At 35.9% G+C, this 62940-nt stretch overlaps 1 protein-coding gene across 1 annotated transcript; it reads left to right on the top strand.

Annotated features, from left to right (window-relative positions):
• The first annotated feature begins 51643 nt into the window (after window positions 1-51643).
• LOC110793984 (lecithin-cholesterol acyltransferase-like 1) lies at window positions 51644-56409 on the top strand. The gene is made up of 2 exons (XM_021998928.2): window positions 51644-52152; window positions 55410-56409. The coding sequence occupies exons 1-2, from the start codon at window positions 51743-51745 to the stop codon at window positions 56323-56325; spliced, it is 1326 nt and encodes a 441-aa protein (XP_021854620.1). The 5' UTR covers window positions 51644-51742; the 3' UTR covers window positions 56326-56409.
• Window positions 56410-62940: the final 6531 nt, after the last annotated feature.

Below are 62940 nucleotides of genomic sequence, written 5' to 3'. Positions count from 1 at the left end.
TTTCTTTCAAAATATTAAATTATTGAATTAGTATTAGAACGATAAATAATTTAAAATCAACATTTTATAAATAATAAATTTTATAAGTAGTAATGTTATAAATAACGAATTTTGATAAAAATATATTTTCATAAACTTAAAGAAAATATTGTTTTAATCGAAATTTCAAAAAAAAAAAATATAAATTTATAATTCATAAATCAATTTACATGAGAATTATTTAAATTCAATTTTTGATAAATAAAACTAGTAACTTATTTTAGGAAAATAATTAAACCTGAAAATAATAAATAATTTATTAGTAAATAATAATAATTATAACATAAAAATTTATTAAAACATAGAGATTAATAAGTTACAAAATCTGAAATAGCAAACTAGTTTCTTACCAAAAGCCCAAATTAGAGTGGCCCAATTAATGGTGGGTTTTGAGAAGAATAAAACCAAGAACCAAATATTGGTTTTGGTTTTCTGGAAAGAAAAGCTCGAACAAAGGGGGGTGCGAAGCAGAGGAGCACGAAGGGGAGGAGGAGAGGAGAGGAGGGAGGGTGGCTGAGCTGGACGGCGCAGCAGCACCGGGGCCGCGCCAGGAGGCGCCGGTGATGGTGGTTATGCATCAATGGCACAAGGAGGAAAGGGGAGGGAGGAGCTGGCTCGGGTGAGGAAGGAAGGCAGGGGAGATGCGAGTGAGGAGGAGAGAAAGGCGAGGGGTGGTTCAGGGAGGTGCGGTGGTCGCGGATTGCGCACAGAAGAGAGGGAGGGTGGAGCGTGGCAGCACGGCGGTGCCGGCGGCTGGGCGCGAAAGAGATCAAAGGCAGGGGAGGTGAGTTGATACCGAGAAGCAGGGGATATGAGGGAGTGTTTCGGGCGGTGACAGGTTCGGTGGCTGGTGTTGGTGACTAGAAATGGTGGTGGTGGTGGCTGTGGCATGGTGGCCACGGTGGTGATTGGTGGTTCGAATTACAGAATACAAGAGGAATGAGATTGAAATTTGGTTTTGATTTTTGATTTTATAATTTCAATTTCTGAAATGTTAGAATTTGTAAAAGAAAAAGAAGAAGAAGGAAATTTGGATTGTTCAACTGAATAGAGACTGAATTTGGAAAAGAGAAGGAGGAAGAAATGGTTTCCTTCTTTGCTTTGTACGTGGGGAGCAAAGAGGCAAAGAAAAATGGAATTTTTGCTTTGCAAGGGCTTTTTCGTAATTTCAATTACTTAGGCAGAAATTCAGAAAATTGGTGTTATCTTAGAAAATTAATTGGAATAGAAATGTTTAATTAAAAATCAAGTTTTAAAATAATTCTTTATAAAAACATTGTTAACGAAAAATAAATTAAATTTTCGAATATAATAAGAACGTTTTGAAATGATTAAAAAGCCGAAATAAATTACAAAGTAACTAATATTTAAAAAGTAGCTTAAGCTCATAAATCTGAAATTAAATTATAAAATCTGAAAAATAAATCGTGTAACAATATTAAAATTTCAAGCGAAATAAAACTCCATTAATTAAAATTACGTTCGAAATTAGGATTTAAAACAATTTTAAGCTAAATAAAAATAATTAAGCATAATTAATCGAGTTTTAAAAATTCGGGGTATTACACAAACGTTTTCCGGAGTTTCAGTTTTCCGGCGAATAATGAAGAAACATGTATGAATTTCAGTTTTCCGGCGAATTATAAAAGGGGTAAAAAAATACTCGCCGGAATTTTATTTTTTCGGCGACAATTCCGGCAGCCAGTTGGTGGGGAAGGGGGGTTGAGAGAGAGGTGAGGGAAAGGTGAGGTGAGAAGGGTAAAAAAATGAAAGGGAGGGGTAAGTTTTTATAAGGGTATTTCTGTACTTTCAATATGAATAGTAGGGCGTTTTTAGCGTGGGCGGGAGTTGAATAGCGATACACTAAATTTTTGTAGTTTGATAGGTCCAAACAAAATACTAATATGAGTAATTGAAATTTTGAAATACTAGTTGTATTTGGAATAATGTAGGATGATGTTGAATCTCTATTATATAAAGCAATGTCTGAGGCAGGGTCAAAAATGTAATTGTCAAATTTACTCTTTGTTCCGGTGTTGAAACAATGAGTTTCAGATTGAAGGCCCTTTGTTGATGTGGAAGATCTAGCTTGAATGATGGTGTAGTGTTGAAGATGCCTGCATAATGAACAAAGTAACTGGCCTCGGGGGTGTTCCGAGAAAAGCCTCTCCTATGCCTAAGTAAGCACTATGTTCGGATTCTAGAGAGAGTTCTCTAGAAAGTAATGTTAAGGAAATAAATTGGACGTACATTGAGTTATGAGCTTTGGCGGCTTATTTATAGTGTTTGTGTAGGAAATGCCCTTGGGTCATTCATTACTTATTGGGCCATGGGCCATGTAGGTTGGTTGGCTAGCCTTTGGTGGGTGAATGGCTTTATGGTGTTTTGTAGTCTATTGAGATTTTGGGCTGTAGGCCCAATTGATAATCAATTGGGTACCCAAACACTTTTTATTTAAATAAGAAAAATAAAAATAAGTTAAAGACAAAAACATTTTATACTACAACTTAAAAGGACATCAATTTAATTTTAAAATATTTGCTAAAATTACAAAATATTAAAACAGCAAAATTCTCAATAAAAAAGGAAAAAGTAATTTATTATAATTTATGCATTTTCAAATACAAACGCACATCGCATGCATACAAAATTATAAAATTAATTAAATATTGATAAATTTAATATTATAAAAAAGAAGAAAAAAAAATGTAATAAAGCATGCCAGCTTAAGATTTGAACTTGGGCAATGGGCATCCTGGAAACCATTATCCTTTTGCCAACTAAGCAACCAAAATTTCCCATGTAAGATAAGAACTTTCTTGAATCGCGTTTCGTGCTCGAATTAATGTACTGCCTCGAGGGTGGATTTACAGTGTATTTATTCGCGTAAGAATAATCTTACAACGGTTGTGTGTAAGGACAATAAATTATAATCTCTCCGTCTCTTTTTGTTTTTTTATATTTGGTATTTTGCACACGTTTTAATGATCAATTAATGTGCATTGAAATTCTTCTAAGTTTTTATGAAAACAAGAAAAATTACGTTTATTTATAATGTTTTCACTCTTATCAAAATTCTTATATTGGGAAAATGAGAAAAAGTTAATGTCCTAATGGAAAAGTGTGAGACATTAAATGACCCAATGGATTTAATTGGTTAAAATAATAATTGTACACAAATTTTAATAGAATATTAAATCATTTATGTATAATATAAAAGGAAATGTAAAGAACATTTTGGAACACCAAAAAAGGAAAACGTAAAGAACAAAAAGAGACAGAGGGAGTAATATCTTGAAATTCACTGCATGTCACTTATGTATATACTACCTTCATTTCCTAAATGATCTTTACATTTACTATTTGCATGGTAATTAAGAAATTTTGGTTAACATGTGATGGTGGGGTAACAAATGAGAAAGTGAATGGCTATTAATCGTCCAACAATGTGACTGGATGAATATTAATGTTAAAGTGTTGTGAGTGAGTAGGTTATGATGAATTCCCATAATAAAATATTGCAAGTTGGATACCGTAGTAGGCCAAATAAGGATATAAATGTAAAATTTATATGCTAAAAGTAGAATAAAGTAGAGTGAAAAAAACTTTCAATAAGGGACTAAAACGAAAAACGTAAAGAATTTTACGAAAAAAGTAGTATTTTTTTATGATAAATTAAAGACGGTTGAGCTTTATCATAATGGACCATGAGGTTTGAGCCATCGACAGATTGATTCCTTTGTGCTATACATTATGTAGAAGCCCAATGAACCAAGTGTAGGTTGCCCCAATTGAGAGCCAATTGACCAGGCACCCAAACACATACTATTACTCCTTCCGTCCCAGATTACTTGTTACATTTTTCTTTTTCGTCCGTCCCAAATTAGTTGTTATCCTTCTAAATTAGGAATGACCCCACAATTATTATATAGTCTCTCTCTTCCCACTAATTTTATTTTGTCCCCACATTCTCTCTCATTAATTAAAAAATACTCCATTAACTCCTATGACATCTATTTTTTCAATAAAATAACAATGATAACCAAACAACCACTTATCACCTAAAATTTTGTGCAAAGGTAAGTGTAACGAATAATTTTGGACGATGGGAGTACATTATATTTCGTACTAAAACATACACCAAGAATGACATGTATCACTTCCTTGTGGAAAAAAAAAATTCCGCCAAAGTTTTTTTTTGGAAAATTTTGTAATATTAATCCAATATTTGGCCGATTTTATTTTATTAAGCCCACCTACGACATATTTTTTAATAATCTCACATTTACTACCCAACGACTTTTATCGAGTTCAACATGTTATAAACCTATTATAGGCGGTAATATGTCTCTACGTGGCAGTACTCTCTTTCCTCCCTCGATATATTCAGTCATCATCATCAATTCATCACCATCTCTCAGTTAAGCCCAATAAAAGTCGTTGGGTAGTAAAGTGGGATTATTAAAAAGATGTCGTAGGTGGGATTAATAAAAGAAAATTGGTTAAACGTTGGATAATATTACCAAATTTTCCTTTTTTTCATTTATTTGTTTCAATAATTTTTATGGCAAAGTTTCAGTATATTTGACTAAATCTTTATTAATCTTTTGAAAATTCGTTAATTTTTTTTATATTCCATACTACTTTATTTTAGAACAATAATTTTTTGTTACTCAAAATTTGGTCAAATCTATACTATTATTAAATCTCCAAGTCAAATCATGCTACGTCGCCATGTGTCACTTTTTCTAAATATGACAAGATGCCACATCAACAATGACATGTAGGGTGTGTTTTTAACATTGAGAAACAAAATGTTTTTCTTAGGGTTCGAACATGGGACCATCAAGAAGTATAGTAGAAAGTTTACCATCTTAGCTAAGTAGTTATGCCTTTTAACTATACTTAAATATATTAATGTTGGATATGATTAGTGTGTATTTATACTATTTTTTCACACGTGTTATGTTATTTGATAATTTTCACAACGTAGTGATTGTAAAAAAATGTAATTTTGTTACCATTATTGAAAATGATTTCAAATAATTCCTACATCTTTAATTTCTCCATTTTCACATATAATAGAGCATGTTATTTTATTCCTTAGTCGACAATTGTGTTATCATATACTCCATGGATCATAACATATACACAAATACTAACAACCCAAAAAGAATTAAGAACAATATTACTAAAAAAGATACATAGTACTACGTACAATGACAAATCTCGGACACTGTTATGAGGGGGGCCAATAGAAGAATTAAGTAATATAATATGCAAAATATATACAATTATTTTAGAGAGAGTCGTAAATAAAAACACACTACAAAAATTTTCGCGCGCGGGCCCACCTGAGCAATTTAGAACATCAATCAAAGACTACGTACAACACACCACATCCAAATAAAGTAAACGATTTTCGGATAGTTATTAAAAAAAGGTCAAACTTACATACAAACACGTGTAAACAGTGCGTAGAAAAACACTTCATATAGTATTCAACATTGTAATCCGGGGCATCGCCCGGACTAACACTAGTTATAGTTTATAATATACGTGCATGCATGGGACCTACTTTATTTTAGAACAATTTTGTGTTACTCAAAATTTGATCAAGTTATAGTTTATAATATACGTGTATGCACGGAACCTAATCTAATTATATATAACTATAGTATTCTTATATTGAGTTATTCACCCCGAATATATTATCATTACATAGTAACATTTTGTTTTTTACTCCAGTATTCCTTCATATACTACGTATATTGTATATCCACATTTTCTTAGGTTGATGCAAAATTTCTTTTATGTACTACGCACATTGTATATCCACATTTTCTTACGTCGATACAAAATTTCAATTCTTTTATGTACTACTTCCCCAACTTTCCTTATGTTCATCCAAAATTTATTAGTTGTACATTGCCTAATTTTGGGTATTCTGCCATCTCTTGATTTCGGATCACACTAATTAATTTCAAAGAATATAAAGTGAGTCTGGACAACCTATCTGTTACTTTTTTTTTTATAGGAATATTAGTAGTAATTAACTAATTATTTTAATAGCTTTTGAAAATATTAGTAGAGTTATCAAGTGATTACTTCTTTTTATAATTTCAATTACTTCATTTTATAATTCGCCCATCAGACGTTTCATCCCCAAGAAATTAAAAACAGAACAAGATCGTTGTCATTCAGATGATCAAGTGTTGGAATTATTGCGTCAACACATCAACACCAATAACATGGAGTTTAAAGATGTGAGTGATGCTAAGTTAATCCTGGAGAAAAAGCTTACACCTACTAATTTGAAATTAGCAAATCTTTAATGTGAATGTGTCACACCATCAAGTTGATGGTGTGACCGGTCACACAAGAGACGGGCTGTAATCCATTTTTCCGGTCAGCGTTTGACATTGCTTGAGAACTTTACATACTATAAGAATTGACTGCAACGTTTTTTTTAGAGAAGAGTTGACAAATTTATGATTTTGACTTTGTATACGTATGTGAATCTTTTTCTACGCCGTAGAAACTTAATTATGTCTCATTTACAAAATCAAAGTTTGGTAATGAAAAACCCATTAATAAGTTCGTCCTTTTTTGGACTCCTAGTTATTTAAAGAAACTACAAATTTGAAGTTATGTTGTTGACATGTTGATGATATTGTGAACATTTGGAAGAATAATTCAATGGATATTAGTATTACGATATTGTGAACATTTATAAGAATAATTCAATGGATATTAGTATTACAAATACTTTCTACGTTCGTTTACCACTAGTATAGACGATGTGTTTTTCACACTTTATATTATTAAGCATAAGAACTATTGATGTTATGCTACCTGGTCATGTTTCAATACTTGAAGATGAAAGTTAACTTAAGTTATGAACTTATGCTAGGCCACGCTTCTAAGTTGAAATTATGTTGTTTTTATTTGTTTCGTTTTTTTTTTTCGTTTTTCACATTGGAAAAAGATACAAGTAAAAGAAAAACTAGCTAATTAACTATCGGGCATAACACCAAATGGTGTAACGAATTGCACTCCATCCTTTGCCGCACATTTCGCCAGGACAACTCAGACTCAAAAGGTTGGACGTGGGTTCGACTCATAACACAGAAACGGATTTTTATGAAACTGCTGGACTGCAACAGCAATAACTTTTGATATGCTAACTGTTTTGGGCTGAACTGACTATTGATGATGGACTAAGGTTAGACCTACGGATTGATAGGTTATGGGCCTCACAGTTCTTTGTAAAACTCTTTTTATGACCGTTTTAGTGTTTTTACTTTTGGCTATACGGGTTTGACTTTAAGTTACGAGATGGGGATTGAGGGAACTATCCTAGGTGTAAGTGGATTCTAGGGGAAGGACTCTAAGTAGACCTGTCAAAAATCGACCCGACCGGAAAACCGACCCGAACCCGACCCGAAAATACTGGGTCCTGAACAAGATTTTGTAACCCGTAACCCGATTTTATCCGAACCCGAGCAACCCGGAAAGTAATGGGTCAAAACCCGACCGAACCCGTTTTGGACCCGACCGATTGAAAATCATTGTATTTATACTAAAAAATGAGATTATGAGAAAATTTAAGCATAATAAACACGTTGTTTTTACTATTGTTGTGTGTAATATGATTTTAAATTGAATTATACGTCATTTTATGGTTGAATTTGACTAAATATAAACTTGTGTAGGAAAATTTGTTAATTTCTGCTCATAGTTTGTATATTTATCACCTAAATTAATGAGAATATAATGCGCGTTTTAAAATCTCTCAACCCTTTGGGTCGACCCAAACCCGAAAGTTCTGGGTCTTGAACAAGCATTTGTAAACTCGAACCCGAAAGTGATCACCGACCCGATTCAACCCGAACCCGAAAATAATTTTTTACAACCCGACCCGACCGACCCGGTTGACAGGTCTAACTCTAAGTGTGTGAAGACTCTATGGAAGGTAATTCTAGATGGATGATGACTCTAACGGTAGACCTTAACTTGGTTTAGACCCTTAGGAAATAATTTTGGTTTAGACTAGGCGAATGATGGACTCAAGGGAAGACTCACATAAATGGTGACAGACTCGGTTAGGGTTTTTGACTCGAATTGACTCGTCCTTTGCCTCGAATATTATTAAGCGATTACAACGAGCAGTTTGGTATAAATCTAACTTTATTAACTGATTTTAGAAAACATACTATTTTCTTTGTTTTTAGAAATTTTTGTTTTTAGTGAACGTCAAAGGTTATTTTAGCATGAATGGTGTTGTGCCCAACATTAGTGTCATTAGAGGACTAATAACTACTTTACGAATCATTTTTTATTTTAAGCCAGGAGTACGTGAAAGTTGTTGAGAGCTGAATCAGTGGGTGCCGGAAATTTACAGCGCTGGTGCAGCGTTGAAAAATTTCTAGCGCTTGCCTGTGGTGCGCTGCTATTTTCTAGCGCTTGCAGGCTCTTTTGTGAGGTTGGCCGTTTTTAGTCAATTTTGTTCTGTAGCCTGAATTTTACTAAACTGGTCCCTTCGTTTGAGCGTTCGTGCACTCAAACGTTCAACATTCCGACGCAAAGGGATGTAATTTGCCCGTACTGTCCTTTGGGTTTGGGTGGTAAAAGCTAATGCGGATTAGTTTTGACTTAATGAGGCTTAATTCCGTGAGAATACCTTCGGCCCAATTTTGAATATGCACTGCGTGATGGGTATTTTCAACCAGACCTACGTAATGCTTAAGGCAGATGCGTATTTTGGTCTTTCGAATTAGTTGCACAGAGACTGGACTTCTTAACTTTCAAGTTCTAATTTTGCGGGCTTAAATGCGAGGAATAAGCAGGTGCACGCTGGAATAAAAGCAGCGCACACTAACGCAGCGCTGGAATTTTCCAGCGCTGGCCTGGTCAACGTAGAAGTTTCTGGTGCTGGCTATTTTGGCTTATTGATTTCCTCGCCGCAGGCGTTAGAATTTTTTGGCGCATAAGGGATGCGCGCTGGAAATTTCTAGCGCTTGCCAGTGTAGCGCTGGTTTGTTTGGACGCTTTGCTCCTGGTTGCGTCATTTTTTTTCTGATTCGTAGCTTTATCATTATTTCGACGTTTTGAAGCGTTTTTTGGAATTTTAAAAGCATTGTTGACCTTAAACTAAGTGTCTGGTTGATTAGTTTCACATATCACAAAAGAATCTACATCAAACTAACAACAAGCATGACTTCAAGTACGATGCACATTTAGTTAATGCTAGTCTCTAAGGTTCAATAGGCTTGGGTGTCAAAGTGTACCAAACCTATCGTCAATCCCCTAACAAGACCTTGTCAGAGTTGCAAGATTCATGACGAATTTTATCAAGGCCTATCCAGTTAATGCTGGAGTGGCATATACCGTGAATGGACCTAGGAGATAAGCGGTACGATTTTGGTGGATGTGCTACATTATGAATGCATCGAGTGGATAACATCCGAAGGGCGTGCACCCTGGGCTGATAGGTGTCCTTAGTCTGGACTTTCGAGATGAAACATGCCAAGGAATCCGAGATTCGGTATGCGGTTCTATCGCGATCATTCGTCACATTGAATACTTTAGGTCGTCCCAACTTAACAAGGAAATAATTGCGGCGCAGCGTTCGATTTCTTCTATACGGCTTCCTCACCGACGCACTACTTGCACAGATTATTTCAAAATGTTCCCAACGGAGTCGCCACTATGAGGGGGTCAAAAACACGAAGGGGCATCTCTAAAAGAGTATACGGCCCACACGACTTTCCCCCTCTGGATGTGGCAAGCATATTAAGCAAATAGGAACTAACTGTGGGCGTTAGCCTTTTTTTACTAGTCTATATGAGTCACCATTCAGTTTAAGAAAATTGAAAAAATCCGGTTATCGTGATATGCCTGGAGTGGAAACATATTTGACTCACAACGACCATAGGTACCCTTGTGATCCCTGATGTGGAGGTCCGTCAACGTACATCCAGCGAAGCAAAGATTGAGAATTCGAGGGACGTTTACTGATACGGGGGGTGCCCATCATTAGCCAACGCGACGATTCTTACTAGTTCAATGTGACGACGATGGGACATGCGTTATGCTACATTAATAATATGAGTTAATTTTAATTCATAGATATTAACTAAATAGTCTTCAAAATAGTGATTTAGGTTAATTCAAGTACTTAACAATAATCAGATTTGTCCAGAGACCATCTTATTAGGCGTGATTAAATATACAGATTAAGTGAACAGATTTAAAAAGGTGGTGAAAGCAATAAAAAAAAAAAGGTAGATTTCAGGTTACAATATAGCGTAGGCTATACTGCGGTTCTCAGGAACACCTACCACTTGCCTTAACATAGCCTCCTTTTAGCTTTTAGAACAACCTTTATACTGAATTTTCAGATCCTGGTTCTTCCTCCAATTCTGGTAGAGTTTCCTCTTAGATTCCTTGGTTTTGGCTTATGAATTCGCTAGAACTTCGGTAGTAATTGGGAAGGTTTGAATGCTTGTACAGACGAAGTTCTGCTTAACAAGAGTTAATACGACATAACTATTACGAATACGGGGCAGGACATCAACATAATTTCAGTATACTAGAGAGGGAATAAAGAATTCAGAATATCAGAGGAGTGAGACTGAATGATGATTGAAATCGGGGTGCAGAAGGGCTGTATTTATAGTGTAGGTAGTCGAAATAAGATAGATATTTGAATAGTTTGAGCGCCAGAAAAAAGTGGCGCTGACCATGCGTGCGCTAAAATAAGTAACACTGCCACTGTAGCGCTAGAAAATTTCTAGCGCACATAAGATAGAAATTGAAGAGTTTGAGTTTCAGTGGGAGTCAAAATCAAGCGCCAGAAAAAAGTGGCTCTCCAATTAGAGCACTAGAAATATTCCAACTCAGCTCTGCCAGCGCTGAAAATTTTCAAGCGCAGGCAGATCTGCGGATTTCCAGAAAACTCGATCTTTAACAGCTCATAACTTCTCCATACAAACTTGGATTCTTGCAAATAATATCTTGTTGGAAAGCTACGAAATTCTGCTTTCCAATGCCTCTGGTTTTCCATCAATGGGCTTCCTAAATCTGGGGTTATGGCCCAAATAGTGGAGGTCGGTCCGTTTTAGCGAAGCCCAAGAAAAAGCCTTATACCTTGTTCATTTTAAATCGGATTTAGGCTTATTATAAGTCTATGGAAAGTTTATTCCAAGGACTATACAATCTTGTGATGTGCATAATCCAAATCATAATTTATAAGACAGAATTTGACTTCGTAAGGACGTATCAATTGCTAAACGGGCTAACGAGCGTATTCTCGGCACTCGTAAGCACTTTTAAGTAACTTGGGTTAACATGCCCGATAAGTATGAGTTTGAGAAATGCTATTGTTTGAGCTATGTTATTCTAGAGCTTGAAGGCATACACTAGAACATTGTGGCGCATACAGGTGTGCTGTAACGCGGGCAATCATATTCTATCTTTCTATCGATGCAACCATATATTAAGCCGTATCGGGATGCGAATGCGACTAAATATGTGTCCAGTCTTTTTTAGGAAGCATTTTTTAATGGAAGTTACTATATTTAACAGGTTCTGCTCCGGATGGTCTCTTCAGTCAGTTGATGGTCGTTCTTCAGCTAATCAGAGTGAATTATTGACAAGTGGGTTATAGTTTCATCATTGAACACGCCGGTTCGGGCCTAGTGTCAAATGTAGGCGTCTACAGTTAGCCCCCACTTTGATTGAGTCTGAGCAAGACGATAATCAAAGTATTGGTAGACGGAGTGCGTCTAGAACCTAGCTTGGTTAAGACCAAGTCCGAACGAGGGTCTCACGAGCCCCCGAATGATAACATTTGAATGAAGGGTCATCACTGAGAATGCCAATAGTTCCATCACGAGTCATCGGGAACCCATTGACTTCTCACAGAGTCATTGAATACGTTCAAATGGTGAAATGGAGTTTTTCAAAAATAGATACTTAACTTGATTTTTTGAGGACGGAATACAGGATATGGAATGATAACGAAATATAGAATACGGGATGACAACAGAATATAGAATACGGAATGAAAACAGAATACGGAATACGGAATACAGAATGCGGAATACAGAATACAGAATATAGAATACAGAATGTGGGATACAGAATATAGAATACTGAATGCGGAATATGCAACGGAATACAGAGTGTAGAATATGGATACTGGCATAATACGGAATACGGAATGCGGAATATAGAATACTTGCATTTTTATTAACGAGGAATGGACAAACCTCGAAACGAATATGGAATACGGAATGCGAAATACGGAATACTGACATTTTTATTAACGAAGAATGGACAAACCTCGAAACAGAATACGGAATACAGAATACAGAATACTGGCATTTTCATTAACGAGGAATGAATAAACCTCGAAACGAAATACGGAATACGGAATATGGAATTTGCAAAATACGGAATACATAATTTTCAGAATACGAAATACAGAATTTTCAGAATACGGAATACAAAATTTTCAGAATTTAGAATACGGAATTTTCAGAATGCAGAATACGGAATTTTCAGAATATAGAATACGGAACTTTCGGGATATAGAATTTTCGGAATACAGGATACGGATTTTTTGTTTGTTTTTGAAAATGAATTTTTATAGAACCATTACCTAAATGGGTTACGGTGATTTCCCGGAATGTCGTTGCTTGTTGGTGGGCCAACGAAATAACTTACTATGTTTGAAAATAATAATTTGAAAAACCGTTACTTTTTGTACGGGAAGAAAGTAAAGATGGCGGTTATTTGCAGTATACGAAGGGCGAGGTGGCCCGACAGTTTTCTGAATGAGAATAATTATGCGCCATAATTTTCTGGCGCGTGCATTTGTTGCGCTTGAATTTTCCAGCGCGTGCATTCTTTATATAAGGGTAGCTGCAGCATTTTCTTTGCCATTTATATAAGGATTGAGGTGTAACCGGCCGAATAAGAGTGACATTTAAAGAGATTGAGCTTTTCGTCAAACAACCAGCAGCGCTAGAATATTATAGCGCTCTGATCAGGAGCGCTTATTATTTCCTGGCGCTAGCTAGATGGGCGCCAGATATTATTCATGCTGAGTTGTTTAAAACTTTATCTTTGCCATGATTAGGTGGGAAACAAACTGTAGTGCCAGAACTTCATGGCGTTGGATTTGGTGTGCTGGAATATTAGTGGCGCATGTATGCCTAGCGCTAGAAATATCTAGCTCTGGTGTTTTACTTCCACTTTTCCATAAATTTTCGGTTTTATTCTGAATCTTATATCTCATTCACGGTTTTATCTCTTTTAAGGATATCGGTTGGAGCGCAACCTTTATCTTTCCTCAAGGATTAATTGTAGTGCAATGTAATCACTTTGAATATTCGTTTTGTATGGTTACTATTTTTGGTAGTTGTTTAAGTATGGCAGCTACTATAAATGACAGTTACTAAAAGAGAAATATAGGCTTTGGTATCTCGTCAGCTATTTCGCTGTTGTTCTTCGTGATTTCGCAATTTCTCTTAACTCTTGCTGCCCATTTTTCTCGGATTTCACCGATGTTTTTACCAAATTCGTTCCCAAGTCACTGGATCACTAGTACGTAAGTACTTCAGATTTTTCTTGAGTCTTTGGTTTAATTTCGAGTAAAATTCGTGTAGAAGTTTATGCTCAAATTCATTTGGGGTTTCTTGATTTTACCCCAATTTCTTAGCAATTTTTTACTTGCATGCGATGTTTATAAAACGTATAAGTATCTTGCATGTTGATTTTCACAAGCTTGTTGATTTTGGGTAATTTTGGGCTTGCTCAAAATTAGCCCCCAAGTGTGCCTATGAATTGATGTCATGACACAACGTAGGTATTATTGGCTTGTTGCTTGCGGTTTACATGGTCTATGCATGAATTTTCACTTTGAAGTTATTTTGATCACTTTACAGGTACTTATTTTGCTACCGATTTGCACTTAGCGGCATGTTCGTACTCAGGGAAAAAAATTGTTTGACTCCGCCAAGAAAGACAAACTTGTTATGAATTTGAAAACTTGGAACTTAAAAATAGCATGTGCTAATCGCTGGGTTTAGGTATGATGCCTCTCTACTTTAGAAATTCTAATCTGTGGATTGTTCTCTCTAGCCTTAGTTGCGGGCCTTTGAGTGTTTGCCTTTTCTCACCTCTTGGTTGGGGAGGGAGAGCCGTGAATATCTCCTCGCTACTTGTTGGCGATGCCGCGAGGCAACTGAAGCGACAACCTAACCTGTTGGTGTTGCAGGAGATGTCTGGGACTATGAGTCCTACTCAGGTTAGTATAAGGATTTGCTTGCTTTGTGTCGTCTCGTTTTATGCGAGATTTTAACTGTTCGTTTTGTCTTTTGTTCAATGTTGTAGATGCGAAGAGCGTCTGTAAGATGTGGAGCTATGAGGGGTATGCCTCATGGGTACTTGAGGTTTGCAGAGAGGGTTTGCCGCGTGTGCCCCGTCCTTGTAGAGGGAATCGGGGTTCCAGCCCCCGAGTGTTTACCTTTGCTTTGTTTGCTTGCGTTGGAAATTTTCTTATGGCTCTTCATTATCCTCTGAAGCAATGGTTGAACTATACGAACAAATATGTGTAGAGTGATTATCATGCATGTTCGATATGATACAGCTGGATGATCGGAGCTCTCATGAACTCGCGATGTTTATTGCCCTATTAGTCTGGAGCAACTTTCAAGTTCTAATTAATTAACCTTGCTTAGAGATGAGATAAGGGAAAAGAAAATTAAGGCTTTTTTTTTACGTGACTGTACACTAGGATTTGGTCCCTATGACATATGTATAGCATTAGCATCGAGAATTTGCGATAAAATAGGCGTTTGGAGCAGTTTTGAGGTGCTTTCTCCAAGCCCCCAAGCATAACTAGGGATTGGCTTTGTGCTATGATGCTTGGCATATGTTTGCATGTTCGTGATATCCAGGATGAACATAAATTGTCTGGCTACCAATAGTTCATGAACAGTTTGAAGAATACTTGTTTAATGCAAGGTATGTTCAAAGAATGAGTAATAATTTCTACTTGTCGTTTTTTCTTTGTAGATGTCGTGTTAGGAGACAAAGCCATGGCCAAGGTGGTCAATAAGCTGAAATCTGCATGGACCAAGGCTCGGGTGACTCTTTTTAGTCAGAGTGAGGAACTCCAACTTGTACTTGAAGAAATAGACATAAAATGACAGCATGCATAATTTAGGTTTAGGGTCAACAACGTCTTTTTTTGCAAATTTAGAGATTTTAAGTCTTTGGAAAGATATTAGTTAAAACTTGCGGATTTAATGCCAAATTATTCGCAATGGGAAAGTCTTGTATGTTCAATCGGTTGTTAAGGAAGAGACTGGACGTGTTGGCTAAGCTAGCCCCCAGTATAAAGCAGAGCAATGTTTTTGTCTCTTTTGAACTAGACATGGGAAGGTGCATCCAGACTCGATTGCTTAACAAGGGAATGAACAGATTGACTAAGATAGAAGACACATCCAACTAGTTTTCGAAAAAAAAGGATATTTTGAAAACAGAAAGGAAGAGGTAGGGTTCTTATTTAAAAACACATTTGAGAATGTTCAAGGAAGTCATTTGACAATGCATTCACATGGTTTAGCATAGTCTGAAATCAAACAGTCTCTTTTTTATTGTATCGGATTCGGAAGCTTTCACTTGGGCTGTTGGCTGTAGTGCTTGCAGATTACTTGTAAGCAATATCGGTTGCTCGATTCAGGATGAAGTTTTGATGCTCAAAGTTCAAGAAGGTGAAGGACATTTTTCATGAAGAGATTTCAAGGGATGATAAGGATATTAAGTGCTATCCTTTGCCGTTTATAAAAGAGGTTTGATTGTCTTACTTAGTTTTTTTTGGCAATGTTTAAGAAGACGTAGGTGCATCTTTTATTTAACGAAATTATTTATGTATTCGAATGGCAAGAAACAAGTTATTTTAGGAAGTGAATGCTTCCTTTTTGGAAGTTTTGCCTAAAGAGGCGTGTTGCTTCTACTTTCTGCAAAGTAATTAGGTTGATAACATAATCTCGTGCCTAATTAACAAGACTTTTAGCACTTTTTCATTTAATTACTTAAGTTGAATGTTATGGATCCGTGTTTTAGTCAGTTTTAGCCGGAGTGGGCTGAGTTCGTTTTGTTCAGAATAGACGTCCATAATGAATTTGGACTAAAGTGGTCGCGCCTTTAGGGGTTGCATACGTATCCAGGTTGGAATCAGGCCTTACGTAGTTCTGGTTTTTTATATTGAGTCATTCTTTTTATTATAAATTCACCTTGATTTGCACGGAATGCATAAATATAATCGGATTCTGCACGGATGTACCCCCCCAAGTGTTAGGATTTTTCTGTAAAAGTGCAAGAAAAATTCTGAACACTTAAGCACAGGCGTTGGAAAAGATCCAACGCACAGCTTGCATGCACTATAATTTAGTAGCGCTTACATGGTAAACGCTACTAATTTCTAGCGCTAAGCGGTTGGTACGCGTGTTTTTCACAAGATTCGGTTTATTTTTATGGTTTTCTAGTTAATTTGCAAAGTTGATTAACTTCTTACTACCGAGTAATTGGTGCTCGGTTTTCAGGCATTCCCGAGTTGGGATTTCTCTTCTTTTTCGATTTAATAAAGGTATATGTTTATTACTTCACCTCAAGGAGGGGTTTTCCGGGGTTCTAACGTGGTTAAGCTTCACGTGAAGAAAATGGTTAAGGCTCAAAATTCCCCATTATACCCTTAGTTAAATTGATAATTGGACTCAGTGTTTGACCTTGTTTGGTCTTGGTAGAACTTCATCACTGTTTATTCTTCACATTTTAGTTAAAGGACTTTGGCTTGACCTATTACTTCCCAGTATTCTTGGATTCTATCTTTTCGGAATGGTCCTTGATGTGTAGTCTTTTTCACTTGATTAGTTCCTTGTTCTTGCCCATATTATCGTCATGGCGCATTCCCATCCCCAGGTTCGGATTAGTGCAGGTTGAATAAAATGGATCCTTCAGACGAGGTTCCACATGGCTAACAATAAAGTGGATTGCCGTTTCATGGTCAAGGGAAAGGACATTTTAAAGGTTGCAAGTTGCCTCTTATGTTTGTCAAGGAAAATGACATTTTAAAGGAAACCGAACATACAAGGGAATGATGAGCAGCTAAACATATCAGAAACTGACCTGTTCAGCTGCAGATCAGCAGTTGTAGATCAGCAGCAGCAGATCAGCAGCTGAACAGATCAGAAACTGAACTGATCTATTCAGCTGCTGATCAGATGTGTTGCTCTCGGGCCTATATGCTCGGGACTATACATGTTAGCCAACATTTCCATGTTTATTTGTTTGTGTAGAATCAATTTCATTTTGAACCTTCCCAAGCTAAGAAGGACTTTTTTTAATCTGATCTATCTATGAGATTTAAAAATTTCAAATCCAAGTTGGTGAGTGGCTGGATTTCTAAGACGAGAGAGAGAAGTAAGGCAGAGAAAGGTGAAAATGAAGGTGAAAATGCGCCGGAAAAGCTCCCTTTTGAAATTTGGAAGCACATCACACCGGGGAAATGGGAGGCTTTTGTTGCACAAAAAACAACTCCAGATGCAGTGGTAAATTTTCAAACAAGCTATGTATGTACTTAATAAATTTATTGTTTATATTTTGCATTGAAGTTGACATGTATACTTTGTAGGAAATGAAACCAAAAGTGTTCAGAAGCTGCAAAGAAGAAAAAACATAGTCATCGGCTAGGTCCCGAGACTTATGAAGAAAAGAGGAAGAGATGGAAAGAAAAAGGATTATACCCCAACAGTGGCAACACCCGTTCCAATGATTGTTGGTGTTCGATGCATAGTCTCGAAAAAAATGAGAAATATACAATTGTTAATCCCGAAACAAAAGAGGCTTGTGATAAACTAGTAACTAAATGGAGTGATTTTGAATAATTTGAATTAATATATATATATATATATATATATATATATATATATATATATATATATATATATATATATATATATATACACACATATATATATATATATACACACATATATATATATATATTATACATTTTGTCTACCTTGGTATTAATATAACAATCATTTTCTATATTGTTTTCATAAAATAGGTTGAAGATCAACAAGCATGTGCCAAAGGCAAGGTTTCTACGGTTTTAAACAAGGATCCCTTGTACATGACTCTTGGACTTGACCGTCCCGAGCATCCAAGAGCTTTTGGAGGGGTGCGTGTTGGCTTGAAAAGGGCGTATGGTGAAGAATATCGCAAGCCCACCAACTCAAACTTCGGTGCATCTTCAACACCTTCAGATATGGCTTCGATGAGAGAAGAACTGAAGGAGATAACTGAGGCAATCCTACAACAGATGGGCTTATAAAGCTTGGAGTTTCCCCGCCTAGCCCTTGGATTCATCAAACCAACCAATTCTTGACCTTCAACCACCTACTGAAGTTCAACCACCTACTGAAGTTCAACCACCTACTGGAGTTCAACCAATGCTTGAATTAAAGGTGTGGTGAATTTTGGAGTTTTAATTCAGTAATGTTCTTATATAAATTTTGGAGTTTTAATTCATTCAATAACTTGATGGCTAAATGTTTACTTATTTCATACCCTGATGGTTGAATGTTAGGAGGAGACGCCTTGCAAACTACTTCCCCGAGACAATAAAATGGTGATAAATTATATGTTGTGGCCGATGCGAATGCACAACCACAAAGTGACCGGCTACTAGTCCACTTCAAGCCAGTCCCGAGTGGTTATTATGCGGTCAGCCCATACAACGTTCATGAAGACTATTTGGATTTGATACTTCCGGTGCCCAACAATTTTCTCCATACTTTGGCCGATGCTTCCGGTTCTTTTGTACTATGGCCATTTGCATGGGTGAAGTTTTCAGACGAGGTGTTTTGTGTTTCTAATTCCACGCCTTTGTATTTTGCATAACATTTCCTATATGTTTCAATAAACAAGTTTTTTTTTATAATCTCTTGGTTTTTGTAAATTGACCTTGCAGGTCATCAAAAAATTAAAAGATGGGCCAAAGAAAGCTAAACCAAAGAAACTACCAACTCAAGCTAGCAAAGATGGTCAACGATTAGTGGATTTGATTGCAAAAGGAAGTTCACAAGGCAAGAGTCAAGACTCCAAACTTAAATCATTGAAAGGTTCAATTTGTCAAGCAAATTTACTTGTGGAACCAGATGTGTTTGACTCTCTTAGTAAGCCGTGCAAATGGCTGCATAGTCGTGTTAGTGAGTTACCGGGTGATGATGCTATTGGAGTTCAGATGGACATGTCATTATTCCACTTTTTCGAGCATGGCATAGCATGGGTAACTAAAGACGATATATGTGAATTCCTCAAAGGTGATATGCTTAATATCTCAATGATACACTTGAGGTAATTAATATAGTTAGTTATGGTAATATATTTAATAAGGTAAATGGTGTGCCAAGTTTCGATTATTCTTATGTTTGCTTGTTCTTCAGGTCACTTCAATTCAGTTCGATGATTTAAGTTCGGATAGTCATATTGGGTGGTTGGATCCACAATCAATAAGTGGTTCTAGTTGCATAAACAATCGAGCCAAAGTCAGTCAATATCTCGATGACGGTATCCGTCAATGCACAAAAGCTAAAAACAAGTTCATATTAGCCCCGTACTTTGAAGAGTATTGTAATAGCGCAATTTTTCCAGGTGTTTTTAATTAGAGGCTAATTACATTTTATTATCTTAAAATAGATTAAAACAGTTTTAATAAAAGATGAGTATTATTATTGTATTTTATCTTTTCAATGTGTAAGAGAGGAAAATCTGTTTTTTTTATTTTAAATGTAAAATTACAATTTTGCCCTTGGTGAGAAAAATAAAATAATTTCATATGCCTTGCTCTTCCATGCTATGTGTCACTCATGGGAGTTGCCACACACAAATATTGGTGTCATTTTCTTGTTAATTCTTCACAATTGAGTGGCAAGTAAGGTAGAAAATAAATTTGTTTAATGGTTTCTCCTAGGTGCAAACACTCACAACCCAAAAAAACTCTCTCCTCTAGCTTGATTATCTGCTGCTGCTTCTGTTTCGTTCGTTTTCTACAACACGAGTTCGGATTTTTCCAATAGTTTCTTCAGGAAAGTTGTAGCCCTTGAAAAGATAATCAATTTAGCCTCAAGAATCACTCAATTTGGAGTTGTATTGTGGAAGATACGCCCTCTTCTTGTCACTGCTGCTGCAGTTGTTGTTTTCAGAACTAGCTTCTGTTTGTGATGTTTTGAAGATCTTACGCTAATTTTTCCCTTCTTGTTTCTAAACAAAAATTTTAGATATCTTTGCGTAGATGAATTTAGGCTCAAACGTCACTCAATTTGGAGCCGTATTTTAGGAGATATGCTCTTCTGAAATCAGTCGCTGCTGCTGGCTACAAGTTGTTGTTGATACCTCAATTTATTGTTGTTGCGGCCTTGTTGTTGTTGATCTTTCCTCTGAGTTCCCAACTCTGATTTGATTAGCGAAGTAGAACCCTTGTTAAGATAATATATGGAGCTTATTAAAGAGTTGAGTTCATGCATATATTATGAAGATTGAACTATGGATGTATAATTGGGAGTTCAAGCAAAGGAGTGATGAGTATCATGAAATTTGTGTTGATGATCGGATTATGAACCTGAGATCGTACTCTTGGAGTATTATTGTCGCATGCTTAAGGTACACATTGTCCATCCACTTTGATGAAAATTTATGGCTTGTGTTATCTTTATTTTAAGAATGTGATTTTACGTTTAACAATATGAATTTCGATTTAAGTTTTACTTATAATATTGTGATTTGGAAATCCTATATAAGATGTGAATATGAACATTATATTTATAGAATTTCCATGATTTTAATATTTGTGTTTTTAATCTATATATATCTCAATTGATTTAAACATGAGGATTGTGAAAGCTCGATTTTTGAGACTTGAAATTTTGATCGTGAGATATTTTGATACATTTGAAAATGAAACTTGTGTCAATTCGATTGTGAGACTTGTGAAGACTTGGTAGCGAGATTTATTAAGGGTTGGTTACATAGTTGGAGGATGTGACCCATGTGAGATTTATAAAGATACATATATTTATTAGGAATAATATGGGTTGTAATGTAATCGGAATTCCATACTCTAAGTCGGCTCATGTTAGCTTCAGTATATTTAGTGCATTTCGGAAAATACAGTTGAATATCATTATGGGTAATCAAGCTATAGATATGACAAATTATGAAATAAGGTACGGAGTACATGATTAGGGAACTATGAGTGTGACTCATAAATATTAACCTATGTTGGGATTAATAAGGTTTAGCAGGGACTATCGGTTGAATCATAAGCGATAGATATATTCCTCTATATTCTTTTGTTTATCTTGAACTATTATTTGAGCGATATAATTTTATAATAAGATCTATAAGATAAATATTTTCTTTATGTTATAGTTAACGTTATCACAAAACGGTAGTTTTACTAATATATTAGTTATTGTATAATTCTAACTCGAATATGATGATAAGGATTGGTTACAACGTGAATGGCTTTTTGAAATAAGTTTTATGAATTGGGTAACCATAAAAATAAACTAATTGATCTTCTAAAAATCCAGTTTTGAGCTACTCAATATATAATGTATTTTAATTTTCTGAATTATGATTTATGGCCTATATTTACCAAGTTATCATTTATCGAGTTTTGAAGCTCAATGTTTGATTAAATTATTTCATTTGAGATCTTTACACGGTTTCTGTAAAGAGTATGTTTGAATTTAAGAGTTTAAGATTATTCTTTGACTAAGATAAAATAATATAAATGATATATATATATTTTTTTTTGATACGATTGTATTGTGTATTTACACATCATTTTATACTTTATTCTTAATGAGAATTATTTTAAGATCTAAATTACAGTGTTGGGTATGTAACCACGTACGATCAAGAGAAAATTAAGTTGACTAGTCTTAATTGAGCTATTACGCTAACTTGGGTATAACCTATATGCAACTGGAGTTAGATAAGGAAGATTTTGGGTTATTATACTTGGAGTTATGAATGTTTCATAGTATAATAAGGGTTTGAGTTTATTATACTATTGTGACTAAAGGTTGGAGTAATTTGAAATGGTGATCTTTGTGCTACAAACTTAATATTTGCGTTTTGGGACCGAGAATATATCAATAGATTAATATTGAGTTTACTACTTTGTATTCATGAGTATAATTCCTGACAAGCTTAAGGATTTCGACTATATATCTTGGATTTTAACTATATGCGAGTGCTTTCAAGCGAACCGAATAACATATAGGTGCTTAGGTTATCTTGTTTTCAAGATTTATGTATACAGAGTTTGTGAAAAATCTTTGGATAAGCTATTATGATCTTTAAGCAAATCTTTTGAATGGATCTGTCAAATTGAATAAGTATCATTGTGACAATATTTTCAAATGTGTTTAATTGTGTTAATTCAGATGTGATTTGGTTTGTGATATAAGCCTTTGAAGAATTATATTTCTTAAATTTATTAAATGAGTTTTCAAATGTGTTTTAGTGGGGAAGAAGCCGTTAACAACGGCCATGAACAACACTTGTGTATTTGTGTGTGATCTTTGTAAATGCACATCTGTGCATCTGTGTAAATGTACATATGTACATCTGTGTGGGGACATGTCCTAAAAGTCTTGCAAGCTTGTGTGAAAAGGTGGGTGACGACCCCTAAAAGTTTGGAGACAGTGGTTCTTCAACCCATCTCTATTCGTGTTCTCTTCCCCTAGTTAGTTTATAAGTTTTAAAGACAAACATGTTAGAATTTGCTGGAATAAGCAAATATTGTGAAAGAATAAGTATGTTTATGTGTTTTGAAATATCAAACATATATTGTTTGCGAAATTCGAAGTGTGATTTTGATACGTTATTTATCATTTATAAGAAGTATTTTTGGAAAATTTATAGTTTTGGAGTATCAATAACTTATAGTTACTCTTTTGAAAAGTTTATACTAGTATTATGATACAATTTCAAAAATAAATTATCGAGATCGATACGAATCGAAGTTCCAATGGCTTTGAGAGAATATATATGTGTATTGGTATGAGAGATTCAGTATGGAGAATCATTAGTGGCTATTATGTTCGAGATGTGTTTGTACTTAGCTTATGTTCGTCATTAAAATCATGAGAGACGAATTGTGAATCCATGATGGATACTTTTCCGGTATGTGTTAAGGTTTGATTATGTTGAATTGTGGATTTGAAGACTTCTTATGCTATGAGCATCTTTTGAACACCTAGTGAATAAGTCTGAAACCTTTGCTTAATTTATTTAATCAATCACGAATACTACAGTTATGATTAAAGATTTTATGTGAAATGATTTAAGTTCTTGCAAATTTGAAATATGATTTTTGATCGGATCAAATCGATTTTACCTTACAAATAAATTAACTCACGAAATTATGTTTTAAGCCACTAAAATGAGTTTCAGGTTGGGCAATGTGTACTCAGTTTCCCTGACTTTGTTCTTTGAACCTGTCCTGGTGGGGGCAGATTCCTATTCGTGATTTTGCAGGTTTAGTTAATGCTGGAAGTTGAATCAGGGATCGCGAATGCAAAAAGCGATATATGCTAGCTGAATTTCATATATAAGGTTGTAATAGTTTTTGTGTGAATATTCTTAAGCTAAATATGAAGAGTTATTGAATTTCATGGATTAGTTCCTTGTTGGTTAAGAGCTAAGCTTGATTAATGCTATTAAGTAATTTTACTTAGCAGCTCGTTAAGAGCGGGCTGTTACAAGTATGCCTTTGATTTAATAGCTTTATTGTCCTACATTAGTGTCGATTATAATGATATTTTGTGATTGTAGTGGCATATTATGGATTATTAAACGACTTTTTTTTTTATTGTGGCCTCCATTGGATGCTCCTTGTGATATGTGTTTCAAGCCACATAATTTATCAATTTGATTCGTGTCGTCAAGATCCATTACGATCCTTGTTGGCCGGTCAAGTCACTATTGAATAAGTACATTCCGTATTTAGTTTTTTTGTACATATCAAACAAAACTTGCAATCATATTTTACATTCAAGCATTGATTGTTAATTAACTTCTAATGAATTGTGGAATCGCAGAGTGTTGATGAAAATGAATGTCAAAAGAAGCGCACTTCCTCAAGGAAATCAGTTAAGGTAAATAATAACTTGTTCACTACTTATTGTACGTCCAAAACAAATAAATTTCCTTATCTAATTTATGTTCTCTTTAATCTAGTGCGCCCAACAAGAGGGTGGGGTCGAGTGTGGCTATTACATGATGAAATTCATGCATGACATATTCAAAAGTTGCAAGAAAATTCAAGGTCTGGAAAAGGTACATAAAATAGTATATTTATGATGTATTATTAGGCTAGAAATTAGTTAAAAAAACTATTCGCCTATAATTGGCATGAATCATCGAAAATGCCATTTTGGGCCAAATATGACTTATATCGTCCCAAATGAGCCTTATGTGTGCATAAACAACTTGAAATGAATCTTAATAACCTCTAACTAAGCATACTAAACATAAAAAAAGTTTAGAAAGTGTCCTTAGGTTCATTTGTTGATATTTGGGATCGAAAATCCCAATTTTGGCCAAATATGACCTATATCGAGCCAAATGAGCCTTAGATGTGCATAAAGAACTTGAAATTAATCTTAGTAACCTCTAACTAATCATATGAAACATAAAAAAGGTTTATAAAGTGTCCTTAGGTTCATTTGTTGATATTTGGGATCGAAAATCCCATTTTTGGCCAAATATGACCGATATCGAGCCAAATGAGCCTTATATGTGCATAAAGAACTTGAAATGAATCTTAGTAACCTATAACTAAGCATATGAAACATAAACAAGATTTAGAAAGTGTCCTTAGGCTCATTTGTTGATATTTGGGATCGAAAATCCCATTTTCGGCCAAATATGACCTATATCGAGCCAAATGAGCCTTAGATATGCATAAAGAACTTGAAATGAATCTTAGTAACCTCTAACTAAGCATATGAAACATAAAAAAAGGTTTAGAAAGTGTCCTTAGGTTCATTTGTTGATATTTGGGATCGAAAATCCCATTTTTGGCCAAATATGACCTATATCGAGCCAAATGAGCCTTAGATGTGCATAAAGAACTTGAAATGAATCTTAGTAACCTCTAACTAAGCATATGAAACATAAAAAAAGGTTTAGAAAGTGTCCTTAGATTCATTTGTTGATATTTGGGATCGAAAATCCCATTTTTGGCCAAATATGACCTATATCGAGCAAAATGAATAACTTGAAATGAATCTTAGTAACCTCTAACTAAGAATATCAAACATTAAAAAGATTTAGAAAGTGTCCTTAGGTTCATTTGTTGATATTTGGGATCGAAAATGCAATTTTGGGCCAAATATCACCTATATCGTCCCAAATGAGCCTTAGATGTGCATAAAGAACTTGAAATGAATCTTAGTAACCTCTAACTAAGAATATCAAACATAAAAAAGATTTAGAAAGTGTCATTAGGTTCATTTGTTGATATTTGGGATCGAAAATGCCATTTTGGGCCAAATATCACCTATATCATCCAAAATGGGCCTTAGATGTGCATAAAGAACTTGAAATAAATATTAGTAATCTCAGAAAGTTGTTTTCGCTACCAATATAATTTATGTTTTCGCATATGAAACTTAATTAAATTTATTGGTTTTCATGTACGTTGTTCTTTTCAAGGTTTTCAAAACTCCAAGTGAGGGGCCCTTTACCAAAGAGGAGTTGCATGAAGTTCGAGACAAGTGGGCTACTTATTTCAACGATTAAGAACTACCCTCAGTGTAAATAGAGCAGGCTTGTAGTTATCCGTGACTCTTACATTACTTTGTTATTTATTGATTTAATCACATTTGAATTAATTCGGTAATATTATTGTAAATTTGAAATTTATATCATTTTTGAGGAATGTCAAGTTGATATTTGGTGATGTTTGGTGAAACAGTATTCTATAAATTATAATGCATAATTTTATATTGCAGAGTTAGAAATTATATTGCAGAATCGGGAATTATGTTGCAGATTTTAAAAAATAAAATAAAAGTCAAAAGTTGCGCTTGTTTGCCACCAGCGCAACTTATGTGAAGCTTATAAGTTGCGCTGGTTGCAAACAAGGGCAACCTTTAATAGGCTCAAAGGTTGCGCTTGTTTGCAACCAGCGCAACTTATAAGCTTCACATAAGTTACGTTGGTTGCAAACAAGCGCAACTTTTGAGCTTATAGGTTGTGCTTCTAGCGCAACTTTTGTGAATTTCACAAATGTGACCATGCCATATGATGCCCTTATAAAGCGCCACCTATAAGCCTATTTCAAGCGCCACCTTTGATGTTTTTTCTACTAGTGTTAAAAGAGTGCGGATTTGCTAAAAACTTTCCTGAATGATTAGTGTTTATGTTGCCGAGCGATTGTTCCTTGAATTATTCTCGAATTAGTTAGGAACCTTAGAGAATAATTAATGAAGTGTTTTTTAAAACCAGAAAGAAAGTAGAACTGATTTTGAAAAGTTGGATATGACCACCTAATTCTTGATTAAATATTCACAGATTAATGCTACCAGCAAGTTCAGATGATAAGGAATGCTTGATCCATCTGAGTGGCAAAATAAGTACTTGGAGGTTTGGGTTGCCAGCTTTAAGGTAGCCCTTTTTTTTGTTCTTGACCGAGTACTAGACTGAATAAATAGGTTGCTCTAAATCTGGATGATTAGAAATTAGGTCATCATGATCATCTCTAGATTTAATCAAATAAGAAATCGGTGAAGGAAATAATGCCCTTGGTCCAAGTATGCATTCTATGTTAAGTCTAATAAGTGCGGTTCAGTATTAATTAACAAGTTAATAATTCAGTGAGATCAAGTGAGCTGAATGCCTAGCTAGAGGCCGCTTCAGTTCAAGTGGAATTAATTATATTAATCCACAGCTTACTCTTGACTGAACCCGTAGGGTCACACAAATAGTACGTAAACGGATCAAGTATTTAATGGCATTAAATACTCCATCTATGGATATTCGGAATCGACGGATCTTGGTTTCAGTGGGAGCTGAGATCGTCACAGGCAAGAAATGAATACTCCGGAAACGATGATATTGCCGGAAACGGAAATATGGATCGTATCGGAAATATAAATATTATCCAAGTCGTAGATGTTGCCGGAAACGGAAACATGGTACGTATCGGAAAATATTATTGGAAATGGAAATATTGCCGGAATCGGAAATATTGCCGGAAACGGAAATATTGTCAGAATCGGAAATATTATCGGAATCGGAAAATAATTCCGGAAACGGAAATATTAAATATTTGTTCGAAACGGAAATTAATTCCGGAATCGGAAATATTAAATGTTGTTCGTATCGGAAATGAATTCCGGAATCGGGAATTTAATCTGAAGCGTATCGTACGAATTAGCATCGGACGAGGCCCGCTAGACGAAGGCCCAGCACGAAGCCAGGCCATCGCCCAACGAGCCGCACGCAGCAACGCACGCCTCGACCAGGCCCAGCGCAAGGCCAGGCCCAGCCAAGGGCGCGCGCGCACGCAGCACCGCACATGGGCTGTGCGCTTGTCGTGGGCCGCAAGGCCTGCGCAGGTGCACGGCTTGTACGATGCGTGTGCGGGAAATCCTTATTCTATTAGGATTCGTGCGAAGATTAAAATCCTAATCTTATTAGATTTGCTTTGTTATTTAGAGTCCTAATAAAGTTCTAATTAACAAATCCACATCCTAGTAGGATTACAATTCCTTTTCCATACCTCTATAAATAAGGGCCTAGGGTCATTATTTATATACAAGTTTTCAAGTATTCAAAGCTACGATTTTTAAGTAGAAAAATCAGCCATAGCTCTTGCCCATTTAGCCGAAAATAAGTAGTACCTTAAGGGCGATTCTAGTTGGTCAATTTTAAGGCGGATCCGGACGTGCTGTGGACTATCTACGGAGGGACGACACTTGGAGTCCTAAAGACTTGTTCTTGTTCGGTTCGGGCGCAGCTAGGGAAGGCACGCAACAAAGTGTATGCATCTAAACTATGCTAAATGATTATGTGTAAATAATATGCTTTCCTGGCTTTATGGTTTTTTCCGCATGATTTATGAATTGTCATATGTATCATAACCTAACAGTGGTATCAGAGCCTCTTATTATTTTCATAATCTAAATTGCATGAACATGGTTAAATATTACAAATTTGCAAGAATTAAAAGGGGTGATTAATTTTCGTAATTGTTAATTAATTGCAAATTGCGTTTATTTAATTATACGTACGCAGTTTTTCGGCAGTTTCTTCGTTACTCATCCAAATCGAGTGATTTTTGTGTCAATTCCGTATTAAAAGGCATTCTAAAATTTTGACAAAAATAGAATTTTTCGGCCGAACCCAGAATTCTCAAATTCGAAGCCTAACTATGACTTTTCGAAGGTTTTAGTTTTTCGAATGCAAAATTTCGTAAATTTAAGATGTTAAATTAAATATTTGCGATTCTTGTTGATAAATCTTGAATTTTTGATTGACCTACTGTATATGTTTAACAAGTTTGAATGCCTAACCTTGTTAATTATGCAATCTAATTTGTAATTATGATTAATTTGTTGAAAATTGGAATAATTTAGAATTAATTTGATTTTCATAATTAGTTATAATTTAATTAGATACCTATGATTAAAAACCACCATAAAAATTGTAAATTTATGTTAAATTTTAAATTTTTATGACCTAGACTTGAATCCATGTTAATCGGAAATCAATTGAATAATAAATTTTCGATTTTTCGCCCTAAAATTATGAAATTAATATTATTTATTAATTTGTCATTAATTTTGAATATAAATTTTAAATTTTTATGCGATTCGCTCATATAACTTGCACGCACAAAGCAATGGACGCTACGTGTTACCCTTAAGGGGTGTTGTATAGTGCGGGCATGTGACGACGAGCAAGGGAGCTCGTCGCCCATGCGGTACGAAAGCAATGAGCAAGGCCATAGTGCACGAGCACAATGTGTCGTGGGCTGTGTGCAATGGGCGAATGGGCGAGGGCGAGAGCAAGGCACGAGCAGTCGCGTGTGGGCAGCAAGCAAGCTGCGCCACAGCGTGTTAGGTTATGATACATATGACAATTCATAAATCATGCGGAAACAACCATTAAGCCAGGATTACATATTATTTACACATAATCATTTAGCATAGTTTAGATGCATACTCTTTGTTGCGTGCCTTCCCTAGCTGCGCCCGAACCGAACAAGAACAAGTCTTTTAGGACTCCAAGTGTCGTCCCTCCGTAGATAGTCCACAGCACGTCCGGATCCGCCTTAAGATTGACCAACTAGAATCGCCCCTAAGGTACTATAAATTTTCGGCACTTTTGAGCAAGATGTGTGACTGAATTTTTCTCTCAAAAACTCACTTTGAATACTTGAATAACTCGCTATAAATTGTGAACCCAGGCCACATATTTATAGGGGTATGGAAAGAGAATTGGAATCCTATTAGGATACGAATTAATTAAATTAGAATTATAATAAAACTCTTATTTAATTAATTTATCAAATAGAATTAGGAATTTAATCATTAAACGAATTCTGCACGTTTTAGGTTTCGTATGCGAACACAAACACTTACGCGAGCATGACCCGCAAGCGTGCAGGCCATGCACGCGCACAACCCACACGGTCGCACGGCCCACGCGAGCTACAAGCCCACGCGAGCTGCAGCAATGCTCGCAGCCCACTGCTCGCAGCTGCGCGCGCTGTGCGCGCTGCCACGGCCTGCTGGGCCTGGCCTTGCGCTGGGCCTGGCGTGGCCTTGGCTGTTCGTGTGGCGCGCTTGGCTTGCTGGGCGATGGCCTGGCTTCGTGCTGGGCCCTCGTCCAGCAGGCCTCGTCCGATGCTTATTCGTACGATACGCTTTCGATTAAATTCCCGATTCCGGAATTTATTTCCGATACGAACAATATTTAATATTTTCGATTCCGGAATTAATTTCCGTTTCGAACAAATATTTAATATTTCCGTTTCCGGAATTATTTTCCGATTCCGATAATATTTCCGATTCTGACAATATTTCCGTTTCCGGCAATATTTCCGATTCCGGCAATATTTCCATTTCCAATAATATTTTCCGATACGTACCATGTTTCCGTTTCCGGCAACATCTACGACTTGGATAATATTTATATTTCCGATACGATCCATATTTCCGTTTCCGGCAATATCATCGTTTCCGGAGTATTCATTTCTTGCCTGTGACGATCTCAGCTCCCACTGAAACCAAGATCCGTCGATTCCGAATATCCATAGTTGGAGTATTTAATGCCATTAAATACTTGATCCGTTTACGTACTATTTGTGTGACCCTACGGGTTCAGTCAAGAGTAAGCTGTGGATTAATATCATTAATTCCACTTGAACTGAAGCGGCCTCTAGCTAGGCATTCAGCTCACTTGATCTCACTGAATTATTAACTTGTTAATTAAACTGAACCGCATTTATTAGACTTAACATAGAATTCATACTTGGACCAAGGGCATTATTTCCTTCAGTCTCCCACTTGTCCTTAGGGACAAGTGTGCATTTCCTAATTCCTTTGTCGCTCGATGCCTGCTCTTGAACATAAGGTAAGAGTTGTCATCCTTATTATGTCCAGAGGTGTTCCTCGGTTTCAGAGTTCAACTGATCAAATAAACAGATAATCATAGCCTATGATTCATCCGAGCACGGCCATGCATTTCACAGTTTCTAGCTCTCCGAGTGGCCTTGTACAACTTTTAAGCATCTCATCCCGATTTATGGGAGGACAATCCCAATCTTGCGATCTTGAGATTAGACTTCGTTTGATAGGTGATTACCTGAGCGTTGCCTTTATAGCCTCCTTTTACGGTGCGACGGTTGGTCAACGTCAAAGCAACCAGTTCTCAAACAAGTAATCTCAAATCACTCAGGTATTGAGGATTTAGTGTCTAATAATTTTAATGAAATTTACTTATGACAGATTTTCATCTCTTACAGTAAAGTTTCATAGGTCTTGTCCGATACTAGTCTTCCCAAAGTAAGTATCTATGCAAATGATTATGACATTGCCATGTCCACATAGTTCAAGAAACAGAACTACTAGTCATCTTGCATGCTAATCGTCTAACGTTTCTATGCGTCCAATTTTATAGAAAACTCCGACTAGGGACCATTTTCAACTTTTGACATTCAAGTTCACTTGATAGACATTTCTTAGTCACAGGACTGGTCCTGACAGTCTATCTTGAATATATCGTCAAATTGAAGGGACTCATCATTTAATACTAAACCAAGATTAAATGGAATATGAAAATACATTTCATATATGATAAATGTTCAACCCCATTGTTTTACAACCATGGGCCTCAAACCCATCTTTAAAACAGTTCATGGAATTCAAAGCTATGCTTGATTTCCAGTGCTACAATGTGAGTGTTGTTTCTCACTTGTTGCATAGGTTTAGTTATCATGCTTTGCCAATCTTAATATCCTTTTCATCGAATGTTCTTCGAGATATGATGATAAGATCTTTTCGAGTTTGTTTATTATGTGATCTAGTCTTTCTTACTTCGATGGTGGTTTTACTCATTTTGCAATGAAGAACCATCAAGTTAGCAGACGTTTTTCTTGCTTCAAGAGTGGTTCTACGCATTTTTTAATGAAGAACCATCAAGCCAGCAGATAGGTGATCTACCCAAGTTCAGTGAAGAACTTTAAACAACCCTGTTTTATTGCTTCTTAAGCAATAATTACTTTTACTTCAACTGTATAGGTTGCTAGTGATGCTTTGTTTGGATTTACCTATCCAAGCAGTTCATAGATATGTGGAAGACTCTCCAACTATATCTTAGAACATAGAAATTATTATTTTAATTTCCCACGCAACAACTCATGGTCTCCAACCCATGTTGCCATTTTCAAAACACGATGCTCTATAGCTCGTCCTTATCAATGGTTAACTCCAAAGGGTCTTGCTTGATCCTTTGCCAGTGTTTATGCGTGTAGCATCAATATTTAGCATATCTTTATTTCCTTGAATCAAGAACTATTCCTATGTACCTTTTCAAGCACCATAAGTATTCTTGATCTCAATCTAGTTGATCTTCACTTAGATCAATAGAGATTGGTATATGTTCGTCATGCCTAAAGTCATACGATACGTTTTTGGCGATCCTCATATTATATTATATACATGATAAATTCTTTTGCAGAATAATTCCCAATTGAATTCTATTCATGTAACTTTAGCTCATTCAGTTACAGTAGATACTGAATCCAACTAAATTCTTTGACATATAATATAGGTGAAGAATCTCATTAGATTCTTTGATGTTTAACTTAGTAAATGCTTATACTTAGTTCAAACATTCATTACTTAGATTTATTCATATGGATCGAATATCTCCAATGGAGTCTTTCGTGTTTGATTTAGTAAATGCCATTTACTAAACAATATCATAAGATCTTTGTAAATAGATCTTAATACCCAGTATGTACTAAGTTTCGCCTTGGTCCATCATTGATGAATAATTTCAAACCTAAGTCATTAGCATTTGAATGTTATTTCACAATAGAGAGATATGTGTGATACACATAGGACCAAATATGTTTTACGTACTCCCACTAAACTTCTTATATATCTATAAGAATCATGTATATTTTATGAAACTAAAATGCTTATTAGCTTCACTAAAATACAGTTCCAATTCCCAATTGCTTGCTTAAATCGGTACTTAGATTTCATAAGTTAGCATTTCTTTTCAAGCATTTATTTGGATCCACAAATCCTATGACATGCCATGTACATAGTTTTCTTCCAACATTTGATTGAGGAATACGTTTTGTCATCCAATTGTCATATGTACCAATATGCAATCATTGCTTGAGTTATAGACTTGAGCATCACGATTATGCATGAGGTTTCAACACAATCCATGCCATGAATTTTCTTGTAACCTTTAGCAACTAATCTAGCTTTGTGTGTGAACACAATTCCATGTTTGATGGTTTTTATCATTAAAACAAACTTGCAACCAATAGGTGTGAAACTATTCTTGCAAATCAACAAAATTTCAATTTTGTCATCAAAACATTGAGTACGTTTTATGGCCTCTAACCATTTAAAACATTTGAGTCTATATATGGCCTCTAACCATTTTAGGGAATCTATATTTCTTCATAGCTTTCTTACAAGTCACAAACTCATTAATTTATATGATAATAGTTTGACTGCAAGTTGTAGGTTTCTTCACTATTTAATAGAAGAATCTCATAGTTTCATTGACCTGATCTCTATGTTTCTTCACTATCTAATAGAAGAATCTCATAGTTTCAGTGATTTGAATTCTATGCCTACTTGGGTATAGAACATCAAACAATAGAATATCAATAGCCACTTGAAAGTCCTTTGAATATTCTGTTCTCCTTGAAGCACTTGTAAAGTCTTCTAAAAGATGTCTATTCTTTAAAGCCACTTCTAAAGTCCTTAAAGAATACGTGTTCGGATTTCCTAAAGAACTTCGAAAAGCCTCCGGGATGTCCGTTTATGTTTGTTGTTCGCCTCGAAGACTTTCGAGGTCTATTTTCTCCCACTTGTCATTTTGGAAACGAATCTCCAAAAGGACATTATTTCGAGCAAACAAACATTATGTTCTCAAAAATTCGTGGTAGAAACAATACCCTTGTGTATCATTTGAATAAATCACAATGAAACATATATCTATACTTGGGCCTTAGTTTGTCGAATGACAAACACTAAGCTCCCACTGAGTTTTGCAACTCTCTAGATATATTTTATGAAAAGTTATCCTAAAATTACTTTTCAATAGCTTTGACGAATTTGGTTTAGTTTGGTGGTAGTTGAGCATTTTGTTTTAGAAATTATAGGAAAAGTCTTTATGATCCATCATTGATCGAATCAAGTACTAATTGACTTCGATTATTCCAACTAAGATATGCCATATCTTATGGACCTAGATTGTAAAATTACAACACACAATCATTGATGATCATATTTGGTCTCAAGTAATCATCAACATGATCTAACCTAGATCTTTATGATTTCTTGCCAAGTGGATTTTATACTTCTGAATCTTTGAACTAGCCAAACAGATTCAACTTATATCACATTTGAGTAAATAAACCTATATTCACTCAAATCCATGTGAAATAATAAAGTCATAAAATCTTTCTTTAGCTTTGAACTCTATCGTCTAGGCGTTCTAACAATAGTTCATATTCTTTGTTACTTTCAACAAGTAAGACTAGCTTGTCTTAAGTTGATCTAGAAATCAACCAACTTTGAAAAGTCCATTAAAATAGAGTTTGTGAATGTTAACTTGTTGATATGGTCTAAGAAACAATGCCAAAGATTAATGGAACTCAAATCAAGGGTTTGATTTGAACCTAGTAAAGTTTTTATTGTTAAAGAGTTGTTTGTTTTAATCAAGCATATTGACTCATCCCGTAAATGACCATTTTATTCAAATAAACAAACAAACAAACATTGTTTTTGTTCTTCTGAATGTGAGTCTTTCTGTGTTTGAAGCAGAAATTTAGGTATGCTAATTATGGAACAAAATAGCCATTTAGTTCCAGCCTTGAAAGGACTTAAAACAAACTAGATGACCCTACAACTAATGTAGCATTGCCATGCTTCATTTCCCACTTGTAGGTCATTAGTGTAGCCTGGCTTCCATTGTTTGAGTCATTACCAAAGTAAGAACCTCAAGCGGTATATGATACCAAGCAAGTTTGATTGCTAGGTTACTTTTCTTTAAACATTAACTTTTAGGTAGAAACGGAATTGTAAATTCCTTTCATTTGTTCCTTTGTTTTCCTATTTCTTGTACCCTTTCTTATAGTCTTAAGAATTGAATTCTTTAGTGTTGACTTTTATACTTTGTTAGACATGTCCAATGTCACCAACAAGGTTCTTTACCATTTTAATTTATGTTGAATATTTTGTTTCAACTAGATGATCTTACCAGAAGCTTCTAAAGTTCTCTAAGCATCGATCTATTCGAATGTCTAGGGACTAGACTCATTCGAGAATTAAATGGAAAAAAGATTTTAGGTTGTTAACCATTGGTAAAGCTGAGCGTATTAAACTCAATGCTTTATGATCTCAAAACTACAGTGTATTTTGAATTCACAAGCACCAATTGGTTTGCCATTCGACTTTGATGTTCGAAAACAACCATAAAAGTCGCTATAAGAAACGTACATTTTAAATTGCTCACTTTCTCTCATTTCCGTGAATCGTTCTTGGATTCACTACCAATCGAGGAAATTTACTGTTACCTTTCTAAAAGGATTTACTGCAGTGCAAGATATTTAATTATAAACAATAATTAAAACATACATTGAAGCATGCAAAGTCTAAACATTTATCATGAATAATAACTTGAAAATGAAAGCAATCATGCAATTTAAATAAGTTATTAGCATTTTATTCGATTTTATTGTCCCGGCAGGTGTGAATAAAATGATTCCAAGATCCTAAAATCATTGAAGAACTAAGCACAGTTTGTCGACTTAATCCTAAAATATCTTAGGTAAGCAAAAGCCTTTTGCTAATAGTCTAGAAACTATTCTTGGTTGATAGGTACGTCTAAGAACTTATTAGGTAAACCTATCGATTTTGCCACGACATAAAAGGACTCCTTACTTATATCGTTGAGTTTCACCAAAACTAACATGTACTCACAATTATTTGTGTACCTTGCCCCTTTAGGACCAATAAGTAACACCTCGCTGAGCGAAAACTATTACTAGATTGATGTAAAGGATATCCAAGCAAGTGTATATTTTGGCATGGCACCTTATAACTCAATTTTTAAGTTTGGAACTTAAGGCTCTTACTATGTTGGTTAGATTTTAAGTGAACTAAAATCCTTAATCATGCAACATAATCAAGCTTTTGATCTCATGCATTTTAAGACATATTTAAAAGCAATAAATAACTTAAAACATGCATAAGATAAATGTGATCTAGTATGGCCCGACTTCATCTTGAAGCTTTAATTTCAAAGTCCGTCTTGAAAATCTCCGTGGGAGGCACCATTTTCTTCAAATAGGATAAGCTATAATTAAAAACTAATTACAACTATTTGATGGTAAGCAGACCATATTTGAATTGAAAAACAACTTTGGTACTTTAGACCAATTACATTCAAATTAATGGTACGCAGACCATATTTTCTATCCTATTTGGGCCATACTAGTCACTTCATAACCTGCAAAACAGTACATATACAATATATACCATTCACCCATTCATTATCATGAATGGCCCACATAGCTGGTTAGTAAAACACATTATGCATCACGTAAACATTTGCAGCAATTAATCAAGGGCACCAATAATCTACCAATTATTCAGTCCTTATTAATTCTAATCAAGTTGTTTTAGCCTTAAGGATTTGTAGACCTAATCAAGAGTTTATGACTAAAAAGCGCTCCCACTTAAACCAATAAATTCATATGCTTTACTAATTTTAAACATAAAAATGTATTTCAAGTCTAACCGGAAACATACAAATTTAATTAAAATTTAAAGCCCATATAAATTTATAATTGAATCCAAAAATTTTAATTTGATTTCAGTCGTATTTAAATTAATTCATGATTTTAATTTTAGTAAAATAATTAGAATAAATAAAATTTATTATAATTACAATATTCAAAATTAAAATCCAAGAAAATAATTTAAATTATTAATTTTAAAAATAATTAAAATTACGTAAACTGAAAATTTCAATTAAACATTCAAAACAATCTAATCGTAATGCAAACACCCTACGCATCGCACGCCCATGGGCCACACGCACACAGCCATCGCTAGCCATGTGCGCGCAGCCCATGCGCTCGTCGCATAGCTGCTGCATCTACCCATCGCAAGCCATCGCACAAGTTGGTGCTCGCTGCGCGCGCGCCAGCGCTCGATGCACGCGAGCCATCGCTCGCTGTGCGCGCTCGCCAGCGCTCGCTGCGCGCGCTCCAGCGCTCGATGCACGCGAGCCATCGCTCGCTGTGCGCGAGCAATTGCTCGCTGCGCGCGATCGACGCTGGGCGCAGCGCTCGTGGCACGCGAGCTTGCGCTCGCTGCGCGCGAGGCTGCGCGCGCTTGCGCGAGGCAGTGCGCGTTGTTGCGCAGCTCGCTTGCTGCCCACACGCGACTGCCGTGCCTTGCCTTCGCCCATGCCCATTCGTCCATAGCTCATAGCCCACGACACAAGGCAGGGTTGCTGCCTTGTGCTCGTGCACCATGCCCTTGCTCATTGCATTCGTGCCGCACGGGCGACGAGCTCCCTTGCTCGTCGTCGCATGCCCGCACTATACAACACCCCTTAAGGGTAACACGAAGCGTCCATTGCTTTGTGCATGCAAGTTATATGAACGAATCGCATAAAAATTTAAAATTTATATTTAAAATTAATGACAAATTAATAAATTAATATTAATTTCATAATTTTAGGGCGAAAAAATCGAAAATTTATTATTCAATTGATTTCCGATTATCATGGATTCAAGCCTAGGTCATAAAAATTTAAAATTTATCATAAATTTACAATTTTTATGGTGGTTTTTAATCATAGGTTTCTAATTAAATTATAATTAATTATGAAAATCAAATTAATTCTAAATTATTCTAATTTTCAACTAATTAATCATAATTACAAATTAGATTGCATAATTAACAAGGCTAGGCATTCAAACTTGTTAAACATATACAGTAGGTCAATCAAAAATTCAAGATTTATCAACAAGAATCGCAAATATTTAATTTAACATCTTAAATTTACGAAATTTTGCATTCGAAAAACTAAAACCTTCGAAAAGTCATAGTTAGGCTTCGAATTTGAGAATTCTGGGTTCGGCAGAAAAATTCGATTTTTGTCAAAATTTTAGAATGCCTTTTACATGCGGAATTGACACAAAAATCACTCGATTTGGATGAGTAACGAAGAAACTGCCGAAAAACTGCGTACGTATAATTAAATAAACGCAATTTGCAATTAATTAACAATTACGAAAATTAATCACCCCTTTTAATTCTTGCAAATTTGTAATATTTAACCATGTTCATGCAATTTAGATTATGAAAATAATAAGAGGCTCGTGATACCACTGTTAGGTTATGATACATATGACAATTCATAAATCATGCGGAAACAACCATTAAGCCAGGAATACATATTATTTACACATAATCATTTAGCATAGTTTAGATGCATACTCTTTGTTGCGTGCCTTCCCTAGCTGCGCCCGAACCGAACAAGAACAAGACTTTTAGGACTCCAAGTGTCGTCCCTCCGTAGATAGTCCACAGCAAGTCCGGATCCGCCTTAAGATTGACCAACTAGAATCGCCCCTAAGGTACTATAAATTTTCGGCACTTTTGAGCAAGATGTGTGACTGAATTTTTCTCTCAAAAACTCACTTTGAATACTTGATTAACTCGTTATAAATTGTGAACCCAGGCCACATATTTATAGGGGTATGGAAAGAGAATTGGAATCCTATTAGGATACGAATTAATTAAATTAGAATTATAATAAAACTCTTATTTAATTAATTTATCAAATAGAATTAGGAATTTAATCATTAAACGAATTCTGCACGTTTTAGGTTTCGTATGCGAACACAAACACTTACGCGAGCATGACCCGCAAGCGTGCAGGCCATGCCCGCGCACAGCCCACACGGCCGCACGGCCCACGCGAGCTACAAGCCCACGCGAGCTGCAGCAATGCTCGCAGCCCACTGCTCGCAGCTGCGCGCTGCCACGGCCTGCTGGGCCTGGCGTGGCCTTGGCTGTTCGTGTGGCGCGCTTGGCTTGCTGGGCGATGGCCTGGCTTCGTGCTGGGCCCTCGTCCGGCAGGCCTCGTCCGATGCTTATTCGTACGATACGCTTCCGATTAAATTCCCGATTCCGGAATTTATTTCCGATACGAACAATATTTAATATTTTCGATTCCGGAATTAATTTCCGTTTCGAACAAATATTTAATATTTCCGTTTCCGGAATTATTTTCCGATTCCGATAATATTTCCGATTCAGACAATATTTCCGTTTCCGGCAATATTTCCGATTCCGGCAATATTTCCATTTCCGATAATATTTCCCGATACGTACCATGTTTCCGTTTCCGGCAACATCTACGACTTGGATAATATTTATATTTCCGATACGATCCATATTTCCGTTTCCGGCAATATCATCGTTTCCGGAGTATTCATTTCTTGCCTGTGACGATCTCAGCTCCCACTGAAACCAAGATCCATCGATTCCGAATATCCATAGTTGGAGTATTTAATGCCATTAAATACTTGATCCGTTTACGTACTATTTGTGTGACCCTACGGTTTCAGTCAAGAGTAAGCTGTGGATTAATATCATTAATTCCACTTGAACTGAAGCGGCCTCTAGGTAGGCATTCAGCTCACTTGATCTCACTGAATTATTAACTTGTTAATTAATACTGAACCGCATTTATTAGACTTAACATAGAATGCATACTTGGACCAAGGGCATTATTTCCTTCACAGCACGCACTGCCTCGCGCAAGCGTGCGGAGCCTCGCGCGCAGCGAGCGCAAGCTCGCGTGCCACGAGTGCTACGCCCAGCATCGATCGCTCGCGCGCAGCGAGCGCTATTGTGCGTGCGACAAGCGCTGCGTCCAGCGATGGCGTGCAGCGTGCTTGTTGCGACGTGCGACGAGCGCTGCGCCCAGCGATGGCGTGCAGCGTGCTTGTTGTGCGTGCGACAAGCGCTGCGCCCAGCGATGGCAAGCAGCGTGCTTGTTGCGACGTGCGACGAGCGCTGCGCCCAGCGATGGGCTGCGGCAGCATACTTGTTGCGTCGAGCGCTGGCGCGCGCAGCGAGCACCAGCTCGCGTGATGCCTTGCGATGGTGAGCAGCAGCGATGCGATGCAGCGCATGGGCTGCGCGCACATGGCCAGCGATGGCTGTGTGCGTGTGGCCCATGGACGTGCGATGCGTGGGATTGTTGCGTTGCGATTAGATCGTTTTGAAATTTTCAGTTTACGTAATTTTAATTAATTTTAAAATTAATAATTTAATTTATTTTCTTGGATTTTAATTTTGAATATTGTAATTATAATAAATTTTATTTATTCTAATTATTTTACTAAAATTAAAATCATGAATTAATTTAAATACGGCTGAAATTAAATTAAACTTTTGGATTCAATTATAAATTTATATGAGCTTTAAATTTTAATTAAATTTGTATGTTTCCGGTTAGACTAGAAATACATTTTTATGTTTAAAATTAGTAAAGCATATGAATTTATTGGTTTAAGTGGGAGCCCCTTTTAGTCATAAACTCTTGATTAGGTCTACAAATCCTTGAGGTTAAAACAACTTGATTAGAATTAATAAGGACTGAATAATTTGTAGATTATTGGTGCCCTTGATTAATTGCTGCAAATGTTTATGTGATGCATAATGTGTTTTACTAACCAGCTAAGTGGGTCATTCATGATAATGAATGGGTGAATGGTATATATTGTATATGTACTGTTTTGCAGGTTATGAAGTGACTAGTATGGCCCAAATAGGATAGAAAATATGGTCTGCGTACCATTAATTTGAATGTAATTGGTCTAAAGTACCAAAGTTGTTTTTCAATTCAAATATGGTCTGCGTACCATCAAATAGTTGTAATTAGTTTTAATTATAGCTCATCCTATTTGAAGAAAATGGTGCCTCCCACGGAGATTTTCAAGACGGACTTTGAAGTTAAAGCTTCAAGATGAAGTCGGGCCATACTAGATCACATTTATCTTATGCATGCTTTAAGTTATTTATTGCTTTAAATATGTCTTAATTATGCATGAGATTGTGGCTTGATTATGTTGCATGATTAAGGATTTTAGTTCACTTAAAATCTAACCAACATAGTAAGAGCATTAAGTTCCAAACTTAAAAATTGAGTTAAAAGGTGCCTTGCCAAAATATACACTTGCTTGGATATCCTTTACATCAATCTAGTAATAGTTTTCGCTCAGCGAGGTGTTACTTATTGGTCCTAAAGGGGCAAGGTACACAAATAATTGTGAGTACATGTTAGTTTTGGTGAAACTCAACGATATAAGTAAGAAGTCCTTTTATGTGGTGGCAAAATCGATAGGTTTACCTAATAAGTTCTTAGACGTACCTATCAACCAAGAATAGTTTCTAGACTATTAGCAAAAGGCTTTTGCTTACCTAAAATGTTTTAGAATTGAGTCGACAAACTGTGCTTAATTCTTCAATGGTTTTAGGGTCTTGGAATCATTTTATTCAAACCTGCCGGAACACATAATTCGAATAAAATGCTAATGACTTGTTTAAATTGCATGATTGCTTTCATTTTCAAGTTATTATTCATGATAAATGTTTAGACTTTGCATGCTTCAATGTATGTTTTAATTATTGTTTATAATTAAATATCTTGCACTGCGGTAAATCCTTTTAGAAAGGTAACAGTAAATTTCCTCGATTGGTAGTGAATTCAAGAACGATTCACGCAAATGAGAGAAAATGAGCAATTTAAAATGTACGTTTCTTTTAGCGACTTTTATGGTTGTTTTCGAATATCAAAATCGAATGGCAAACCAATTGGTGCTTGTGAATTCAAAATACACTGTAGTTTTGAGATCATAAAGCATTGAGCTTAAAACGCTCAGCTTTACCAATGGTTAACAACCTAATATCTTTGTCCATTTAATTCTCGAATGAGTCTAGTCCCTAGACATTCGAATAGATCGATGCTTAGAGAACTTTAGAAGCTTCTGGTAAGATCATCTAGTTGAAACAGAATGTTCAACATAAATTAAATGGAAAGAACCTTGTTGGTGACATTGGACATGTCTAACAAAGTATAAAAGTCAACACTAAAGAATTCAATTCTTAAGGCTATAAGAAAGGGTACAAGAAATAGGAAAACAAAGGAACAGATGAAAGGAATTTACAATTCCGTTTCTACCTGTAAGTTTATGTTTAAACAAAAGTGACCTAGCAATCAAACTTCCTTGGTATCATATACCGCTTGAGGTTCTTACTTCGGTAATAACTCAAACAATGGAAGCTAGGATACACTAATGACCTACAAGTGGGAAATGAAGCATGGCAATGCTACATTAGTTGTAGGGTCATCTAGTTTGTTTTAAGTCCTTTCAAAGGCTGGAACTTAATGGCTATTTTGTTCCATAATCAACATACCTAAATTTCTGTTTTCAAACACAGAAAGACTCACATTCAAGAAAAACAAAAAACAATGTTTGTTTGTTTATTTGAATGAAATGGTCAATTACAGGTTGAGTCAATATGCTTGATTAAAACAAACAACTCTTTAAAGAACTTTACTAGGTTCAAATCAACCCCTTGATTTGAGTTCCACTAATCTTTGGCATTGTTGCTTAGACCATATCAACAAGTTAACATTCATAAGCTCTATTTTGATGGACTTTTGAAAGTTGATTGATTTCTAGATCATTTTAAGACAACTAGTCTTACTTGTTGAAAGTAACAAAAGATATGAACTATTGTTAGAGCGCCTAGACAATAGAGTTCAAAGCTAAAGAAAGATTTTATGACTTTATTATTTCACATGGATTTGAGTGAATATAGGTTTATTTACTCAAATGTGATATAAGTTGAATCTGTTTGGCTAGTTCAAAGATTCAGAAGTATAAAATCCACTTGGCAAGAAATCATAAAGATCTAGGTTAGATCATGTTGATGATTACTTGAGACCAAATATGATCATCAATGATTGTGTGTTGCAATTTCACAATCTAGGTCCATAAGATATGGCATATCTTAGTTGGAATAATCGAAGTCAATTAGTACTTGATTCGATCAATGATGGATCATAAAGACTTTTCCTATAATTTCTAAAACAAAATGCTCAACTACCACCAAACTAAACCAAATTCGTCAAAGCTATTGAAAAGTAATTTCAGAATAACTTTTCATAAAATATATCTAAAGAGTTCCTAAACTCAGTGGGAGCTTAGTGTTTGTTACTCAACAAACTAAGGCCCCAAGTATAGATATATGTTTCATTGTGACTTATTCAAATGAGACACAAGGGTATTGTTTCTACCACGAATTTTTGAGAACATAATGTTTGTTTGCTCGAAATAATGTCCTTTTGGAGATTCGTTTCCAAAATGACAAGTGGGAGAAAATAGACCTCGAAAGTCTTCGAGGCGAACAACAAACATAAACGGACATTCCGGAGGCTTTTCGAAGTGCTTCAGAAAAACCGAACTTATTCTTTAAGGACTTTAGAAGTGGCTTTAAAGAATAGACATCTCTTAGAAGACTTTACAAGTGCTTCAAAGAGAATAGAATATTCAAAGGACTCTCAAAGTGCCTGTTGATATTCTATTGTTTGTGGTTCTATACCCAAGTAGGCATAGAGTTCAAGTCACTGGAACTATGAGATTCTTCTATTAGATAGTAAAGAAACATAGAGTTCTGGTCAATGAAACTATGAGATTCTTCTATTAGATAGTGAAGAAACCTACAACTTGCAGTCAAACTATTATCATGTAGATTAATGAGTTTGTGACTTGTAAGAAAGCTATGACGAAACCTAGATTCCCTAAAATGGTTAGAGGCCATATATAGACTCAAATGTTTTAAATGGTTAGAGGCCATAAAACATACTCAATGTTTTGATGAAAAAATTGAAATTTTGTTGATTTGCAAGAATAGGTTCACACCTATTGGTTGCAAGTTTGTTTTTGAAGGAAATAATGCCCTTGGTCCAAGTATGCATTCTATGTTAAGTCTAATAAATGCGGTTCAGTATTAATTGACAAGTTAATAATTCAGTGAGATCAAGTGAGCTGAATGCCTAGCTAGAGGCCGCTTCAGTTCAAGTGGAATTAATGATATTAATCCACAGCTTACTCTTGACTGAACCCGTAGGGTCACACAAATAGTACGTAAACGGATCAAGTATCTAATGGCATTAGATACTCTATCTATGAATATTCGGAACCGACGGATCTTGGTTTCAGTGGGAGCTAAGATCGTCACAGGCAAGAAATGAATACTCCGGAAACGATGATATTGCCGGAAACGGAAATATGGATCGTATCGGAAATATAAATATTATCCAAGTCGTAGATGTTGCCGGAAACGGAAACATGGTACGTATCGGAAAATATTATCGGAAATGGAAATATTGCCAGAATCGGAAATATTGCCGGAAACGGAAATATTGTCAGAATCGGAAATATTACCGGAATCGGAAAATAATTCCGGAAACGGAAATATTAAATATTTGTTCGAAACGGAAATTAATTCCGGAATCGGAAATATTAAATATTGTTCGTATCGGAAATGAATTCCGGAATCGGAAAATTTAATCGGAAGCGCATCGTACGAATAAGCATCGGACGAGGCCTGCCGGACGAGGCCCAGCACGAAGCCAGGCCATCGCCCAGCAAGCCAAGCGCGCCGCACAAACAGCAAGGCCAGGCCCAGCAGGCTGCGCGCAGCGCGCAGCGCGCACAGCGCGCACAGCGCGCAGCGCGCGCGGGCGCTGAGTGGGCTGCTGCTCGCGCGCACGCATGAGGCCCATCGTGGCTGTCGTGCGTGTGTGTGCAAGTGTTTGTGTTCGTGCACGTTTCCTAAAACATGCAGAGTTCGGTTAATGATTAAATTCCTAATTCTAATTGATAAATTAATTAAATTAGAGTTCTTGTAGGATTCTAGGTTTGATTAATTTGTATCTGAATAGGATTTCGATTCCCTTTCCATACCGCTATAAATATGAGGCTAGGGCTCACAATTTATAACACAAGTTTCAAAGTATTCAAAGTGAGTTTTTGAGAGAAAATTCAAACACACATCTTGCTCAAATTGCCGAAATTTTCTAGTACCTTAAGGGCGATTCTAGTTGGTCAATCTTAAGGCGGATCCGGACGTGCTGTGGACTATCTACGGAGGGACGACACTTGGAGTCCTAAAGACTTGTTCTTGTTCGGTTCGGGCGCAGCTAGGGAAGGCACGCAACAAAGAGTATGCATCTATTCTATGCTAAATGATTATGTGTAAATAATATGTATTCCTGGGTTTATGGTTTTTCCGCATGATTTATGAATTGTCATATGTATCATAACCTAACAGTTTTAAGGATAAAAACCATCAAACATGAAATTGTGTTCACACACAAAGCGAGATTAGTTGCTAAAGGTTATAAGCAAATTCATGGTGTGAATTGTGTTGAAACCTCATGCATAATCGTAATGCTCAAGTCTATAATTCAAGCAATGATTGCATATTGGTACATATAGCAATTGGATGACAAAACGTATTCCTCAATCAAATGTTGGAATAAACTATGTACATGGTATGTCATAGGATTTGTGGATCCAAATAAATGCTTGAAAGAGAAAGCTAGCTTATAAAATCTAAGTACAGATTTAAGCAAGCAATTGGGAATTGGAATTATATTTTAATGAAGCTAATAAGTATTTTAGTTTCATAAAATATACATGATTCTTATAGATATATAAGAAGTTTAGTGGGAGTACATAAAAACTTAATTGGTCCTATGTGTATCACACACATATCTCTCTATTGTAAAATAACATTCAAATGCTAATGACTTAAATTTGAGATTATTCATCAATGATGGACCATGGCAAAACTTAGTACATACTGGGTATTAAGATCTATTTACAAAGATCTTATGATATTGTTTTGGATTAAGTAATGGCATTTACTAAATCAAACACGAAAGTCTCCATTGGAGATATTCGACCCATGTGAATAAATCTAAGTAAAGGATGTTTGAACTATGTATAAGCATTTACTAAGTTAAACATCAAAGAGTCTAAATGAGATTCTTAACCTATATTATATGTCAAAGAATTTAGCTGAATTTAGTATCTACTGAAACTAGATAAGCTAAAAGTTACATGAATGGAATTCAATTGGGAATTATTCTGCAAAAGAATTTATCATGTATGATATAATATGAGGATCGCCAAAAACGTATCGTATGACTTTAGGCATGACGAACATATACCAATCTCTATTGATCTAAGTGAAGATCAACTAGATTGAGATCAAGAATACTTATGGTACTTGAAAAGGTACATAGGAATAGTTCTTGATTCAAGGAAATAAAGATATGCTAAATTTTGATGCTACACGCATAAACACTGGCAAAGGATCAAGCAAGACCCTTTGGAGTTAACCATTGATAAGGACGAGCTATAGAGCATCGTGTTTTGAAATGGCAACATGGATTGGAGACCATGAGTTGTTGCGTGGGATATTAAAATATTAATTTCTATGTTCTAAGATACAGCTGGAAAGTCTTCCACATATCTGTGAACTGCTTGGATAAGCAAATCCAAACAAAGCATCACTAGCAACCTAAACAGTTGAAGTAAAAGTACTTATTGCCTAAGAAGCAATAAAATAGAGTTGTTTATATTAAAGAGTTCTTCATTGAACTTGGGTAGATCACATGTCTGTTGACTTAATAGTTCTTCATTGCAAAATGCGTAGAACCACTATTGTACCAAGAAAGACTAGATCACAAGATAAACATACTCAAAAGATCTTATCATCATATCTCGAAAAACATTCGATGAAAAGGATGTTAATATTGGCAAAGCGTGATAACTAAACCTATGCAACAAGTGAGAAGCAACACTCACGATGTAGCACTGGAAATCAAGCATAGCTTTGAATTCCATGAAATGTTTTAAAGATGGGTTTGAGGCCCATGGTTGTAAAACATCGGGGTTGAACATTTATCATATATGAAATGTATTTTCATATTCCATTTAATCTTGGTTTAGTATTAAATGATGAGTCCCTTCAATTTGACGATATATTCAAGATAGACTGTCAGGACCAGTCCTGTGACTAAGAAATGTCTATCAAGTAAACTTGAATGTCAAAGGTTGAAAATGGTCCCTAGTCGGAGTTTTCTATAAAATTGGACGCATAGAAAACGTTAGACGATTAGAATGCAAGATGACTAGTAGTTCTGTTTCTTGAACTATGTGGACATGGCAATGTCATAATCATTTGCATAGATACTTACTTTGGGAAGACTATTATCGGACAAGACCTATGAAACTTTACTGTAAGAGATGAAAATCTGTCATAAGTAAATTTCATTAAAATTATTAGACACTAAATCCTCAATACCTGAGTGATTTGAGATTACTTGTTTGAGAACTGGTTGCTTTGACGTTGACCAACCGTCGCACCGTAAAAGGAGGCTATAAAGGCAACGCTCAGGTAATCACCTATCAAACGAAGTCTAATCTCAAGATCGCAAGATTGGGATTGTCCTCCCATAAATCGGGATGAGATGCTTAAAAGTTGTACAAGGCCACTCGGAGAGCTAGAAACTGTGAAATGCACGGCCGTGCTCGGATGAATCATAGGCTATGATTATCTGTTTATTTGATCAGTTGAACTCTGAAACCGAGGAACACCTCTGGACATAATAAGGATGACAAATCTTACCTTATGTTCAAGAGCAAGCATCGAGCGACAAAGGAATTAGGAAATGCACACTTGTCCCTAAGGACAAGTGGGAGACTGAAGGAAATAATGCCCTTGGTCCAAGTATGCATTCTATGTTAAGTCTAATAAGTACGGTTCAGTATTAATTAACAAGTTAATAATTCAGTGAGATCAAGTGAGCTGAATGCCTAGCTAGAGGCCGCTTCAGTTCAAGTGGAATTAATTATATTAATCCACAGCTTACTCTTGACTGAACCCGTAGGGTCACACAAATAGTACGTAAACGGATCAAGTATTTAATGGCATTAAATACTCCATCTATGGATATTCGGAATCGACGGATCTTGGTTTCAGTGGGAGCTGAGATCGTCACAGGCAAGAAATGAATACTCCGGAAACGATGATATTGCCGGAAACGGAAATATGGATCGTATCGGAAATATAAATATTATCCAAGTCGTAGATGTTGCCGGAAACGGAAACATGGTACGTATCGGAAAATATTATCGGAAATGGAAATATTGCCGGAATCGGAAATATTGCCGGAAACGGAAATATTGTCAGAATCGGAAATATTATCGGAATCGGAAAATAATTCCGGAAACGGAAATATTAAATATTTGTTCGAAACGGAAATTAATTCCGGAATCGGAAATATTAAATGTTGTTCGTATCGGAAATGAATTCCGGAATCGGGAATTTAATCGGAAGCGTATCGTACAAATTAGCATCGGACGAGGCCCGCTAGACGAAGGCCCAGCACGAAGCCAGGCCATCGCCCAACGAGCCGCACGCAGCAACGCACGCCTCGACCAGGCCCAGCGCAAGGCCAGGCCCAGCCAAGGGCGCGCGCGCACGCAGCACCGCACATGGGCTGTGCGCTTGTCGTGGGCCGCAAGGCCTGCGCAGGTGCACGGCTTGTACGATGCGTGTGCGGGAAATCCTAATTCTATTAGGATTCGTGCGAATATTAAAATCCTAATCTTATTAGATTTGCTTTGTTATTTAGAGTCCTAATAAAGTTCTAATTAACAAATCCACATCCTTGTAGGATTACAATTCCTTTTCCATACCTCAATAAATAAGGGCCTAGGGTCATTATTTATATACAAGTTTTCAAGTATTTAAAGCTAGGATTTTTAAGCAGAAAAATCAGCCATAGCTCTTGCCCATTTAGCCGAAAATAAGTAGTACCTTAAGGGCGATTCTAGTTGGTCAATCTTAAGGCGGATCCGGACGTGATGTGGACTATCTACGGAGGGACGACACTTGGAGTCCTAAAGACTTGTTCTTGTTCGGTTCGGGCGCAGCTAGGGAAGGCACGCAACAAAGTGTATGCATCTAAACTATGCTAAATGATTATGTGTAAATAATATGCTTTCCTGGCTTTATGGTTTTTTCCGCATGATTTATGAATTGTCATATGTATCATAACCTAACAATCGGGTAAGGACCAAACTTGTATTTTGGGCAGTAATTCCATGTCTATTAGTCAAGTGAGAGTTATAGTGCTCTCATGGTCTATATTTTTAAGATCTAGGGGGTTTGAACGGAATGTAATAATCGCTTATAAATTAAGAGTGTTAATTTATTAATTTTGAAGTATAGACTAACTTAATAATCCTTTTAGATGGTGAATGCCATCTATAACAAACGTACTAATTATTTGGAATATGTTAGCAAGCTATTTCGGACGACTCAGACTCAAAAGGTTGGACGTGGGTTCGACTCATAACACATAAACGGATTTTTATAAAACTGCTGGACTGCAACAACTATGACTTTTGATCTGCTAACTGTTTTGGGCTGAAATTGACTCTGGATGATGGACTAAGGTTAGACCTACGGATTGATATATTATGGGCCTCACAGTTCTTTGTAAAACTCTTTTTATGACCGTTTTAGTGTTTTTACTTTGGGCTATACGGGTTTGACTTTAAGTTACGAGATGAGGATTGAGGGAACTATCCTAGGTGTAAGTGGATTCTAGGGGAAGGACTCTAAGGTCATGCTTGGATTGAAGGTAATGCATTAAGGGGTTAACAAAAGTCAAACTACAAAAAATAAGGTAATTGAAGGTGATGATAAGGTGATGAAGTGGTGGCAAAGAGAACAAGCTAGTGTTGGCAAGAAGAAAATAAAAAGAAAGGGGAACAAATACTCTCATTATGGGGGGAATAGTTACCCACCATCCCACTAGGGTGATTATTACCCCCATTTTGGGGGTAATAACTTTCCCCTTCCTCCCTTCTCCTCACAACACTACCACTACCACAACTTCTCATCACAATACCACAACATCATCCTCCTTGCAACCACCTCAATTCACCTTCATTGTGCTTTTATTAAGGTGGTTTGACTTTTATTACCCTCATAATCCATTACACCCAATCCAAGAATGCCCTAAGTGTGTGAAGACTCTAACGGCAGACCTTAACTTGGTTTAGACCCTTAGGAAGTAATTTTAGTTTAGACTAGGCGAATGATGGACTCAAGGGAAGACTCACATAAATGGTGACAGACTCGGTTAGGATTTTTTACTCGACTTGACTCACATAAACTTAACATGGATCTAGTTCTAACCTTTTGAATATTTATTTTCTTATTTGAATGTCGTTAATAGATTTAAGGAAAATTTGTAATTATTAATCCAACATTTGCCCGGTTTTCTTTAATTAAGCCTACCTATGCAATATTTCTAAATAATCCAACCTTTATGACTCAACTACTATTATTAAGCCTGGATGACCGGTTACCTGCTACAAAGTCAAGGAAAATTTGTAATTATTAATCCAACCTTTTCCCAATTTTCTTTAATTAAGCCTACCTATGCGATATTTCTAAATAATCCAACCATTATGATCCAACTACTATTATTAAGCCTAGATGACCGGTTACCTGCTACAAAGTCAACATTAAAAACGTTGACAACCTAAAGTTGGTTTCCCTCCTAAAATATTGGACACGTCATCATCACTTTCCACCTAAACAAGGATTTCATTTTTTTTTCAAAAAACCTTAACCCTTCTCTTCTCTGTACCGTGTTTCAATTCCTCTCTCCTCCATTACTGCTGCTTCAACCACAATTGTACTGGTTCATGACATCATCATCGATTAGGTGACTTCATCCATGCGCATTCAAATTTCGTCTCCAAAATCGTACAATTGAAGGTGAACTTACGAACCTTAGCGTTTTTGTTCCTTTTTATGTTGTGGGATGTTGGTTATTGTGGTCTTGTTGAAAATTTAGAAAGAAAAAAAAACCTTGAATTTGAAGAAGATCCAGATCCAACAGGCAATTGCTTTACCCCAGCCATAGCAATTGCTGATTATTTTTGATGAATTTCGAATGGAGAGGTATGACCGTATGAGGGATCGACAATGGTGGAGAAGAGGTAGAAGAGAAATAATGGAGAGGAGTGCAGAGATGAAGTAGAAAATAACAGAGGAGAGAGGAACGAAAATCAAAATAGCAATTAAAGAAAATAAGGGGGAAAAAATAAAAAACATTATAATTGTTATATGCCACGTAAGGGTGAATACCGCTATAGCAGGTTAGTAACTTGTTTGGCTTAATAATAGTAGTTGGGTCATAAAGGTTGGATTATTTAGAAATATCGCATAGGTAGGCTTAATTAAAGAAAATCAGGCAAATGTTGGATTAATAAGTACAAATTTTCCTAGATTTAATTAATTTTGACACATTATTTTATAGATGATTGAAATTTTATCTTTTTTATATATATATTATTTTCCATGTCCGTCATTTTTAAGATGATGTATCCCCGTACCCGTATCGTGTCAGGATCCATTTTGGTGCAACCTAGTTCATAACATTACATAAGTTAATTTTTTCGGTAACTAATTATTGGCATTAAGCCCAAACTGCGAATAGCCCAATAGCACTAACAAAAATGAGTAGCATACGTCTACACATTCTCTGCCACACATTACCCAAAGTACCCAACCCCACAAATCCGATTCTAACATTTAACTTTTGGTGAGGTAGTCTGAAACTCAATACCTCAATTTCCTTTTATGAAATGAAGAGATTACTATCAATCTTCAGCTTAAGAAATCTGTACTATTATGCCATTTTGAGCACTATAATGTTACATATGGTATGCTTAGCAAATAGCAGGCTTCACCCAATAATACTAGTCCCTGGGAGTGGTGGAAACCAATTAGAGGCACGGCTTACGTCAGAATACAAGGCATCAAGCCTAATTTGCAAGACATATCCAGGGCCACTGCACAAGGATAAAGATGGTTGGTATCGGATATGGTTCGACCCGAGTGTTCTTCTAGTTCCTTATACAAAATGCTTTGCTGAGAGGATGACGTTATATTATGACCCGGTTACTGATGATTACTACAATGCTCCTGGGGTTCAGACTAGAGTTCCTCACTTTGGATCTACTCACTCCCTTTTATACCTTGATCCCACCCTCAAGTGAGTTTCTTATATTTATTTGTGTTATTTCATTTATTAACTTTGTTTTTATGGAAAATCCATGGAAGTAAGTTAATATCTTAGGTTGATACTACAACTTAGCGTCATGGTGTGTTTTTAATGGCGACAATTGGGACTTAGCTACAATTTTATGAGCATGAAAATGATCCTTACCTAATTTGTAAATGACTTGCCTTGTTAATGGTCCTTAGCAACAACTTGTTAGCGTGAAAATAGAACAATTGGCCATCGAGCACGCGTGTTTTGGACCTTTGTGTTAGCCACGTGTCCACATATTGTAGCGACATCTTATGGGTTACACTTTGATTTAAGAGCATAAGCAACAACAGATGATAAGAGCACAAGTAATGTTAGACATGCTCGTGCTGTCAACTACTCCCTTTGTTCCTAAATGTTCTACCTATTTCAATTTGGCACATTTACCAATGCGTATTTTACATCATTAATATCTCTAATTACGTGTTATTAAAAATTTTAAAATTTTCATATTGTCAAAGTGTTCATTGAGACGAATCAAATAAGATCCCACATGACTATATTTTTTCTTATATATTGGTAGTAATTCAAGAAATTCCCTTCCATTGTGAATAGTGTCAAAATTCCAAATGGGTAGAATAATAAAGAACGAAGGGAGTACAATTTAACCTGCTAAAATATGCTTAAGTTGTTGGGTAACTTGCCTTAGGTCACATACTTGATAGTCAGTACGTACTTCACTGCATATTTTTAGGTATTCACTCCACTCATACTCCTTAATCTAATAATCTTGCTTCTAAGCACGAAGTATATTAGAGCTGGGTACATGTACCAATTTTATCGATTTTGTTTATTTACGATTTAGAACAACCGATCAATAAGTAAAAACCTATTATGAGTATACCTAACTATAAATATAGTCGGAAATAAGATAAAAGTTCTCATATACGTTTGCACGTCAATTTTTATTCAAATGAAATGTAGAACTTGTACTGTGTATAGTATCGAGTTTCAAGTATCCAACTTGTCAACTCTTTTTTATTTTTTGAAAAGGAAAAATACATTGAAATTAGGGGTCTTCTGTCATTACTGTATCCTAATTTATCTAACGCGCGTAATAAAATTTACATATGATACATATTAGGGGTGTTCTATTTTCGAATATAGGATCTGATTCGATCCGAAATTTCCGGATCGGAAAAATGTGATCTGGATCCGATCCGAAAGTTTGGGATATCGGAAATTTTTAGATCGGATACACGAAAATCCGATATCGGTCTATATTCAAAAAAAATAAAAAAAAATATTCCCGTTTTACAATAAATATTTTCGGATATCAAATCCGAAATATCCAAAATTGTACGCTGATAATAAGTTCACTTTTGTGGAAAAAAACACAAAATTAATAAATACAACTATTTCATATAATCACAGGGTGTTAGAACACCATCAATGTCAAATTTGAAATTTCCAGACCCACGCAGCCGGCTACTGGTCTTCATAAAATATGATTTTTTAATTGAAGAGTAAATTCTTAAGTCATGTCTCCTTTGTAAGTATTCGAAAATAGTTGACGAGTGCACTTTAACGATTGATGGGGGAGTATGTAAGGGATTGTTTAAGCAGGTTTACATGCAAGAGACCAAAATCTAAATATAACAAATTTTTTTGGTGTTAGTACCCGGTTCACTTTTAGGATTAATCCGGATTTGGAGCGAGTTTTGGGTGAATAGGTTCCAGTTCATTCCCAATTGTTGTTGCGGGGGATCGAACATGGGGTCCTTCCTATCAAGTTCAGCCTCAATCACCAATGAGCCAACAAAGAATTGGTTTAAATCTAAATTAATAATGAAACCGTATAATCCTCATGGTCCATCCGTGATAGTTCGATATAGAACTAAGGGGGTGTTTAGTTATGACTTATGAGAGGTGTGGCAAAAAAGTAGCTTTTGAGGTGAATTTAGAGGTTTGACAGTTTTCTAATATATCCTCTTTTTGCTTGGGAGTTTTGTAGAAGTCAACACTCAAGAAGGTTGTGTAAAATGAAAACTTTGTACTAATCTATACCCGAAGAAGTATTGGCCTCAAGTGCCTTGTGTCTATATGGACACAAGTGAGTACCAATATAGAATTTTTAGTACCAATACAGAATATATTAGTAAGAATAACACAAAATGACTTGTATTGATACTTCTTATCAATTTTGATTTTTTGGTACTGGCATATTATGTATTGGTACTCAAGATGGTTGTATTTGGGTCAATTGTGTCCATATGGACACAAGCCATTATATGTTTAGAAATCCTCTACCTACCTAGTATTTAAAAAGTGAAAGCACGTGTGATTAGATGACTTGTGTCATCTCTTTCCTCTAGCTATGAAATTGTTTTTTTTTCTTTTCCCAATTTTTCTTTTATTTTTTGTTACTACGTAAATTTTATAACTCTAACCGTCTCTTGTACTTCATCTTCCTCATACAACATCAATTCATCAATGTATCCATTCAAAATTTTCCCTTTAATACTCAATATAAATTCACTATTTAATTTATGTATTGTTTCAACCTTCAAATTCTACCTCTATTTAAATCTATATTCTCACTAAAATCACATGCTCAATAAAATTAGAACTTAAAAACACGACTAAATAACCACTCTAAAACCGTCCTTTTGTTAAACGGGCTCAAAAGCCAGTAATGTCTAAAAGTAGAGCCATCAACCTCGTATGTCATTATACGTCAATGTCCTTTTTACACGTTAAACAACTAACTAACAACTAATTTTTACCAAACCCTTAACACATGGATTATTCAACTGGTCTACGTTCATGGAAGTTGCTTGAACTTGATGCCTAGACGAAAATTATTAGATGGAAGGTTATGCAAAACATAATTTGAAAGAAAATCTCCTGATCCTGTCGTGCGAGCAGAGTAGGTGAAGGGGGGTCTAGCTCACAGAGTAGTGAAGGGGGGTCTGGCTCACAGAGTAGTGAAGGGGGGTCTGGCTCACAGAGTAGTGAAGGGGGGTCTAGCTCACAGAGTAGTGAAGGGGGGTCTGGCTCACAGAGTAGTGAAGGGGGGTCTAGCTCACAGAGTAGTGAAGGGGGGTCTGGCTCACAGAGTGTGAGTGTGTCTAATAGTTGGAACTTGTTCAGTGTTGCATGGAATTCTTAGGCATTTGATCGGAACTTGTCTATTTTTGTTATGCTAACTCTACCAGAATGGTATTTCATCAATTTTTTGGTTTTTGTTTCATGAGCAGGTTAATCTCGGGATATATGGCACCTCTTGTAGAATCATTGGAAGAAATTGGTTACATTGATAGCAAAACCCTTTTTGGAGCTCCATATGATTTTCGTTATGGCTTAGCCCCAGAAGGGCATTCGTGCCATATCGGATCTAAGTACCTCCAACAACTGAAAGATCTCATTGAAAATGCAAGTGTGGTAAATGGAGGTAAACCTGTAATTATAATATCCCACAGCTTAGGAGGTCTATATGTCCACCAATTACTGTTACGTACCACCACATCTTGGCGAATGAAATTCATCAAGCACTTTATTGCACTTTCAACGCCGTGGGGTGGAACTGTCCAAGAAATGCTCACCTTTGCGTCAGGGTACACCTTAGGAGTCCCCTTAGTCAAGCCATTGTTAGTAAGGGAGGAACAAAGAAGCTCTGAAAGCAATCTATGGCTCATGCCAAGCCCTACATTATTTGGTCATGTCAAGCCCCTTGTGATCACCCCAAATGCTAATTACACTGCAAAAGATATTCCTAGGTTTCTTACTGATATTGGATTTTCGGAAGGTGTACATCCTTATAAAACTCGAGTCCTACCCATGGTGGAGAAATTAACGGCCCCTGAGGTGCCGGTTACTTGTATAATTGGAAGCGGGATTCATACACCGGAAACATTGTTCTATGATGCAAAGGGTTTTGATAAGCAGCCTTCCATTATATGGGGTGATGGGGATGGAACAGTGAATTTATTGAGCTTGCTAGCAGTTCAATCTCAGTGGATAAATCAACCACTTAGAATCATTAATGTCAAAGGCCTTTCACATACATCTGTGTTAAGTGATCAGAGATCACTTTATCAGGTTTTAAAGCTAGTTTCTGATATAAACACTGATAATTTGGAGTTAAATACTTCATTTCTGGAGGAAATATCATGAATTGTTAGCTAAATATTTTCAATCTTAACAAAATGTTTGATACAATTTAAATATATAAAAAATTAAGTGAAATCATGTTTGATACATATAACTTGATGTTATGAATTAACGTAGGATCAATTCAATAAAGATCGAATAATTTTGATTTGTGGTTTTCTTGTTGGGCAATAAATGAAGAACAATAAATACTAAAATAAATAACACCAAATTTATAGGGTTCACTCAAAATGAGCTACATCCACTTTTGAAAAGGGGGATTAATACTTGTATTAATCACCTCAAACTTTAAGGAGGAATTATTACAAGTAAAAATGGTGAGTATTTGTGCTTAGATCAACTTTCTCTCTCTAACTCATCATGTGCGCGCACACTAGCCATTCTTCTTAAACTCGTAGAACCCTTCTTCTTACCATTCTAATTTCCACCATAACTCGTAGAACCCTTCTCATGTTTTCTACCTCTCATAAACAAGCCATCGTTACTAGAGTTATTTGATGACTTAAAACTAATTGATCGTCAGTCAAATCCCTTCGGGTCAAAGCATCCGTCACACATCAATACTCAAATCATCTCTACCATATAGGATTATATCACGAAAATGTATGTAAGATGGTGGTAATGAACACAATAAGCATATTGCAAGATCTTCTTTGTCTAACTCAACATCAATATTTTGAAGATCCATAACAATCGAATAAATTCATCAAGGTGATCTTTTAGAGAATTACTGTAGTTTGGTTTTTTTTTTGTTGATTTGCATTTCATTTGCTTTTGTAGTGGTTTTTTTCGTATTTCGCATAATTTATACATTGAATTTTGTATGTAAGTTATGAGAGCTTCATGAATCTTGTTTAAGACTCATCAACGTGTGTGATCAACTAGGTTTGACTTGATCTTTTCAATCCCACCCCAAAAGGGGAGCAAAATCCTAGGTTCACACAATGATGTAATTGGATTTGAACATTGAAAATCAAAGCTCAAAATATAAGAAAGTGCGCAAAATACCCCTACAGCTTTCAAATATTGAACTTCGACGGAGTTGCCAAGAAACACTTTAAGGGTCCCGTTTGGAAGGACCAAAGTTGACTCTTTTTGGACAAGGCATTGAATCTTGAAACCGGATGTGTGAGATTCGGGTACGGGAACGAACCGCTTATTTTGGTAGGCTTTGGAAACACATTCAAACACAAGACAAGGATTGTATTGCGAAATCATAATCATGGCACTAGGTTGGTTGAATCATGTATTTAGAAACATTGAAATTGCCACTTGTACGTGGTCACTTTGCTTTAAAGTTAATTCAAGGAACCTAAGGCCGGTTTGTCCAAAAATTATCTTTGTTAAGCGTGATGTAACCTTTTGTATATTGTTGTATTTAGCATGTTAGGTGATGAAAGCAATAAACGCGTAAAGCATCATCACGAATAGAAGAGGAATTATTGAAATGCGTACAAAACCACATCGCCTTGAAAAGACGAGTCAAGAGTGCGATATTGAAATTGTGATATTGAAAGTGCGGTATTGAAAGTGCGGTATTGAAATTGCGATATTGAAATTGCGTATTGAAATTGTAATATTCTATTTGAGATCCGATTGCCAAGCAACTTCTTAATAATAAGCGTGCCCGACACTGATTCAATTCTCTAGAAAATCTTAACTTTAGATGAGTTTCTCATCTTGAAGCATCATTGATTTTGAATATAGAATTTGAAATGAAACTTGAACTTGAATATTGAAATTCGGAGGTTTGATTCTTAAACATTAGACTTTTCCATGTTAAAAGGCCTCGCCTTTAATATGCTTCATGACTTGAAATTGATTATAGTTTAAAGAGAATTTGATCTCATTTAAACAACATTGAATATTGAATGTAGAACTTTAATATTGAACATAGAAATAGGAATGTTCATGTGTTCTAGTTTGGAAAAGGGTTTGCACTTTCCCAAACATCATTGAACTTGTATAAAGTTGAGGTTTTTTGAAGATTTGATGAAAATTGTTGCAAGGAATACTTTCAAGAATGAAAGCTTCAACTTACTAATCATGTTTTTTGAAAATAAAGCATAAAGATTGAAACTTGAAACTTGTAAAGGGAGTTTGGAAGATTATTTGAGGGGGGTTTTAAGTATGAAATCCCCTCAAAGATTACTCATTTTTTGACATTTCCTAGTTCAAGTGAGTATGAACATCACAAGAACATCATAGGAATAGTAAACTTGAAATAAGAAAGCTAGAAAGTTGGATTAAATCATGGTAGTTTGTACTAGGGATTCGGTTTACCTTGATAGGTTTATGCTAGTTTTCCGATTTGTACTCCCAATTGCGCATATTTAAGAAAATTGTAGGAAAATTGAAAGTTTGAAGATTGAATTTAGTGTTTGAGTTTTGAGAGAAAAAATGCGTATTACGACGTTGTGTTGAATAATCCCCCCCCCCCCCATTTGGGTGAAAATGAAGGGCTTAAATAGGAGATTATACGGCTAAACGCCAAGCAACGTCAACGCCAAGTGCAAGAGCAGCGCCAGGCGCTGCTGACGTGTCCCAGGTGCCGCCAAACAAGGACGATGACACAGTCCTTTTTTTGTACCGTGGCTTTGTACTTTGTACGAACTTTGGAGCGTAGTATTTTCTTGGTGGTTAAGGAAATTTTGCGACTAAAAACACACCTTTTGTATCTGGGTTTTGTATTTTGGAATCGGTTTTACGGGACGGGGCCCGGCATGCTCGGTTTTGTGGGTCGACGCCCGATTTTAGATTGCTTAATGGAATTTTGACTGGAAATGGACTTGTAAAACCAATGGAGAGGTCGATTAGGTGAGATTGTGTTTGGATTTTGAATTTGATTTTTGGAAATTGAATTTTGTACCGAGTTCCGAAATGAGAACGGGCACGGGCTTTGGATTTTGGAATATATCTTAGCGATTGGGACTTCCGCACGGAGTTGTACCAACCACCTAGCAAGCGTAATGGTTTCGTCATTATCCCATTAGGGGAGACACAAATTAGGTGTCTACAGAAGCCCCCAATTTGATTAAGCGTTTGGTTAGGAAAACGAAAGTCAAAGTTTTCGAATAGGGACAAAGAATAGTCAAGATGTTCTGCAATCAAGACCATTCTTTGTACGCCAGTACCAGCACAAGACAAATGTTAGAAAAAAAAAAAGGATAGATGATGAGCGACATTTATGTCGCTCTTAGCTTAGGATTTTAGTTCATTTTATTAGCATTTTATTATGATTTTGGAAAAATTGATAAAGGCAGTCTGAACTATGGACGTTTATCTTTAAAAGGTCTCAAGTATGGATTATTACTGACTGGTCCCAACTAAGGGGGGTGTTTACATTGCGTGGGTCTTTTTACCGGTGACTGGATGTGTAAGTCAAAAATTTTTTTTTTTACCCAAAATAAATATTCTTAACTTTTTTCTCTCTCCACCAAATCCACCCCCGCATCCACCACCGGCCACCACTTTCCTCTCCTCCCTCCTCGCCTCTCACCTTCACGATGCGCGCAAACTCTCCCCTTCAGCCTCCACCGCCGGCCCCTTCAGCCTCCACCGTCGGCAAATAATTATTTTTTTAATTTAATAAAAAAAATTTAAAAACAAGGAGATCTTGTGCACGACCATTGTTGTGGGCGGCGAGATCTGGGTTGGAACCTTCGAACCCCGCCGCGAAATAGAGGGGAGTGTAGGGCGGCTTGTTTGCATCTCCGGCGAGAGGGGAGTGCAGTGCTGCGAGTTCGCAGCTCCGACAGATATGGTGTGAGCGAGAGGAGAGTGCAGTGCAGCTTCTCCGTTCGGGTTTGCGTTGGACAGAAACCGAGAAGTGAAAGACAGAAGGGAGATTGGTAAACAGACATGTGGTGGGCGGTGAGATTTTGGGGTCGACGGTTGGGTTTGGTAGCTAGGGTGGTGGGAGGTTGTTGCAGTTGGTGTTGGTGAGGGAGGAAGGAGGTAAAAAAAATAAAAAATCAAAATCAAACACCCAAATAATTGGGTGGGTATTTTAAGTGGTTGGTTTTTTATTTAATGGGTGGGATTTTAGTTAAATGGGTGGGCTTTTTATTAAATGGGTGGATTTGTTTTAAAGTGGCACGTGATTTTTTTAAATGACCCGACACGTCATCGTCTTCAACTTAGTAAACCGGTCATTTTGAAAGAAGACCCACGCAAAGTCAACAACCCTCTTAGTTGGGACCGGCCAATAATAATCCGTAGTTGGGACCTTTTAAAGATAAACGTCCATAGTTGGGACTGCCTTTATCAATTTTTCCTATGATTTTTGCTTAGTTTTATCGTTTTTAGCTCGTTTACCGCATTTTTGCATTAATCGTAATATTTTCTCGTCTTGCATATGTTTTAGTCATTTTTGCTCTAAACGTGCCCTTTTGTGCGCATTCTCATTGCGTAAGGGTCATTTTGAGCATTGACGTGTTAAGATTTCTATTTTTTCTTAGTCCCCGTGGATTGGAACATAAGTGTGATTATCTTAAGCCCGACCCTGAGGGTAGGCGGAAGGTGCAACCGCCTAGGGTCCATGGTGGACAGGGGCCCAAAATAAAAGTTTGTACAATCTGTTACAATTATAAAAAAAAATTAACACGCTCGCACTTTTGTTTTGTTTAAGATGAACATTAATATACTGGTATTTAAATGAACATTTACTATTTTGGAAATGAACATTATTTATTTATTTGGAAATGAACATTTACTATTTCGGAAATTAACATTTATTTATTTATTTGGAAATGAACATGTATCTACTCATTCGAATATGAACGTTTATCTAATTATTTGGAAATCCATATTTATTCAACCAATTTAGAAATGAACATTTATCTACTGATTGTGATATGAGTATTTATTAATTTTAAAATGAACTTAGTTATTGCATTACTATGTCATTACTTTGAACATATATTTACATATATTGAGCAATTAAAACATGTCAAATAACATATTTTACTAAAAATTGAACATTTTAGGCATTGCCTTTGTAAAATTGTACTTGAATCATAAGATATTGGTAGAAATCATCCACTTATTTTTCTATATCTTCAATCTTGAATCTTGCTTTTGATGTTGTCTCGAGTTCTTGTACGTTTGAATATGTGTATGAAGTGTAACTTGAACACAATATTTGAATTCCACGGTTTCACTTTCCTCATTTATGTAGGCTGGAAATGAAAATAGTAAGTAATTTGATATGATGATCACAACTAATTTTAAAATTGAACATTAGCTGATTTGAAAATGATGAACATGCAAATAAAACAAATAGGTTAAAAAGAAAGAACAAGGGTTTAAAAGATGATCACTAATAGAACAAGAAAAAACAAAGAATACAAAAGTTATGAACAAATAAAACAAAAAGTATGAACAATTTCATTATGAACATTAACCAGATGATTATTATGAACAAAGAAATAAACAAGAAAGAACAAACAATTCAACAAAAAAGAACAAAAATAAAAAAAAGATTAAAAAAAGATTTAAAAAAAAGAAAATAAAATTCCAGAAGAAAGAACAAACAATACTACAATTATGAACAATTTTATGATGAATTTATAAAAACAACACGAAAGAACAAACAATACAACAAGAAAGAACAAACAATATAAAAAGAAAGAACAAACAATACAGGCGCTTGTAAAAACATAAAAGATCGATGAAGAGCTTAATTTCATTATAAACATTAACCAGATGATTATTATGAACAAACAAAAACACAAGAAAGAACAAATAATTCAACAAAAAAGAAAAACAATATAAAAAGGAACATAAAATTCCAGAAGAAAGAACAAACAATACAACAATTATAAATAATTTTATGATGAATTTAAAAAACAACATGAAAGAACAAACAGTACAACAAGAAAGAACAAACAATATAAGCGCGTCGTTTGAGGAGGGGAGTACAGCCAGAGCTGGTTGTACCTGGTACTGCAGTTAGACTGTTAGGGGTTATGACACGCCGAATATGTAATGTATCTTTGGCCCAGCGGAAAGTTCTAAGGCCCAGGTTCGACACTGCAATGCTTCAACCTTTTTATCCTTTTGATATTGACAACTTTCCTTCCTTCTGCCCTGTTCATTCCTGTTTTTTTACTCTATTTTCATTTTTCGTGCTTTTTAGCTTCTTTTTTCCAATTCACTTTCTTTTTTGTCGAACTAGTTTTCTCATTCATAATATATTTTGTACGAAGTATTGTGATTTTACTTGGGGGTTTTTATTCGACGTCCTCATTCGCTAAAAACGCCCACGTATTTATGATGAAAATACGATTTTACCCTTTAAAAGAAAATCACCCCTCCCTCAATTCACCATTTCCCCTTCATCCCTCCCCTTCTTTCCCTTCCATGTTTTATCCGGCCACCTTCAACAGAAGTGAACCCCGCCGCCACCACCTGCAATCCAAAAAAACTATTGTCACCGTCAAAGAACCGCCGCCACCGTCCACCCCTCCCTCCCTTCACCCCTCCTCTTCCCTTTCCTGCTTATAAACAAATTAATTAATTAAACAAAAATTTCAAACAATTTAATTTTTTTCAATTATATTAATTATGAAATTCAATAATTATTCAATTTTTTTTTGCAATACTTTTTAAAAAATC

Source organism: Spinacia oleracea, chromosome 3 (assembly GCF_020520425.1).
Source record: "Spinacia oleracea cultivar Varoflay chromosome 3, BTI_SOV_V1, whole genome shotgun sequence".
In the NCBI taxonomy this organism is placed as follows: Eukaryota; Viridiplantae; Streptophyta; class Magnoliopsida; order Caryophyllales; family Amaranthaceae; genus Spinacia; species Spinacia oleracea.
The sequence above is the reverse complement of the archived record's forward strand: the minus strand, read 5'-3'. Positions and strand labels throughout refer to the sequence as shown.

Bases quoted from the DNA above. Each gene is read 5' to 3' on its own strand.
- LOC110793984 (XM_021998928.2), top strand. From the start codon at position 51,743: ATGAAGAGATTACTATCAATCTTCAGCTTAAGAAATCTGTACTATTAT. The intron at 52,153-55,409 runs GTGAGTTTCTTA...TTTCATGAGCAG, and splicing joins TACCTTGATCCCACCCTCAA to GTTAATCTCGGGATATATGG.